Source organism: Neomonachus schauinslandi, chromosome 9 (assembly GCF_002201575.2).
Source record: "Neomonachus schauinslandi chromosome 9, ASM220157v2, whole genome shotgun sequence".
NCBI lineage: Eukaryota > Metazoa > Chordata > Mammalia > Carnivora > Phocidae > Neomonachus > Neomonachus schauinslandi.
Genome location: NC_058411.1, coordinates 8870399 through 8937151, shown reverse-complemented (window position 1 = coordinate 8937151; position 66753 = coordinate 8870399). Strand labels below are relative to the sequence as shown.

The window sequence follows — 66753 nt, the reverse complement described above, 5'->3', positions numbered from 1 at the left end:
GCTGGCCTGGATCCCCCAGAGAAACCAGCCCTCTATGCTGCCCTCCACTCCCTCGCCCTTACCTTTTAGCCGCAGACACAGTGGCTCAGATTTTCGCCCATAACTTTCTTAGAATCCCATTAAGCCCAGGCAGAACTATTCTGTATTCCAGTTCTAGTTGTCTCCTTATGGCAGTGATAACCGACTTTGGATTAAAGTTATTTATATCTGCATCTTATGTGAAGGGATTGTGTGTAGCTTATCCTCAACCTCCCATAACGCCTTGCCCAGAGTCAGCCCTCCGCTGTGGAAACATCCCAGAATTGCTATAAAGTTTAACGCACCAAAAAACGAATGTAGCATTGGTTAAAATGGCAAACAAAGCAAAACTAGAAACAACCAAAATGCCCAATGGTGGGAGATTAGTTAAGGGAAGTATGGTACACTGCATTTGGGGATATTATGCAGCCCACAAAAAGTATGCTTAAAATGAGTGGGTGATGGAGAATTCTTATAATGATACCAAAAAATTAGGCAAAATTGTATATTTAGTAGTTACAACTCTACACTAAAAGCAAACAAAACCACAAAAAACTACACTCCTAGGGAAAAGTTGGGCAGTCTTGCCCTGACATGTCCACTTGACTGACTGCAAGGGGCGTGGTCCGAAGTGGCGCGAGCCAAATCCCACGTGACCTCAGGCTGCTCTTCCTGGCACAGTGGCCTTGGAGGCCACTTGGTTAAAGATGATTTGCCTGTGGATGGTGGAAACACACAGTCGGAAGCTTTCGTTTCCTTATTTTTCCACAGGCTCTCTGTGAATTTTCTAGGAAGAGCAACCATCACTTTAAAAATAAAAATTAAATTAAAAAAAAAAACTGGTTTGTTGGCCCTTTCTTCTTTTTCTTTCTTTCTTTTTTTTATTTTATTTATTTATTTATTTATTTATTCTTATGTTAATCCCCGTACATTACATCATTAGTTTTAGATGAAGTGTTCCATGATTCATTGTTTGTGCATAACACCCAGTGCTCCATGCAGAATGTGCCCTCCCTTTTTCTTTTTTTAAAGATTTTATTTATTTATTTGACAGAGAGAGACACAGTGAGAGAAGGAACACAAGCAGGGGGAGTGGGAGAGGGAGAAGCAGGGTTCCTGCGGAGCAGGGAGCCCGATGTGGGGCTCGATCCCAGGACCCTGGGACCATGACATGAGCGGAAGGCAGACGCTTAACGACTGAGCCTCCCAGGCGCCCCAGGCCCTTTCTTCTTGATCATCAGCTGGTGGTTCAACAAGCATTGACTGAGGACCTGGGGCTCTGAGGCCCCCACCAGGGCCAGCACAGGGTGGGCTCTGCCCCCAGATTGCAGGGGACGGATGCTGTCTGCAAGGGGGACCTGGGCCTGCAAATCAGAGCTCAGTCGCCCACCCTGTTGTTTTCCTTTCAGAGCTGTTTTGATTTTTTTTTTTTTTAAGATTTTTTTCTTTATTTGACAGAGAGAGAGAGAGAGACATGGCGAGAGACGGAACACAAGCAGGGGGGAGTGGGAGAGGGAGAAGCAGGCTTCCCGCGGAGCAGGGAGCCCGATGCGGGGCTCGATCCCAGGACCCTGGGATCATGACCTGAGCCGAAGGCAGATGCCCAATGACTGAGCCACCCAGGCAATTTTTTTTTTTCTAACAATTTAATATGTTCCCTGAAGCCACTCCCTGTCTTTGAGTGCTCCGTTTGTAAAGCACATTAGAATGTGCGGGCGTTTAAATTGGTTCATTGTGTCTTTAATCTCCCGTCTAGTGTGGGACTTGATTGGCTTCCAAAAGCTCGGCTTTTACGTAACTTTACAAAGCAAGGCATGGGAGGGGCAGAAAGGAGTCTCCCAGAGTTTCTGAAGGCAGGACAGCGAGGAAGCACTGTCTTAATGGCCAAAAGGCCAAGAGAGGCTTGGGAGAGCCCTCCTGGCGGCAAATGCCTAAGGCCTGTGAGGCAGGGCGGTCTGCAGACCCCGAGGTACACTAAATGGGACATGTGGGGTCCAGCGGGGTGGGGCAGGGCTCCGCCAAGGGGCCTCACTAAGCTGGGCTCAGTGAGCCTGCAGGCAGAGTCCAGGAGACCGGGGCATCTAGGCCCGTTCTGCCAACCATTTCATTCCCAGTCAGTGACACACACGCTCCCAGATAGGCCTGTCTCAAGAAGCTCACAGGAGAGGGGCATCTGGGTGGCTCAGTGGGTTAAGCGGTTGCCTTCAACTCAGGTCATGATCTCAGGGTCCTGGGATCGAGCCCCACGTCAGGCTCCCTGCTCAGTGGGGAGCCTGCTTTTCCCTCTTCCCCCCCTGCTTGTGCTCGCTTGCTCTCTCTCTCAAATAAAGTTTAAAAAAAAATTTTTTTTTAATTAAAAAAAGAAGCTCACGGGAGAGAAGCTGAACCCTGAACACGCGTGGGCCGCAGATGGATGAGCTCATGCCAGGGTGGGGGTTTTGAGGGAAGTGGGACAGCTTTTAACTTCTGTGGACTTTCTCTGAATAAAGGCTTGAAATGCCAACAATAAAATGCAAAGAATTACAAAGGAAACCAATCATACGAAAACATAGTTATCAGGGGATCTGGGTGGCTCAGTCAGCTGAATGTTTGACTCTTGGTTTCAGCTCAGGTCATGATCTCAGGGTCGTGAGATCGAGCTCCGAGTCCGGCTCTGTGCTCAGAGGAGAGCGTGCTTGAGATTCTCTCTCTTCCTCTCCCTCTGCCCCTCCCCCTGCGCTTGCTCTCTAAATAAATAAATAGATAAATAAATAAATCTTAAAAAAAAAACCAGTTATCAAAAGACTAAATTAATGAGATACACATGCACGCACACACACTTTTTTATTAACACATTAGATCACAAGAGCTAACAATGGGGCTGATCACTCTCTTAATTTTGAAGCAGTGACGGGCAGGAAGGACATTTCAAGATACCTACAACCGCAATGCAGCACAAAAATATCGGTGACAAAGTTACCAGCACTGGTAACGGAGAGGGGGCTTTGCTTTGGTTCTGCCTCCGGCATGAAGTGCAGGAACCGCCACCCGCTAGAGGTTAGCAGCAATAAGACTCCAGTTTCCCATCCAAGTTTTGGCCCCTAAATGCCCCCAGGAGCTCCCTCTCAGTACCCAGACCTTGGAGGGTGGGGGGTATTCCTGCTCTACACCTTCTCACAGCCAGCAGGAAGGAGAGCCTGTTTTGTGATGCAAGGTTGAAAGTTTTTAGTTAAAAATCAAATGGGCAGCTCAAGAAAAGCCCATCCACCATTGATTTAAGGACCAGGAAGGCATCCCTCACTGCAAGCTTAGTGGGAATCTCATGGACTTCCCTTTGTGGAAGCCAGGGGCAAAGGTGCAGCTCTGGAGTGGGGAGGGGGTAGGGACAGACCCACGTGAGCTTTAAGAGGCAATGGCCATAGGGCCACAAAGGAGGACTTGTCACCTGGTCTGGAGCAGGTGGGCTGGGTGGGAGGTGCTGCTCCCTGAGGGCAGTGGGGAGGCTCTTGCAGGGAGGGGGCGGGGGGATGGTGAGGCTGGAGCATAGGAACAGGGAGGAGGTGACCAGAGGAAGCTGGGCTGGGGGCAGGAGTGGAGGGTAGAGGGTGGGGTGCAAGGGCCAGATCAGAGGCTCCGGAGCCATGTCCAGGCCCTTGGGGGACAACAGTCAGCAAGGGTTCATGTGGGGGGGACACGACTATTTCTGAGCTTCCGGCAGGTGACCCTGGCCAGGGAGGGTAGAGGGGGGACGCCCTCACAGGGGGTGGGCGGAGGCTGGGGGTCAGGGCCGAGAGGGGCAGCTGCAGGAGGGCCCCTGAGGGAAGGCTGCCTGCCGGAGGAAAGAGAGCGAAAGCAAACTGCCCTGGCTTCCAGCGTCCTGTGTGGTTACAAACGACGGCCGGAAGAGAAATGACATTTTGGCCTTGACGACACACAAGCCGGGCCAGGGCGTGGGAATAAAGCCGAGTCAGGACAGATCATGTGCTCAGATGGAACCCGGGGCAAAAGCTGTAAGTCTGGGAGGCCAACACATTTGGAGGAGACTGGCAAGACTCGTGGGATCAAAAGGGGGGAGCGTAACTAGAGCTGAGGGGGCAGGCACAGGGCAAAGCGAGGGGCCGAAACATGGTCAGTAAGTGTGCGGTGGGTAGAGGGTGCTGGAAACGGGATGTAGCCCAAAGGGAAGAGAAGGGCACGAACAGGGCTGCCATGATAAACGGCCTACACCGCGCTAGGCACTTGGCCTCGAGGCCCCAGGGGCCCCCGACCTGAGAGGGAGGTGACCCGGGGGGAGGCAGAGGTAGAAGCCCGGCTTCCCCTCGTGCTATGCACTGCGGCTGCTGGGTGGTGGGGGGAGCTCAGCCCAGCCCCCTCCTCTCCACCAGCACCTTCCTCTTAGAATGTTGTGGGGACTCATCAGGAAAGCAGGGGCTCAGAGGCCAGGGCTGCCCCCACCTTCTCCACTCGCAGATAAGAACACTGAGACTAGGATGTCTGGGGGGCTCAGTTGGTGAAGCGTCTGCCTTCGGCTCAGGTCATGATCCCAGGGTCCTGGGATCGAGTCCCGCATCGGGCTCCCTGCTCAGCGGGGAGTCTCCTTCTCCCTCTGCTGTTCCCCCTGCTTGTGCTCTCTCTCTCTCTGACAAATAAATGAAATCTTTGGGAAAAAAACAAAAACAAAAAAACACGGAGACTAGACACAGACCCACGGCTTCGGCACTGAGATTTGAACCTCCTCCTTCTGTCAGATTCCGTAGTCTATGCTTGTCTCATGGACCACACTACCTCCAAAACCCAGTCCAACTCCCTGCCCCCTGGGGCATCTGACAGAAGTGACCCAGGGCAGGCAGTGACCCCATATTGGACAGGATCTAACCAGGTGGGCCGAATCCACTCAGTCCAGCCGCAAACCTCGGGGGCCTGCCAATGCAGGGGTGCGGCAGCCGAGAAGCTGCCAGGAGACAAGAGGGAGCCTGGAGATCGGCCACTTTTGCCACTAAACTGGAGGGACGAAGGGCTGGGAGCCACTGAGCAGCAGAAGCCGGGTACTGCACCAATAAAACTGCCTGATACTGACTGTCCACCGGGGCTCAAAACCCTATCTCCTGAAGGGTCAGTGGGCCCAGACCCCCCCTTCCCCTTCCTGGGACCCGCAGAGCTGAGGCTGTAGGGCGGAGGCCCCGACTAGGCTCTGTGGTGCCACGGGTAAGGGGCAGACACCGTAAGGACCAGGCTGGGACAGTCCCCTGCCTCAATCCCTCCAACACATTCTCTGGGAATGCGCAAACACTAGAATACAGCTTGCCATTTGGTGATCCAGACGCCGTAAGCATCCTGCTTCGGACCTAACCAAATTCCATTAGGGAACGCCGTACAACATGACACCCGACGAACCCCTCCCATGCAGAGAGAGGAGCAAAGTCAGGTTCACAGAGTGGCTGTTATGTGGCTGGACTTATTAGATGGAAACAGACTCAGAAAGGCAAATAAGCCTGCCAAAGGTGGCGGATGCAGGATTAAGGATAATAATCGTAATAGGCAACAAGTATCTGGCACTCTCTGTGTGCCTGACTCTAGGATGAAGGGCTTATGGCTATTAACTCATTTATCCTACAAAGCCCTGGTGAGAGACTTGTTATTACCCCTACGTTATTGCTGAGAAAACTGAGGATCAGTGATACTAAGAACATTGCCCAAAGTCAGAGGGATGTTAAGTAGAAGGTGCAGGACTTGCCTTTGCTCTTTAAACACGATGGTTCTGTGCAGCTTCCACGCCCTTGCCTGTGTCCCCTGAAACCCCACTGAGGGCTGCCCACGCAGTGCAGGGAGCCTGGGGCAACCAGCCCTCTGCGGATCATCTCTGATGAACATCTAAGCTCCAAGAAGGCCGCTCCAGGGGGAAATCCGGGCCTCTGCTCAGAGATCTGGCCCCTGCTGCCAGGCAGCCTTGGTCAAGCAGTGCCTGGCCAATGGCATTCCTTCTGGAGCCCAGAAGGCTTCAGCATGCAGACCTGAGTAACCCCTGGCCCCTGTGGCAGGCCCTGCAGGCAGGGACAGCCCACGCCTGCTCCACCGGCCTGGCCAGGGGCCCCCGCCACACGCTGACCCAGAGCCCGGGGAACGGGGTGCGCGCCCCTTCTGTGACTCGCCTGGCTTCCCCGTGACTCATTCCTGCCCTGCCACAGTTTCCATCCTTACTCATTCCCGCTGCTCTGTGGACGCAGATGGAATTTCAGGAACGGAGCAGGCAGCTGGTTTTAATCCCAAAGCTTATTTCAAGTGGATTCTGGGAACACACTCTTTTGTTTACGTCCAGCCGACAATGATGTGGCCCGGCCACCGTTCAGGGTGTCGTTCAGAGCCCCGGGATGTTCCTGGGGGGTTCTCTCCTGCCTGGCGTGCGCAGAAGGTGATTCTGAGAGCAAAGCGTGAAGAGCGGGGACAGAAGTGTTGCACCGTCTTATTTCATCTTTCAACAGCCTCCAAGGGGGCTGAATCCAGAGCTGGGAACCTATGCTGGGCTTTATCCCGTCTCAGAGGGAAGCACAGGCTCAGAGAGGCGAAGGGACAGCCCCAAAGCCACACAGACGACAGGCCGCCGCAACCCACCCTCTGCCCGCCGCCTCGAAAATGCTGACACAGGAAACCCCGGATCGTGCCAGGGTCGTGGGGTCCACTTTACAATTCCAGCCACAAAGGGGACAGGCCAGCGACGGCTTTCACAGCAAGGACTCTGAGAGCGATTTTCGAACAGCCGCCCATCACGGATAAATGGTAGCTGGCGGTGAACACCGTTCTCTGGCCCAGCTCCCGCCCCAGACACTGACTCTAAAACAGCATTTCCGAGTCCTCTCAACGGACTAAAGCCAAGCTCTCCATCAGATGGCACGGCCCGGAGGACGCCAAGATTTCTACCCACGGTCTAAGCATGGTCAAAGGTCAAATACAAATATCTGGGGGGGGGAGAGAATGCACGGGGCAACTCAGAGAGAACGAGCGAAAGGGGGTGTGGGCAGAATGCATCCCTGGGGCAGGGCAGGTGGCTCCAAGGTGTGGGGCCACAGCTCCTGGGCACAGGTGTGCTTGGCTCCGGCTGCCGGGGGAGGGGGGGTACCAATCAGAGGCCTCGAAGGGGAGGGCTCCTTGTAGGGATCTTGAGGGGGGGCGGTCCTGACAGGCACCCTGTCCCCAGCGTCATGGTCAGCTGCTGGCGGTGTGGGCAGGGCGGACAGAAGACAAGGAGGCAGGGACTGGCCATCAGATGCAGGTCAAAGAGCGCTGGGCAGTGTGCGTCCAAGTACCAGCCCAACCTGGCTGGGACACAGAGCCTCAGACCACAGGCACGAGGTCGCGCTGGCCAGTCAACGTGGTCCTCGTGGCTTCTGATTCAGAAGAGAGCATTAGGTGGGGGTTGGCTTTTCACACCGCAGGCCGTGACTCAATCCCATGCTCTGGCGGTAAAAACACCACTCACACTCCCAAGAACCCCATGGATGACATCTCCCAAGGCTCTGACCCAGGAGGACAGTGCTCCTTCTGGCCTGCAGCAAGGCCAGCCCCAGGTGCTGCCCCAGCCTCCAAGGCCCCTGCCTGAGAAGAGCTGGCCCAACGGGATGGAAGCCAGGATGGGATGTCAGCCCTTTGTCCCTGCACCTGCCCTGACTTCCCTTCCCAAGGGATCTGTGACAGCCTTGCCATGACAGATGTCCCCATGCTCCTCCTCCAGGCCTCTTACTGGCCCTGCAAAGCCGAGGCGCAAGTCAGGTCCCCAGGGCCTCACGCCTTCTCTCAGGGAGGAATCTTCCCCGGAGAGGGGCAATTCCCACAGTCATCCCCGAACCCACCAGACCTGCCTGACCTTCTGCAGCACCTCCCCCAGAACTGGCACCCCCTCCCTGCACTGTCTGGACTGATAACACCGTACGTAGCCCATGGGAGGAAGTCTGGCCACAGCGACGACGCACGCCTTGCCCCCTGCTTCTGGCAGCTCCCTGATGGAATAAGGTGATGGCAAACCTCTAAAGGAAAAATCATAGCTGCACATAACACAATCGCAGAACCCACTCTTAGCAACACGGACTTTAGAAATGAGAGCTTTCTGCTAGGTGAAGATTTTGTCTCTCAATTTGAAAGCATGGACCCACATGTACAGTTTTAACTTTTAATTTGTTTTTATTAGACAAAAATTATAAAACTTCTCATACAACTTGTGGCCCCCAGAAAAATCTTCCTCAGGTCCCAATTTGAGAAACCCTGGACTGGCGGATGAAGCCAGTGCTCCTCGCGACCCTCAAGGATGGAGCTCCCACCTTGTTGCACCACACTGTCGGGGTTTCCAGGAGCTTCGAGTCTGGGTGCTGCCCCCTCCTCCAGCTTAGTTCTGGCTGGTAAGTCCCTTCCTACTACACCCCTCCACACCTCCTTCCCACAGACTCTCCCCTGTTCTCCTTTCCAATATCCACTTATAGCCACTGAGAGGTGGGGACCTTCCCAGCTTCCTCCTTCCCTGCACAATGACCCCCTCCCTTCCTTGGGTGCCCGCGGACCCTGTGCATGCTTTGTTTTTATTACAGGTTTACTAAGCACTTTCTGTGGATTTCCCCATGTTCTCCTCCCGACCTAGGAGGGAGTTAGGATCACTGGTTCCACCTCACGGAAAGAAAATTGGGGGCTTGGGGGGCACGGCATGGTTAGTAAGCCAGGGACCCAGTATGGGACCCCGCAGCTGGACCACGCTGTTCCTGTTTTACTGCTCATATGTGTTGAGGAGTTTGCCGAAGGAGGGCAGGGTCAGACTCATCTTATTGATTAATTGACTGGAGATGGGGTTGCCTTCATTTTTAACAGCTTTCCTGGGAGTCTAATCGATGAATAAACGCATCGTTAAACGGTACAGTTTGTGGGTTTTGACATGTACACCCATAAAACCATCACCCCACTCAAGACAAAGACACATCCATCACCCCCCAGGTTCCTGATCCCATTTCTGATCCCTCCCTTCTGCCCACACGCTGTCCCAGGCAACCGCTGATGTGCGCGCTGTCGCTGGAGATGACCTGGTATTTTTCTGGAGGAGTTCACATAAATCGAATGATGCCCTATGTATGTATTTATTTCTTTTTGGCCTGGCTTCTTTCACGGGGCACAACTACTTTGAGATACCTCCATGCTGATGCCCATATTGACGGCTCATTCCTTTCTGCCTTGAGTAATAGCCCCCAGTCTGCGCAGACCCCACGGGTGGACAATTTTCAGCTTTTATGAATAAAGCGGCTCTGAACACTTGTGTGCAGATATTTGCTTTCATTTCTCCTGCAGAAATACCTAGGAGTGGAGAGCCCAGCTCATATGGTAGGTGTGATGTTTACATTTTTTAGAAACTGCCAGGCTGTTTTCCAAAGCGGCCTCACCCCAGTCCATTCCCACCAGCGCTGTGTGAGCGTTCTGGTTCCCGCACATCCTTCCACGGCCAGCTTCTCAATCTTAGCCTCTTCTAATTGGTGGGCAGGGATAGTTTATTGTGGTTTTAATCTGCAGTCCCCAAAGGCCAACCACCTGATGGACTTGCATCTGTACTTGGGGTGCCCTTACTAAGCTCTCCGGCTCTGAAGAGCGCTTCCCAGGCCCCTCCTCCTTTAAGGCTCTCGATGGCTCAGCTCCCAGCCTGGCCCGCGGGCTGAAGGCCAGTGGAGTAAGGAGCTGAGTGACAGGGGGACATGCAGCCAACAGGAATCCGCTCCAATTCCAAGGGCTGTGCCAGCCGACTCCTTGAACCGGTGGTTCTGAGGCCCAAACCCTGAACCAACAGCCAAAAGCATGTAATGTGCGACGGTCTCTCTGAGCTCGGAAACAGGGGTTCTGGGGGGGGCCCTATTCTGTGCTCCTGGAGCTCCCAGACGGGCTGGGCTCCAAAGGGACCTGGATGCCTGCACACAACTCAGCTCACTCAGTGGCTGCCACAGGATGAAAATCAACAACTTCCCCAACAGCACTGAGCTCTCCGCCCATTCTCCTCTGAACGTGAACTTGCATATCTGAGCCTGGCCCTTGCCTGTCTTGATCACTGCTCTCTTGGTCAAGGTACCTGGGATAGACATTGACACACAGCAGGTGCTACGAATATTTGTGAACAGATAGGTAAATCTGGAAATTATAAAGAATAGTATTTACTCCCACTGGCACTTAGTAGGTACTTGATAATTATTAGCTCAGTTCTTTTTTCACTAAAAAGAAGAAGTATGGAACCAGAAGGAGCATCTCTCTGGCTGTACTGGTCCTTGATGGACACATGCTGCAGGTTCAGGGAAAATTGGAGAAAGGCAGGGATGTGGGAGGGGGGACATCAGTGACTCTGCTAACCCAGTATCAGAGCCTTCTCTCGGGCCACGTGGGCCCCAGAATGGGATTAGGAGACCCAGGTTCCTGTGCAGACTGCCACCAACCAGCTCCCAAACTCAGTCTCCTTGTTGGTAAAGTGGAAGCAATAGTCGCCACCTGACTTCCATCCTCTCTGGGCTTTAAATTAGAAGGTTGTCACGAAGGGAAAGGGCACATCCGATTCACCTTGGGACTTTTTCCAACAGAATCACTCTTAGTAAGGGAATTATCTGTGGCCAAGAAGCCCCGCTCTATCCAAATGCACAGGACTATAATGATCATCTTCTGTGCTGGAGACGGAAAGGCTAATTTTACTTTGTTGCCAGGTCACAACATGCAAGAGCCGTGGGTTATAACAAGCCATTGCGAGGCCCGCCTAGCTTGCTGGAGCAAATGCTACATTGTTCCAACCCACAACTCCAACCTGTCAGAGCTGGAGACCTTCCTAAGAGCTAGCTCTCTGCACTGTACCCTACAAAGGAGATGCTATTATCAGCCCCCTGTTATAGATAAGGAAACAAAGCACAGAGATCTTAAATAACTTTTCCCAAAGCATGCAAAGCTGGAAATGGAACTTTGACAGTTTGGCTGACTGGCTCCAGAGGCTTCTTCCCCTTAACCAGAGCACTTTACCTGTGGACAAGTGGTCCGTACTACCTGGCTGGCGTGTTAGGGAAGGTTGGAAAGCCAAAGGTGTCAGTAAAGTAACAGCCGCAGCTAGGTGGTGGATGAAAGACCGTGAATGTCCTGTACAGCTCAACCTAACATTCTCCAGATACTTCTTAGTGCGAGTATTGGTATTTGGGCCAGGCCCATGGCCTTACCAGCTGCCCCTCGCACCTGCAGCCCCTGGTACACAGCACCCACCAGCTCGCCCCACTGGCTCCATGATTGTTGTTGATGTGCCTACCTTCCCATTACCCTGTCGCCCTCGAGGGTGGAGGCCATGTCTCATCTGCTCAGTACACACAGGCCTGGAGCATCGCTGGCATGGAGGATGGCAGTGCTGCTTACTAACTGAGCACAACATCGATGTTCTCAGGAAGGCAGGCTGGCTTTCATGGGGCCAACCCGGGCCAGGGAGTCACTGAAACTGCCCTCAGATTTGAGACTGGCTCCAGATCTCAGGCTGCAGGGCCGAGCTCACAGGATGATGGGTTACCCCAAGGAGCCAATGAAAGATTCTGCAGAGACCTCCCTGAGTCTCAGTATGTAACAACTGGACCACTTTTTAGGAATCCTCTTAGCTAGCTGGGCCATTCTATAGATGGGGAGACTGAGGCTTATAGCTAGAAAGAGACCCACCCAAGATCCCGCTCAATGGCAGAGCTATGGCCAGGATTTATCTTGGTATAAACACCTTCTACGTAATGCACATTTCTTCAAATTGACCCACTGATAAAGAAACAATTAGCTATCATAGTTACAGTTAATTTTCAACAAGGGTGTCAAGACAATTCAATGAGAAGAGAAGAGTCTTTTCAACAAATGGTGTTGGGACAACTTGATATCTACATGCAAAAGATAGAACTTGGACCCCTACCTCACACCACAGACAAAAAGTAACTCAAAATAGATCAAAGGTCAAATTGCAAAAAGCCAGATTATAAAACTCTTAGAAGGAAACATAAGCATAAATCTTCCTGGCCTAGGACTAGGCATGTTATCTTAGATGTGACACCAAAAGCACAAGCAACAAAAGAAAATTAGATAAATTGGACTTTATCAAAATTATAAACTTTTGTGCCTCAAAGGACACCATCAAGAAAGCGAAGAGAAAACCCCACAGAATGAAAGAAATTTTGCAAATTATTTATCCGATTAAGGGACTTATATCTAGAAAGACAAAAACCCAATTATAAAATGGGCAACAGATCTGCATGACATTTCTTCAAAGAAGATGTATATACAAATAGCCAATAAGCACACTGAAAGATGTTCAACATCATTAGCGATCAGGGAAATGCAAATTAAAACCAAAATGAGAAACCACTTCACACTCATTAGGATGCTTAGAATCAAAAAGATAAATAATAACAAAGTATGTTCGAAGATGTGGAAAAAGTGGAACCCTCATACATTGCTGGTGAGGATATACAATGGTGCAGCCACTTTGAAAAACAGCGTGGCGGTTCCTTAAATGATTGAACACATAGTTACCAGAGGACCCAACAATCCCTAGATATCTACCCAAGAGAAATTACAACATGTCCCCACATGAAAACGTGCACACAAAAGTTGGGAGATAAGGAGTCAAATCCAAGATCATCTGACTTCCAAAAAAGCAGAAACAACCAATACGCCCATCAATTTATGAATGGGTAAATAAAATGTGTTATATCCATACCATGGAATATTATTCAGCAAGAAAAAGGAACAAAGCAATCATGAAGCCGTAATATAAATGCCCCTTGAAAACATGATGCTATGAAAGAAACCAATCACAAAGGACCACATACCACATGATTCCACTTATATGAAATGTTTAGAACAGGCAAATCTATAGACATGGAGGAGGATGTGGGTGGTGCAGGTTTCCTCTTAGGGTAATAAAAATGTTCTAAAAATGATTGCAGTAATGTTTGTACAGCTCTGTGAATGTACTAAAAGTCATCAAATCGTATACTTTAAGTGGGTGAGCTGTATGTTGTGAATTTTATCTCAATAAAGCTGTTTTGTTAAGAAACAATCAGCATCCCAAAACTAAGAGGGCCAATCAAAAAGACCTTGATTAAGCACCCATTTTTGCTTGAATTTTCTTAAAAATATGCCCATCAAAAGGCCTCCAAGACCCTTGCACACCTCCAGTGATGGGTGGCTCACTACCTCTTCCAGGCAGCCCATCCTCTTTTTACATAGCTCAGGGGAGAAGAAAGTTCTTCCCTACAGGGATCCAAACCCTGCACCTTACCAGTGGTATGCTCATATGGGAGGAGCTAAGGGGCTGCTGGAGATCTTTTTCAAAATGGTGAACCTGTACCTTCCATCCACTGAGCCCACATTAGGTGCCAGTCAACATGCCCCTCCCTCTCCGGGCATGCATGACCTCACCTGATCCTTAAGATAACTTTGAAGGTTGTTATGATAGTCCCTACTGCAAAGATAAGGAAACTGAGTCTCAGAGAGGTGAAATGACTTTAAACTCTCTGGGGCACCTGGATAGCTCAGTTGGTGAAGTGACCGACTTGATTTTGGCTCAGGTCATGATCTCAGGGTTGTGGGGTCGAGCCCCGTGTTGGGCTTCACAGTAAGCGTGGAGCCTGCTTAAGATTCTCTCTCTCCCTCTGTCCCTCTCCCCACTCACTCTCTCGCACACGCTCGCTCTCTCTCAAAAATAAAATAAAATCTCCGAACTGGTCACTACTGTTGCCCAAGAAGCACAGCTGGGATTTGAACCTGGGTCTGTTGGACTCCAGAGCTGCAGCCTAGCCAGCTCCTTGGGCCAGACTGCTTCTGAGAACCTGACACCACGCCAGCATGCAAAGCGGGCTTACGGACATTATATGAGTGGCATGAAACTTTCACATCCCACAATGGAACAAACAGAAAGCAAACTCTGCCACCCCAAACAGGGGCTGAAGGCAGCCCAATGGGCTGAGCAAACTCAGAGGAGCAGAGTGAGGCCCTGGGAAGCATTTCAATGGGCTTGCCAGGGTTTGCAACTCAAGGACACATCCCTCGGTACTGGGAATTCCTGGGAGGAACAAACCCTCCCTGTGAGAAGTTACTCGATGCGACAGGTTTTGCTGAGTTAATCATAAAAATATTTTGTTATACTTGAGAGCTGGGTCTCAGTATCCAGTTCCAGTTTATAGATGAAGACACTGAGATGGAGAAGTCGCACGGCCTGCCCAGAGATAGTAGTTGGGAGATAGTTGGCCCTCAGCCACCAAAGCACCGGCCACGCACTGGCCAACGCTGTTTGGTGGGTAACAGGTGTCCGGCCTGCTCTACTGTCCCCATCTCAGGCTCATCTGTGGCCTACAATTGCCCTGCGTGGGTGTCAAGTTTACCATGGAGCTTGACCTTTGGATGCCAAAGGAGGCTCCTGTGGTTGGGGGAAATGTGAGCAAAAGTTCCTGCATGGGAGGCCCCCTGCTGTGTGCCAGTCATGGGGCAGATGCTGTGCATCCCTTATCCACTAACACCAAGGCAGGAGTGACTGCGCCCCTTTACAGATGGGGAAACTGAGGCTCAGAGGGACCAACTGTCCTGCCCAGGTCAGACGGCTGCCGAGGCACAGAGTTGGGAGCAAGCTCAGGCCTGTCGGCCCCAGCATCCATGCCACGCTGCAGAATGGTCAGCAAAATGAGGAAGTGAGTCAGGAAGGCAAGAGAAGGGGGGTTCCTTTTTGAGTCAGAACAGAATTTCCCATCACACACCCGACTGACTGCAGAGGCACACACAAGCTCGGGGGTGAACCCCAGCAGCTCAGACTGACAAGGCGCCCAGCCGAGGCCAGCCCCACACGGTGAGCGCGGCTGAGATGGAGACGAGCCTAAGAGGCCTGCATAGCTTGAGGTTACCGCTGATGGGCCTGGTGATGCCTCCCCAGTGGGTCTCCTGGGTGTACGGCTCAAAATCAAGCAGGCCAGACAGGACACCGGTCGCAGCTGTGGGGGGCCTTGGGCCGGGGGTTCCAGAAACTGAAGGCTGAGAAAAACCAGCTCTTAACTTCCCCCGCCTTGTGCCTTCTCATTCCACCCAGACAGACCAGGGAAAGAAGAAGGGCAGGCTCTCAAAGGACCCCGAGTGAGCAGGCAGAGGTTTGGGTTGGGCTCATTTCATCTTCTAAGTGAGAACCACACCGGGCCTGCCTTCCCTCCGTTCCAAAGCCTGGGAGAGGCTCGGCGCCTTTAATGGCAAATCTTGTTTCAACGCCTCTACTCTGCACCAGACGCTGTGGTTGTCGGTTGGCGTGAAGATCACAGAGAGGAAGCGAACCGACCAGGTCCTGCACCCTTGGGTGGCCTGACAACTCAGTCTCCCTTCTCGCTTCTGGAAGACGGGCATGGCATCCAGCGTTCTCCCATGGTCTCCCTCTCACCCCCGATCTCTATAACACGGCGTTTCTCAGCCTGAGACCTTTTGCAATTCACCAGTTCACACGTCCTGTGGGGAGCCCTCACTGAATTCACCTTTCAGAATGTCTCTGTGAACCAGGGATTTTAATCAGTCCCCTGAGACCCTCAGGGTGGGCCACGAGGGCTCTGTGAGCCTGGAAATGTCATGTCGCCTTTTGGGCCTGCCTATCCTCCTGGTGAGGTCTGCAGATCTCATAAGGCCCCCTGACTCGGGGAAGACTGACACCAAGCCTGCCACACACCACCCATGGTGTTAACCATTAACAGTTCTCATTGTAAGTGACCCAGAACATTCCACGGGTGGATGTCACAAACCATCCTTAGCCGTTTCTGTTTTGCTGGACAGTTACATTGCATTTTTGGTGGTAGTGTTCTCAGTTTGACCAGAGAATTTGCAAATTTATCACTTACTTAACAACTGAGCAAGCCCGAGACCCCTCTGGCCACAAAGCGGAGTCCCTGATCTACTCTTGCTGTTATCACCCACGTGGTATTTTCCTGACTGCGACACATCCTTTTCTTGGCCCTGCCTTTTCTTACTCTTCAGCATTGGCGGCGAACCCCCCTTTCCACAGAGAAACAAAGCGTGTGGTCAGAGGGCCCTAGCTGCCTGGCTTGTGACAAGGAAGACCAGAGAATAGCCACACCTGGGTGATGTGGGGCAGCTGGGCTGGGCAGGGAGTACAGGGCAGGGCTCATCCTGATGAGTCACTGCCCTAGACCCCCACTCACACCCAGTCGCAAAGGCCTGCCTCTTCTGGATACTTCCTAAAAGATGCTAAGCTTCCGGAGCTAGCCTGCTAAGCAGATTCAGACCTAAGCCAAGTGGATTTAACTTCTCTGACTTCACTTTCTCGTCTATAAATGGGAGTAAGGGGGCGCCGGGGTGGCGCAGTTGGTTAAGCCGCCAACTCTTGATTTCAGCTTACGTCGTGATCTCAGGGTCATGAGATCAAGCCCGGAATCGGGCTCCGCACTCAGCGTGGAGTCTGCTTGAGATTCTCCTTCTCCCTCTACCCCTCTCCGCTCTCCCTGCTTGCTCTCTCTCTCTCTAAAATAAATAAATTTTTAAAAATCTTTAAAAAGGGGGTAATAATAATATGAACTTCCTATTGCTGATCTGAGAATAAATTGAGTTCTATCGGTAAAATGCTTAGAACAGCGCAGGTAAACAGCAGGTGTTATGTAAGTGTTTTAAATACATAATAAATTGACAGATGAGGAAAGGAGGAAAAACAAAACAAAACGAAAGCAAAGATGTGATATAACAGTCCAGCAAAGAGGAAATGATGGAGAAAAGTGTGTGATATCATTTTGTGGAATATTCTGGTTCGTTCACAATGAAACAATGTGATGGTTCACACCGTGGCATAATGCTGTAGCTAACAGGAGGAAGGGCATGCTGAAAGACTCCGTGCATTCTGGAAGAGGGGTTGGCAAACTTTTTCTGGAAAGGATCGGGGAGTATTCCAGCCATATGGTGTCTGTCACAACTACTCAGATCTGCAGTTGTGGTGTGAACACAGTCAAGGGCAATGTGTAAACCACCAGCATGGCTGTGATCCAGCAGCTTTGTTTATAAAAACAAGTGGCATTTGGCCAGGGGGCTGTAGTTTGCCGACTCCTGCTGGTAAATTAGGCAAAAGCTGTGTCAAAAAAAAAAAAAAAAAAGATAAAGATTGAAAGGAATATGGAAAAAGACAAGGGGTTCTCTTACAGCAGTGGAATCACAGGTACATTGTTAAAATTTCGATTCCCTTAAGGTGGTAGTCACAGTTTAAAAAAAAAATTAAAGGGCTTTAATGTAACACACTCTAATAACACATTAAGAGATCTCGCGGTTCTGTTAGACTTTCAAAACAAGTTCAAATGAGTATTAAGCCCAGCAATCACATTATGCTGCACAGAAAAGGTAGAGACTTTGAAGTATGGCCACTCTGGGACTGAACCTGGCTGCTCCATCTGTTTGCTGTGTGACCTTGGGCAAGTTTATTAACCTCTCTGTTCCTCAGTGTTCCTCAGTTACAAAGTGAGGATAACAACAGCATCAACAAGCACACAAAAGGCCGGCACTGAGCCTGAGGCACAGTAGGGCTTGCCTCTCAGACCCACCAGGACCCACAGGGACCCACGTGGGCCAGATCCCACTGACCCTGGGCCTGTGTCATCACCAAGAACAAGGCAGGTTAGAAAGCCCGGCATTCTTTCCAGGTAAGAAAAATGCCCTCCCATGGTTTTCAGGTTTGGTTTAGAAAACAGAACAACCTGAACATCACTTTTCAATTAAGAAAAGGCACCTCCCAGCTGTGGGATGAACAGCCCAAGGAAGGCAGTGTTCATTCCAGATGGGAGTTCTTGGAGGGAGGGAGCGCTGGGGGCTGTGCTCACTGAACCCTGGGGAGACCCTTGGCCCTGCAGAGCCAAAGCCGTGCCTGGTTCCCAAGCCTTAGGCATCAGAGTGCTTCAACTCCTCCCCCAGAAGCCTGCTAGTCTTTTTTTTCTTTTTTTCTTTTTTTGAGAGAAAGTGAGAGAGAGCACAAGCAAGGGGGAAGGGCAGAGGGAGAGGGAGAAGCAGGCTAGCAGGCCCTCCGATGAGTGGGGAGCCCGATGGACTCGGGACTCGATCCCAGGACCCTGGCATCATGACGTGAGCCGAAGGCAGACGCCTAACCGACTGAGCCACCCAGGTGCCCCAGAAGCCTGCCTGTCTTGCAGGAGGCAGAGGGACCTGAGTCCTCTCTTCTCCGCAGAAGAGGTCATGCAAGGGCTCAGGGTCAGGGCCTTCCTGACTTTAACCCTTCAGTGCTCCGTATCCCCTGAGAAAATCCTCAATCTTAATAGGACAGCTAAAGTCCTTCTCCATTTATCTTGGCAGCCTTACCTTCCACCACTTCCCACTTCCTTCCCAGCAACAGGAGCTCCCTGGGCTTCTCCCCTCTATGCTCTTCTTTCCCTGGCTCCATTTACCCATCACTGCCTCCGGGAAGCCCTCCGGGATTTTTCAATGGGTAGAGGGCTGGGAACTAACATTGCTAAATACCTACTAGGTGTCAGGCACTGCGTTGGGTGTTTATATACATTCAGCTCATTGAGGTCTCTCACCTACTCTCAGACCCACAGCAGGAATGATTGGCTTTTTTTTATAAGGAACTCAAGATTCAGAGGGGTTAACTAATGGGCCCAAGGTCACACAGCAAGTAATCTTGCTGCCTTCTTCTCTCCTCTTAGCAGAGTCCAAGAGGTTTAAAATCGTCCCCGTTCTGCTGAAGCTGCAAGGAGATATCCACTGGACTATACAGAAGAGTCCACACCCTGTATTGTTAACACCTGCCTTGTATTTGCAAGCCTCAGAGCACTCTGGAGACATTCACTCCAGGGAACCTTCACCTCTCTGGAGTCCAAGGTCAGCTGTTCACAGGCTGTGCTGATTATAATTAGCTCATGCCTGTTCCTGCCAGGGCTTCAAGTTGCCAGGTTTAGGATGTGTCTGTGGGAAGCCAAAGGCACCTGGCTTGTGGACTGACTTCTGTTCCTCGGTGCTCTGGCGTCTCAGCGTGAGGGTGTTACCCCCAGAGTGACATCCTTGTAGACTAAGAAGTGCCACCCGAATTGCCCAGACCTCAGCACCGGGTCGAAGCCATCCTCTGGGGCCCAGGGGAGCGGCGTGTTTCCCAGTCTCAGGGCGCTGTGGTCCTGCACCCCTCCTGGAGGGCCCTGTGTCTGGGCTTGAGCACCCCGTCAGCCCCAGGGGATAGCACTCCACTGTCAGGGGCAACCCATGGCAGCTGATGACGCTGTCACCCTCCGTATCCCCCTTGGCCCTCTCCCTGGCAGTCCCCTGCCTGGGGCTGGAGCGAGACTGATCCCTTTCCTCCTGGAAAAGCCTGGGCACCTGGGTTCTTGCCACCAGTCCCTTTGGGAGCCCATGTCCCTTCTTGCTGTTGCCCTGGCAAGGTCACCCACCCAGCGGGGGGGTGAGGGGGTGGGGAAGGGGGGAGAAGTGTGGCCAGCATGTGAGCCTGGTACTTGGTACTCCCACGCTGAGGAGAGGAGCAGACACACACTCAGCTCCTGCACGAGGCACAGGACACCATCTGACTTTCCCAAATATGTTTTCTCCCCTGCCTCACACAATGCTGGCTTTTACAGATTTCCTTGAAGGGACTGAGGGTCCACATGCCACCAACCCTGAGTTGACAGCACTGCACAGGAGGGCTGCCACCACCCAGGGGAAGGTACCTTCTTTCTGCCTCCATGGGAAGGCACCGCATGTGCTAGGCCTGAACCATCAGCCACCCCCTCCATTCCCAGCCTGTTGGCAATTGGCAGGGGCTCAGTGACTTCCCTTCTTCTTTGCATTTCCTTCAGAGCATATGTGACCTTCTGATATGGTCTGTGCAGTTATTGCCTGCTTGTTGAATCTAGAGGATTCTAGATCTTTCTAGAATGCACGTTCCATCAGCGCAGAGACTCTGCTAGTCATGCCCACCGCTCTCAGCCCACTTCCTGGGACAGCGTCTGGCACACAGGAGGTCCTCAGCAAGGAATGCATGATTCTCTGCTCTACGTGTTCAGTGTCATTCATTCCTTCAAGAAACCTTTACAGGGCCTCCAGGTGTCAAGTGCAGCAGAGGAAACACTACAGTGGGGACCTTCCCTTGAGGAGCTCGCAGTGTATGGGGAGAAAGATGCAGAAACATAGAAGGCCAGTTAGGGAGCTGAGTGAGATTCAGCTCAGAGGGACACAGTGGGGGTGGGAGACACTGCTTGTGAGGGGCCAAGGGATGGATGAGTCACAGAGGTGGCGCCCAAGGGACGGGAAACAGCATATGCAAGGTGGCAAAGCATGAACGAGCATCTGAGTCATTTGCCCCAGCGTGGTGGAGACCCTCAACCCCCAGCCATTCACCCCATGGCATTTCCGAAACGCTCTGTGCTCTGGGACCCGGATCTGCGGGGGTGGCGGGTGGGGGTGGGGCTGGTTTCTCCCGTCATGCACCCACAGACCCAGGGGACAGCAGAGTTGGTGATTCCTCATGCACAGGGGCTCTGAGCAGACCCTGATGCTCAGGGGAGAGCTGACTCCTCCCACACCGCCCAGCCATGACCCAGACTGCCCAATGCCGCAGTCAGGGTGGCGTGACCGACTGACCAAGGGGGACCGATTGCTCCAGTTTGCTCCAGACTTTCCCTGTTTCTGCCCTGCAAGTCCTGTATCCCAAAAAACCCCTCCATCTAGGACACACTGGGGACAGTTGGTCACACCTGTGTCCATCTTTCTTTCTCTCCCAAGACCCCTTCCCCCCACTCCTGACACCCCTGTCCCCACCCCAACCTCTCGGCCACTCACAGGTGGGGGCTGGGTTTCCAGCAGCCTGGGTCCAGGCCGCTTGTCCTCAGGTAACCAAGCAGGAGATGCTCCAGGTTACGGACGGGGCAGCTGACCGGCGAGTCCAATGTCCTGGTGTCCCGGCTTCTCTGATGAAGCCTTCAGACAAGAGCAAGGGGTGCAGGAAACCCAGCCCGGAGCCTAACCGCGGCTGGCCCAGATGCACCGATCCTGCCACGGTCTCCCTTGCCTGGGCTTTATCTCCAGAGGCCTCCATAATCCAAGGCCAGGCTTCCTCCCCAGACTTCTTTTGTGCATTCAGAGCAAGGCCCACTGCAGGCGCCCCACAGACACGTGCTCAGGCAACAGGCCACTAAAGACATTTCCGTCCCCATTTTACAGAAGGGAAAACCGAGGCCTAACACCGGTTAGGAACTCACCACCAGTATGTTTCCTAAGACCCCGATGATTCCATTCTTCAAATGCAGCTACCCCGAATCCAGTCTTCTAGAACCTTCTAGAGCCTTCCCCACTAACCCCGCAGAGACTCAGACACCACAGATGTTCTTGCCCAAGAGGGTCCGATAAACTTAAAGACTTCCCCAGATGCCTGTTTCCAGGCTGGGACTTCTAAACTAGAGCTCTCTGCAGAACGACAAAGTTGCCCCCCTAAGATATTTACAGAAAACCCTCAGCCTGGAGCCCCCCACAGCTGCTAGAAGTCCGTGAGGTCTCCCAAATGATGCTCGTCCCCCAAAGAACTTGAGGCACAGCACAGAGGAGTTACAAGAGCCTGACTGTAAAAGGAAAGATGCTGATTACATTAACAGCTCAGCAAGTACATAGCTGAATTAGATTTAACCCCCCTCTGGTCCCCTGCAAGGACATTGCATGGAAAGAGCTAGGTCCTTCGAGTTACACAGTCTTCTAGATCTACTATATAAATAAATATATATATATATATAAATATATATAAATAAATAGATCTAGATCTATTTATTATCAGCTGTGACCTTGGACAAGCTCTGTAATTCTCTGGGCCTCCTTCTCCATGAAGTGCCAAGATCTACTGTGCAGGGCTGCTGGCTGAAGGAAAAAAGTACTCCCATCCACCTGTGCTCCTGAACTCATTGCAGAGGGGAGAGGACATAGCTGACCTTCCTGCAGAGTTGTACCATGTGCCCGGTATGTGTTAAGCCTTGCATTGATCATTCCATTGACATGGTAGGTCCCACTATTCTTGCCTCTCCAGATGGAAGAAGTGAGGCTCAGAGAAGCTGAGCCACCTGCCCAAGGTTGCACAGCCAGCACAGGACAAGTTTTCTCCCTCCAGGTTCCTCTCCTCCTCGCCACTAGACTTAAGGTTTAGCTGAATGCGGGAGCTAAGTCACAGACCCACGGTTCTATTTTAAGCAGCAGGCTTAAAAGATCGGGACCTATTTCAGAACTAGTTTTCAGAACTGAAATGATTAGAACAACTTGCTCCAATCTGCAAGACCCACCCTCCCCTGCAGCGGGGGCTTCTAGAACAGGGGTCTGCAAACCATGACCCATTGCGCGTTCCAGTACACAGCTTTCCAGTACACAGAATGATGATTCTGTTTTTAAATGGTTGGGAAGGGGTGCCTCAGTGGCTCAGTCAGTTAAGCATCTGCCTTTGGCTCAGGTCATGATCCTGGGGTCCTGGGATCGAGCCCCACATGGGGCTCCTTGCTCAACAGGGTGTCTGCTTCTCCCTCTGCCTGCCCCTCCCCGCTGCTCATGCTCTCTCTCTCTCTAAGTAAATAAAATCTTTAAAAATAAAAAAATAAATGGTTGGGGGAAAAACTGAAAGAGTAATACTTTACGATATGTACGAATGACAGGAAACTCTTAATTCCAGCATCCGTAAGCCAAGCTGTACCGGCCTGCAGGCACAGCAGGGTTACATACAACAGAAGAACTGAATAAATTACAACAGAGTCTGTGCGGCCCATAAGGCAAAGATAGTTACTATCTGTCCCATCACAGAAAAGGTTTGCCGATGCTATTTATCAGCTCAAGAGAAATACCTCACCCCACCCCCACAGATCAGCACAGCATTCCTGAGAGGTCTGGAAAGGAGAAGACTCCATACTATTCCTTTCGGCAAGAAGTCTGCAGTCCCTGATACCCAGAGTGGGCTGACCAGTTAAAAGACAACAGGAACCTCACACAATCAGGAAAGGAAGGCACAGGAGCCAGCTCGCCGGTGGCAACAGGTGGCTCCCCCCAGACACAGGCAGGAGAAGCAGGCTGGGGCCAGGCAGGGTCTGTTCACCTGAAGTTCCGTTTCTATGTCCCTTCCGGATAGTGTAAGCACTGGGGGCGAGGGTGAGGGCCCTCCTCCATCTGAGAAGTCAAGGCCTGGGGCCAGCACTGCTAGTCCCCCATGACCTGATTCGCCCATGTGCCAGGGCGGGTGCCTGAGTCCTGTGGAGTCAGATCCTGGTAACTTTGCATTCACTGGGTTTATGCAGCAATGTCTTCGGAGCTAGGGGGGGGGCGCATGGGGGGGAAGCCCCGAGTGCTGCCCAGGGGGCTTCCCAGCTGCCACTATGATCCAGGAGAGGTGGAGACCCACTGCAACAGAGAGAACCAGCTGGCCTGTTTGGGGGGGTGGGTCACTGAGTAAAGCAAGAGGGGGACACCTCATGTACCATCGCCCCCGAATCTGCTAACCCTGTTTCCTCTGGGTCCAGGCAGCTGGTGTGAACAGTCTGGGCTATCTGTCCGTTTTATTAGGCCATCCATGGTGAGCACCTCCCGGGTCCATCAGGACGTGGGGCCTGGGGGTGCCCTTTGAGGTCACCCAGTTACAGTTTTTACACACTTTGGACATCTGGGCATCACATCTGTGATTTTGGCCACATTTAGGGATGCCTGGTTTTATTATTTTTTCTCATTAGTGCTTTTTTTTTTAATTCTCCCCATTTACACTTAAATTTCTTTTAAAAGGAGAATTTTTTTTCTCTCTTTTTTTTTATTCTTATGTTAATCCCCATACATTACATCATTAGTTTTAGATGAAGTGTTCCATGATTCATTGTTTGTGCATAACACCCAGCGCTCCATGCAGAATGTGCCCTCCTCAATACCCACCACCAGGCTAACCCATCCTCCCACACCCCTCCCCTCTAGAACCCTCAGTTTGTTTTTCAGAATCCATCGTCTCTCATGGTTCGTCTACCCCTCCAATTTCCCCCGCTTCATTCTTCCCCTCCTGCTACCTTCTTCTTCTTTTTTTTTTCTTCACATATATTGCATTATTTGTTTCAGAGGTACAGATCTGAGATTCAACAGTCTTGCACAATTCACAGCGCTTACCAGAGCACATACCCTCCCCAGTGTCTATCACCCAGTCACCCCATCCCTCCCACCCCACCCCCCACTCCAGCAACCCTCAGTTTGTTTCCTGCGATTAAGAATTCCTCATATCAGTGAGATCATATGATACATGTCTTTCTCTGTTTGACTTATTTCACTCAACATAATACCCTCCAGTTCCATCCACATCGTTGCAAATGGCAAGATCTCATTCTAAAAGGAGAATTTTTATCTTTATCTCAAATAGAAAACCAGAGTGAGGATCGATTACCGTGTGCAGAACATCATAAGGGATAAACACTGTGCATATAAACCATTTACTTAACTCCATCTGAAGCTCTTGCTAGCTTGTGCCCGAGGCCTGCTCCTAGTTAGGAATGGGCCAGCATCAGAGCCAGACAGGTGCCCCCGGAGACAGAACCCAGGGGTTCTCAACCAGCCCTGTGCAGCAGGACCACCCAGGGAGCTTTTAAAAAACACAGACAAGCAGCCTGAGGTCCAGAGATTCCTACATTGGCCTAAAGTGAAGCCCAGGTGATTAGGAAAACATTGCATAACCAGAAGGATAAAGGGGAAAAGTCAAAGGGAAGATAGAGAGGAAGATGGAGAAAGGAACGACTGTCACCCCCTGCTCTGAGCACATGCCACCACACTCATCCTGTCTGTGACCAGTAGCCCCCAGTCCAAACTCAGACCTCAGACCTCGTTTACACCGCCACACTGTACTGAGGATCCCGGGCTGGGATAAGACCCGAGGGCCCAGTGGGGTGACACTGACTTTTTCCCATAGGCCATTCTCTAAAAGAAAAAAAGTCACTCTGGCCATTAGGGATGGCCGGGAGCCTGGGAGGGAAATGAGTGATCAAGATACACAGTCTGCACCCTATACCCCAATAAGAGTCTTCCCAAGGAGGGGCAGGCTCTGCCCATCGCGCCCCTGGGACCGGCCGGAGCATGGGCCCCAGCCAAGAGCACCTGAGCCGAGGGCTAGCTCACCAGCAGCCGTGTGGATCCAACCACTGGGAGTGCCGGGGCGGAGGCAGGCGGAAGTGGCCAGCTCCCTTGCACATGAGCCACGCTGCCACCGGACTCACCTCCCCAGCTAGGGAGCACCCCGGGAAAAGAGGGAGTGCTCAGAGCAGCTGAGACCAAGCACTCACCTGCAGCTGGGACTCCCTCATCCACCTGTGACCCTATGGCAGGGAAGGTGTGACCAGCCCCGGGAGCAGGTGAATTGGCCTGGCCCATGCAGGTGATGTGACTTGCCAAGATTGCACTCACCCACCAGGCTCGTTCGAACCACGGGGCACAGACGTGCTTCTGGAGCCTTCCTCCCCTGTCCAGCTCAGCTGACGTCAGTATGCTGAAGGAAGGCGGTTGCCCAAGGCACAGGGCTTCCAGAGCCTAAGGGCTACATCCCAGCCACAAACACGTGCCTCTCTGGCTCTCCCAGCAAAGTGGCTCCAGCGAGGGGCCTGCATGACAAACCCCGCTGCTACCTAGAGGGGACAAGTGTAGGGACTTGCGGGGCCACCCCCTCGCCTCGCCAAAGGAGCACACGAACAAGCAAAGACTGCTGGGAGCATCTACCCTCCCCCCCACCCACTCAGGCATTCAGGTGGTTTTACCTAGAAGCAAATGGGGACAAGAGATACCACAGATGGAATTTTTTACAAATCCATTTTTTACAAGTATTTCTGAGCCAAGCTGAATGTGAAATCAGCAAACAGATAAACATGCAAATTACATAAGCCAGGCTCCAAACTGCTGCCCAGTCCCGAATAAAGGAATTTAACCTGACAACCCCAACTGGCTCACATCCAGCCTACAACAGGCGGCTTGTGGCCACCCACTTCTCAACAGCGAGTGAGCAAGCCGCAGGCGGAGCTCCAGGACCCGCGGGAGGGAAGGGTGTGGTCGGGGTGGTCAGGGTGGGGCACCCCAGGGTGGGCCCCGGCTCTGCAAAACCTGTGGCATTCCTGGACCCATGTGACACTGGCCCCACAGAAAGGATTTCCTCTGAGGAACGGCCCGTCAGTGTGACAGACACTGGGGGTTGCGGGGAAAGAACTCGATGCTTGGGGAGGAGGCCTGAGTTCTGGGTGTGACTCACCAAGTCCTGCCCAGCGCGCTCCCAGCATGGAACCATGAAAAGGCCAGTGAAGGCGGGCGGTTCCCTGCATGAGCTGTGGGGTCAGATAGTTGGAGCTAAATTCTAACCCTGCTGCCAAGTGGCCGAGGGCAGGTTGCTGAACGTCTCCGTAAAGTGGGACCCCCAGAGCCTGCCTCCGGAGCTGTTGGGAGGATAGAGAGGGGAAAAACCCAGGGAAGCATTCAGAGTAGCATGGCCACTCCTAAGTGCTGAGCAGACGCTAGCCATCACCATCAAGTGTGCCAGACCCCTGGGGCGGCAGGGGGAGCAGGCGTCAGCGCTCCTTGTCAGTTTCTACTTCCATTCATCCCATAAATAGGGACTGAGCACCTACCACCATGGCGAGGCTCTGGGGACAGAAAAAAAAGTCTTTGCCCTCATGGAGTTGACGTGCTAGCAGGGGAGATGGATGATAAGCTCAAGAGCAAATACGTACGTAGGGTGATTTCAGGTAGTGATAAGTGCAAGAGAGACTCAGAGAGGGAATGAATGTCAAACGTGAGCTCCAGGTCCAGCGCCGGCCCCAGAGAGCCCAGGAAAATGGACAGCTCTCCAAGAGGACAGTCTCCAAAGAGGGCCACAGAGGGAGGTGACCAGCGTCCCTTCTCTCCCCAGCCTTGGGTCATGACTCTGGAGCCCATCTTTCTCCTCGGTGTCCTGGGAATCACTAGGATCTGCCCTGTCCACTCCAGTTGGGGGTGCTCATTAGGGTTGCATCAACACCCCTATATTTGTAAGATCTGATTTTAAAGTTAGAGCCTTTTAATTAAATAACAACGAGGGAATGAAAAACCCTGTATCTCTGCCCTCAGGGAGGTCCCAATCCTCGGGGACTCAAACACAAAACCTGAAATTTAAACACCAAAAGGAAAGTACACTGGGACAGGAAAACAAACCCCCAACCCTGCATGGTGGCCTGAGGAAGCCTTCTAGGAGGAAGAGCTATCTAGCAGGTGTTGGTGGGGAGGATCTGGGGGAGGGGGACAGTGAGGCGGAAGTCACAATGGGAGGGCAGGTCTGGAGGTGGGGAAGTCCAGGATGGGTTAGTAGCCTCATGGGACCAGGAGGTAGCCCAGGTGGTAGAAAGCACAAAAGGCCAGACGGGTAGCCTGGGGGCCTGGGACTTAGTCCTCAGAGCAAGGGGGAGCCTTGGAGGGGATAGGCAGGGACTCACCCGCTTACGTGAGCTGGCCTCTCCTAGGGTGGGCAGATTGCAACGGGAGACTTAGAGTCTCCAGACAGCTCCTCCGAGGCCCCTTCGAGCTCTCCTAATTTCAGACTCCCATTCTGAAGGGCAGGAAGCCGAGACTGGCCCAGGTGAAGGTCAGCGTGCCTGGCGACCCGCCAGTGCCTCCCATCATCACAGAAGGGCCAGCTCTGGGCGCCTGGGTGGCTCAGTCGGTTGAGCGACTGCCTTCGGCTCGGGTCATGATCCTGGAGTCCCGGGATCGAGTCCCGCATCGGGCCCCCTGCTCGGCGGGGAGTCTGCTTCTCCCTCTGACCCTCCTCCCTCTCATACTCTCTGTCTCTCATTCTCTCTCTCTCAAATAAATAAAATCTTAAAAAAAAAAAAAAAAAAGAAGGGCCAGCTCTTTGAAACAACAAGGAAAGAGGCTACCCCCAGTGAGTCAGCCTGCTGTATTATTTCAGCAAATGTCACTTGGGAGGGGCTCAGCCCTTTCCAGGCCTCAAATAAAAGTCTTGGCTTAATGAGAGTTCAACAAGTGACTCCAGGGGCCCACCTCTTCTATGCAGGCCTTGGTGATGAGGCCCGAAGACAAGTCTGTCTACACCGCACGCCCAGCCCGCCTGGTGCTACAGCATGACTGTAGATGAAACAGACTTTTAGGGAAGGTGGCTTCGAGGGAAGAGGACTGGCCAGGGACCAGAAGACACCATCTCAGATCCCAGATTGGCCTCGAGGCACCAGAGAGACCTGGGCCAGGCACTTGCGCTAGCCGAGACTAGGTTTCCCCATGGGTCAAATTAGAGGCTCAGAGGAGATGAAGTCAAGGCTGGCTCTTACTCTCCTGCAGCTGTCACTTCCAAACCCTTCGCGAACACTGCACACACACAGTCTCCGCGGGCACATACAGGGAGGGCTTGTTTCCCAGTCTCTGAAAGCTGCCTGGCTTGTGCATTAGCCCTGCTCAGGGGGGAGGCACCACCAGCCCCATCAGGCACATGACAAATGGGGTCACGGTGTCACAACTGGCCCCAGGACCCAGGGCAGGGGGACCGGGCCCCGGGCTCCACTGCGCAGGTGAGCTCATGGGCGCTCATGGGCTGGGCACAACAGGAGAACCACCACTGAACACATCCCCTGGCACCTCGAGCCCCATTGGCCTCTGCAGAGGGAAGGCCCAAAGAACACCTGTGATTTGGGCAGAAGGAAGGTGGCCCGGAATTGAAGTGAGCGTTCAGAGCACCAGGGCCAAAAATGCGATGGATTCCCCAAATCTCAGCACCCCGCTGCCCTGCTCGGTCATAAGGAGGAAGACATGGCAGTGAGAGCCGTCAGCTTCCAGAACCTTCTGCGATCTGACAGGTGGACAGACACCACCCAACTACGCTTGATCAGGGCATGTCCCCATGACCCACCAGCTGGGCTGGGCCACTGGGGATTGCAGCTTCTGGGGAGGGAAGGATGCGTTCACAACACAGCGCTCGCAAAAAAGTTTCCTGTCTTTTCAGTTCTTCCTCAGGGTGGGACTCCTGCTCTAGCACTTACCTGCCCTGGGATTTGGGGCAAGGCATTCAACCTCTCTGAACCTGTTTCCCCAACTGAAAAATGGAGGTAACCATACCCAGAGCAGTAAGTTGTTTTGATAACTTATAAGTAGATCAGGTGTGCCCCATGAAGACTGGGGGAATATGAGGGGCTGTCCCAGGAGGGTTCTGTAGCAAAGGGGAGTGCGGAAACAGCTTATGTATGGCCTTTGATGACGTTTGTGTTCATGTAAGTTCTGGAAGTGTATGCTCATGGCACATTGTAGTTTTTTTCTGACTTTTTAAAATTAAAATGATCGCGTTAGTTTAGCCTCGAATATGGAGGTGTGGCAGGTGGTGTCCCAATGAGAGTCACACAGGTGTGGCAGCCCAGAGTGAGCTGTCTTCCCGGCCCTTGTGCCTAATGCTGACCTTGGCTGGGGCACTTCTATTAGCCATAAAACCAGCAGGTTGGTCCAGGTTCCTCTCAGCTCAAACATTTCAGGATTTTCTGATTTATGAGCATAAATCATAAAGCATAAAGCATTACACCGAGACCTTAAAAACTCCTGTTGATAACCTGAGATTGCCGTGTTCACACCATCTTCCGGCTGTTATGACTTCAGAAGAGGGAGATGATTTCTCCAGAAGAAGAAGCCATGTGTCTGTCTCACACTAGGATTTGTGTTTGTTTTATTTCTTAAATCCAGCCAGATTAACATCTGAATCCATGGCAAGAGTCTGATTTCCTAAGAGGGCTTTGTGAAATGTTTCATATTTCATATTACCTTTTAATTTTATTTGCATGTAAGATTTGATATGTAAAATGGAATATATGCATGTGTGTGTGTATGGAAACAGAGATTTGTAAATGATGAAACATAAAAATATTTTAAAATAGCACCCATGAGCTAGAAGAAACAGAACATAATGGGTGCCACCGGGGGTGGAGGTGGCTCCTCCCTGACCCTGTGCCCTCTTCCCCACCGAAGATAACCACCCCGATTTGGGGTTACCATTCCCTTGCCTTTTATAAAACCTGCTTAAATCTGTGGAACAGGATCTAAGTAGAGAGGCGCAAAGGAAACATACATATCCTTACAGATACTTACAGGGTGAATTCCTTTGTCGCAGACCCCATGACCCTCCCAAACCCCTCTTACCCCCCATACACCCCCACAATGGTCATCTCTGACTCATTAAAGGTGCTCACTTCCCCCATTTTGCCATTGCTTTTTACTTCCCGTGTATGCAACGTTTAACAACGCCTGGTTAGTGTTTGCGTTTTGAGCTTCATAATTAGCAGCTCTCTGCCCAGCCTTTCAAAGCCATTTCGGAGATGCTAGGATTCCCTGCCCAGAGTCTGCAGCCTAGAAATCCAGGCAAGAGGAGCACCCCGCAGCACATTGTTACAGTTACATTAGGAGGATTAGTAATAATAAAACCACCGTAACTCCTCCTATGATGTGTCCCCAGCCTGCAGGGCATTCTGCTGAGCCTTGTCCCCCATTGTCTCATTTATCCCCCACAGCAACCCCAGAGGGAGGTGTGGGGGCCTCTTATCTCTATTTTAGAGATGACCAAACTGAGGCTTTGGCTGCTGGGACAGTCCCCCAGCTGCTTCCTAGCTGCTCAGCCCCGTCCCCAAATCCTGAGGCAAATCTCCATCCCCTGGCGGGGTGGAGAGGATCAGCAGACAATTCCAGAACTTCCATCTCCTTCTCCCAGGTTCCTCTCTCGGCCCTGTTGAGCTACGTTTCGATGTTACAGGGAGAAAAAGTCCAGAATCCATTCTTTTCCAGGAAATACCAATGTCTTAGATAACCAGGATCCTGCCTCGTCAATACTGTTCTCCTGAAGATCAGCGGATAACATGGTGCTTCTATCCTCTGAGACAGACACGCAGCCAGGTGTAACGAAGAGCAGCAAGTCAAAAGCCCGGAGGTCAAATCCTGACTCTGCGGCTCCTGGCCTCTGCATCCGTCTCCTCATCTGTAAATGGGCCAGCAGCGGCAGCATTGGCTGCTGTCAGGGCCGTAGGAGAGACAGGAAATGCTTCCTAAGAGCCCACAAACACATGGGGTCCCCTGGCAGGCCCCTCTCAAATCTCTCTGCCTGGGTCGAAGACCATCTTTCAGGGGTGCAAAGGCTCCAGGGCCACCTGCCACTGGACAGACACGGGGATTCAAGGCAGAGAGGAAAGGGCAGAGCTGCACTGGGCAGGGGGGACTCAGGTGTCCCCCACCTACCGCCCCCGGCCCCATCACCATAAACTATGATAGCTGCTTGCATGTGCTGTGTCTGGCCCCGTAAAAAACGCTCTTCATGGAGCGTCTCATTTAATGCTCACAGCACCCAAGATGGGGGCACTACGGTTACCCCCCCTCTCGTGTGGAAGAAGATCCAAGCTCTGAAAGCTGAAGTGACTTTTTCACAGCCAAGGCTGGCCTGGACCCAGGTGGTCGAACGTGGCCACCCCCATTCTTAACAGCTGGGCAACACGGGAGGCCCCACCGCCCTCTTCGCTCTCAGGGGCTCCAGGGTGTTTAGGGGGGTTGTGCTGGACCTGTCCAGTCTTACCTCCCCAGAGCGGAGGTCACCCTGCAGCTAAGCCAGGGTCCCCCAGCTGTCCCGGCCCCAGGTTTTGGCATCATGAGGCCCAGCGGCCACCCAGGCAAGGACAGGTCTGCAGTGGTTACAGATCATGCAAAGCAGCTGGGAGAGAGGGTTGGTTGTTCCCACGGAGACTGAAGGAGTTCAAACTCACCCCGAAGCGGGGTGCCTGCAGGGGGCCAGCCTGCACCCTGAGGCAGAAACCAGAGCCTGGATTCTCAATCCTCCCCGCAGGGCCACCAGCAAATCCTCAGGCCTCCTCAGGACCCCCAGCAAGACAGGAGTTCCAGAAATAAAGCCTTCCCAGCCCACTCCCCCACTCCAGCTGCCCTCAGAGGGGCCTCCCTAGCTGAAAACGGCGCCCCAGGGCCAGCAGGCTTGGCACAGCTGTGACTGTCGGCAGCCCAGTGCGGTCCTGCTTGAGGAATGTGCAGACCCACACGTGTCAGAGAGCCTCACTGGGGCACGGTTACAGGAAACAGAGCAAAACAACCCATTGGCACCAGCCTGTCCCTCCCGCCTCCCAGCTCCTGACCCCTGGGGGCAGTTGGCTGTGCAGGAGGCAGGGCCTGACCCTTTGAGAGAGCCAGCTTCTGTTCTTGGTTGTGCCGCTCTGGGCAAATCACTCCCCGTCTCGGGGCCTGCTTTCTCTCTTCTTGGTGGATGAAGGAGGCTGTCCCGCCAAGCTCAGAAGGGCAGTGATTTTGTGACATGCTCCCTTTTCTGGGAGGACCGTCTCTTTTCCCCACTGTCTCCTCCTGCCCTCTCTCACCTGGTATGGGGCATGCTTCCTGGGCATGTCAGGCTCCTCCACTGGAGCCAGGAGGAAGTCCCAGGGCAGCCCTGGGCCAGAGCTTTTGGGCCAAAGTGAAGAAATAACATTATCACCCCACTGCAGCCCTATAGTTTTGAAGCAGAGGTCGGCTGCGCAGGGTGGGGCACTCACGGGCTCCTAGGTTGATCATTGGGTTACCTCCACCAGGTCCCCTGTCTAGAGTCAAGATCTCAAGACCCTAAGGGGAGTCAGCATCCATCTGGGGCTGGCTCAGGTCCTGCAAGAGATCTTCGGCCTCGCTACGCCCTCCTTGAGAGTTGCGGGATGAGGCTCAGAGAGGCCAAGGGATTTGCCCAGGGCTGCACAGCCAGGAGGCGTCTGAACGAAACCGAAGCTGCCTGGGGCGACCTCCCCCGCCCAGCGCGCGGGCTCTGGGCTGTCGCGGGCACTCCGAGGCGAGCGCGTGGTCGCCAGGACCGGGTATTCCCTCCCGCGTTTACTGCCCAGGCCCGGGACAGGCGGCGGCGCGGGCCCGCGGTGACAGGTCCTCTGGCCCCAAGCAGAGGCTGAGCGAAGATTGGAGGCGGCGCCCGCCCAGCCGGGGACGCGCTGCCCAGGGCTTAGGGGCTTTTTCTGGGGGCCGCGCCTCCAGGCTTGGGGAGCAGAAAGGCTCCGGGACTTCGCAGGCGGCAGGGAACGGTTGGGTTTAAACTAAAAATACCCGCCCGCCCGCAGCTGTCACGCCAGGGCCCCCGCCCCCGCGCCGGGCGCGCCTCCCCGGGTCCCCTCGACTTTCGGCGACCCATACCCCTGGGGGACGCGTCGGGGCTGGGCTGGGGGCTGCGGCCCCGACCCTCACGGCCCCAGCTCGGCCTCCCGGTCCCGCGCCACTTACCCGGTCCCGAGCTTGCAGGAGCACGGCGCCGCGGGCTGCTCTGGCCCAGCCGCCCTCCTCCCTGCGTCCCCGGCGGCTCCCGAGCGGGGCGGGGCCGGGGCGGGGCCCGACACTCGCCCCCCAGCCCCGCCCAGTCCCCTCGGGGACCTGCCGCGGGAGCCGCCCCCGGGCCCTGCCACCGGGCAGGGTTGGACAAGGACGCGCCCCGCTCCGCGCGCTCGGCCGAGGCCCCCGGTGCACTGCCCCAGCCCCCCGGCGCCCAATCGCAGACCCCTCCGAGGGAGGGAGCGCTGCCGTGGGGTCTCCCCATCCTCACCCCCGGCCCCGCGCCCAGGGCTGCACACTCCGGCCCGGGAGCCGCCCGGATCCCCGGACCCCTGCCTGCCTCGGCCGGGGTCTCATCCTTGGGGATGACACGGAGCTGCCTCTCCCCCGGGGAAAGTTGGATCGGGGAGGGAGTTCCTCGGGCGTCCAGATTTGGGGAGAAGGCTAGGGGGCTCGCAGGTCTTGCCCCCCCGCGAGAGCCGAGGCGGGGCCCAAAGCCAGGGCACTCCCCTGAGGCACGAAATCCAAGAAGGAAGTGACACCTATCAGCTGGCCTGACAGTGGGGGCACCCCATCCGGTCCCTCCCACCCCAGAGTGCCTGGAGCCACGGCGCGCGGGATCTCTGGGCCCCAGGCTCAGAAGGGAGTCCCCCAGGATGCCGAGAGGGGGCGACGGTGCGTGAGCCGCAAGGAATGTGAATTCTAAGCATAATCTGGACCTCCCACCCACGCAAGGCCCCCGGAAAGTGTCTCCCTTTTCTCCCAGAGCCACACTCCCACCCAAATGACACACCCTCTCACCTTGATCAGCGACTCCACCAACTCTTAAACCTTGCAGCAGAATGTCTGAATCTTACCTGCCTCCTTGCCTTTGGCTCCCAGCGCACTAGGGCCCTTTGAACTGTCTCTCCACCCCAGCCTTGATCTTTGTCAGAGTAATTACAACATGTTTGCCTGATTGGTTCTGTCTCCTCTGGATGGGAATGAGAGTCGCTAACGACACAACTTGTGGAACTGTGTACCATGGGGACTCCAGTCTTCACGATTTAGGTGTCAGTGATGCCCATTTTGCAGATGACACCATGGAGGCTGAGCTTGAGGAGTTAGGGAGCTGGCCCAGATCTACCGCTTCCCAGAGGGTGTTTTCCTCTTTTGTTTCTTAGTGAGAGCTTATCTGGTCCTCTATCCATATTTGTCGAACAAATCAGTGCCAAAGACAAAGATTAAATTGTAAAACAGGACCAGATAGTAATAGTGTGTGTGTGTGTGTGTGTGTGCATGCTGCGCATGCATGTGTATGGGTGTGTGTGTCTGTTCCAAACTGAGGGCAAAGCAGAAGAATGCCACAGCCCAGAAGTAACACTGGGGTAAACCTAGCTGGAGTTAGAATGCCAGTATCAGCCACACCTCCTAACTCAGAACTCTGTTCATCAAGCTGTAATTATCCACAGGGTCATAGGAGATGCCCACGAACGGCCTCTCCCACGCTTCCCCTTGACCGGTTCTAGGTGTCCTATTATGTTTCTCATTATCATCCCGCCTCCATCTGAGGTGCTGTCACAAGCCTTGGGGTTACAACAGCCAAGTTGAAGGTGCAGTCAGCAATGACCAATTATTATGATACTTGGCACTTGGATAACGCTCTTTGTTCTTCCAAATGCTTTCATGTGTATCTCCTCATTACATCTCTGCCAAGGTCTTCCAGGGGGTTAGGAAAAGTTCCATTAGTCTGTCTTAGGATGGAAACGAAGGCACACGGAGGTCAGGTGCTTTGCACAAGGAGGAAGATGGTCCCACCAGCTCTGCTGGTAAGGTGAAGCAGCAGGCCATCAGAAGTCAGCTTCCTGCAGTGAGAGATGGTTTGGCACAGTTGAGGCAAAGAGCTCAAGCTCCAGCACCAAACTTCGAGTTGGCAACTTTCTGTTCATTATTCATCTTTGGCTTCCTCTTCAGTTACATGTGCTCAATAGTAAGAATCCATCTTGAATGATTTTGCACCTGGTGGTGTGAGCACCCCGCTCATGTGAGTTGTTCTGGGTAGAGCATGATCCCAACAGGTTCTAGTACACAGCTATTCAGTCTTTCATCAGATATTTCCTGAGCACCTACTACGTGTGAGTCCCTGGGGATATGGAGAGTGAGAAACAGAGAACTACTGCCAGAGGTCGAGGTCACAGTGCAATGATTCTGTGCCCAGGGGGCTGTCTCCTGAACAGGGTGGTGGTGTGCATAGAGATGCCCTGACCTCCCCCTAACCCCCCCCAAACCCTCCCAACTCCCAGCTCATGCAGCACAGAGCACCACCTCAAAGCTGCGAGACCCACACTCCGGACCCAGCTCTGCTCCTTCACTGAGTGAAACCTAGCAAGCCATGTGACTTCTTAGAACCTGGGTTTTCTCATCTCTTAAGTGGGCATAGCAAGAATATTCCATAGGGGAAAATATACGTGATAAAAAATATTTTACATGCCGATATTAGTAGATTTATTGTCATCATTAATATTATCTTCATCTTTACAGGGCTTGGTGATTTGTGACGATGCTCTCCCGTTGCTCTTCTCGAGCATGACGTAAGCACAGGGCGTGACTTTTTGTTAATTCTGTGCCAGTCTTCTGCCACTCCAAAGTAGTCCACACTGAAGGCGAACATGTTGAGTAATCAACGCGGGAGAGGGGGGCAGTTTGCCGCTAGGAAGCTGTAAGCCTTCACCTCCGTCTTCAGTCTTCAGCATTACCCACGGCTACAGAAAGGAGTGGAAACGAAAACTGCTCTGGAAAGAAAATTCTGGCAAAGGATGGGGGTGGGGGGTGGGGAGAGAGCCCCTCCAGCATCTCTGGAATTGAGCACAGGAAACCCCGCCCTGAGGCCTCCCTTTCGGAAGTGGCCCAGAAAGGGAACCACAAGGAGGCCCTATAATTATGCCATTCGGAAATTCTGACTCATTTGGCAGTGGGGGCTGTTTGTGCAACGTACAAAATGTCTCCCAAAAAGTGAAATTTTGACTGCTCCTTCCCCACGTCCCTTCCCTGCAGCCAGCATGGGGAAGCAGGGGCTGATTTAATAAGCCCGGGGAAATGATTCAGGTCTGTTACACATTTGTCGTTGGCTAGCCATCTGTACGAGTCTTATTTTGCAAGCCTGATTTTTAGTTGTTTGTTTGCGTGTTTGGTCTGTACAGGAAGCTCAGAACAAAAGCTAGAGCCACTCTTCTGGCTAATCCAATGGGTAAACTGAGTCAAGACGGCAGGAAGTAGGGACCGTGCCCAGGGTCCCAGGTGGTAATTGGTGTTCTGGAAACTTAGGTTTCCATTTCTCTGTCCCTAGCTTGGCTTCCCCCCTTCATGATGACTTAAATAAAGGCCACTGGCCACACAGTGATGAAAAGTTCACACTGGGGTGGCCATTTCTGGGATCCCCCATAAGAGAAGCCCTGATCTGGGCGTGGAGAGCTGGTTCTCATCCTGACTCTGCTCCCAGCTGCTTCTTTCTCTGTTTGCTTTCTAGCCAGTCCTCCGAGTGTTATTCTGTCCTATCCCACTCTGGTCCTATTATGTGCTTGGAGGGTGAGGGGTCCACCAGCCTGGTTTGGTCTCAGAGTAAGTTGCTGTCCCCACCAGCAGCAGCCATCCCATAACTGGGCAGGGGCACCCCTGCTAGAGGGCAATGAGTCATCTCAGGTGCTAAGCATGGACACCGGGGTAACTCAGGATATTGATCTAGATCCACTAATTGTGCTGCATTTATAAAATAAAAATACAGAGCAGTTGGAAGCACAGGATTGGATCCTGGGATGACTGGGTTCTAGTCCTGGTTAATGCTGCTAGTTAGCTGTGTAACTTTGGGCCACTTCTGAGTTTCTGATTCTGTGAAATGAGAGATTGGAAAAGATGATCTCTCAATGACTCCTGCCAGTTTAAAAAAACCATGTGAATCCGGGGCACCTGGGTGGCTCAGTCGTTAAGCGTCTGCCTTTGGCTCAGGTCATGATCCCAGAGTCCTGGGATTGAGCCCCGCATCGGGCTCCCTGCTCGGCGGGAAGCCTGCTTCTCCCTCTCCCACTCCCCCTGCTTGTGTTCCCTCTCTCGCTGTGTCTCTCTCTGTCAAATAAAAAACAAAAACAACAACAAAAAAAACACCAACCATGTGAATCCTGATGGTATTAGACAATAATGTCGCTTAGCATGACTAAACACTGCTATTAATATTTCCCAAGGATTAAGTACTAATGGAAACAAAAATGTTAAGTACAATCAACAAACTTCCTTCCTAAAAAATAAAGCCCTTCTAGAAGAGGCTTGCCATATTTCTCCCATCAGTGGGCAACCCAATCTACTCTTTCTGCTTCTGCTGGGCATGCCGTAAGTGGTTTTTTAAAATTCATTTGATTTAGAGACAATTGTAGATTATGCAGTTGTGATAAATTATACAGAGAGATCCCTGTACCTTTTACCCAGTTTCCCCCAATAGTGATGCCTTGTAAAACGATATAGCACGATATCAGGACCAGGATGTTGACGCTGAACACTATCAAAATGCAGGTCTTCCCCATCCTCCAAGGGTCCCTCATGCTGCTCCTCCCCCCTGTCCTTGTCCCCTCCATAACCCTTGGTAACCATTAATCCATTCCCATTTCTACATTTTTGCCATTTCAAGAATAGTACATAAGTGGACTCATACGGTGTGTAACTTTTGGGGATTGGCTACTTTCACTGTATCAAGAGTTCCTACCACTTCCTTGCTGGGTAGTGTTCTGTGGCATGGAGGGACCGCTGTTTGTCTAGCCATTCGCTTGTTGAAGGGCATCTGGGTTGTTTCCGGTTGGGGGTTGTTGTGAGACAACCAGCCATAGACGTTCAGTATGGGGGTTTTTGTGTCTCTGTAAGTCTTCCCACTTCGCGTGTTAGCTCTTGGCTGTAGTACCCGTATATAATACCACACCACAGATTTGTTCCTACTTGTTTATAGTGATGCACACACTCCAGGGATGTTTATGTGTCCACTGGTTGCCCAGGACAGGGCTGTGCGTTGTAGAAATCTGGCAAAAGTAAACTACATGGTTCCTAGGACCAGGGATTTACAGTCTATTGAGGATGCAGCATTAAGACTCAAACATTGAAATAACACCGAAACCACAAGACAACACTGCGTGTCATCAAATATTAGACTGCACGGTACAGAATTGAACCTTAGAGGAATCTAGAAACGGGAGGCGTGAAGGTCCAAGTGTTTGGGGGAAGGTGTTCTGGGTAGTAATGATACTTAACATTGATTAAGGGCTTACCATATGCCAAGCACTGTATTAAGCCTTTACTTATATTAACTCATTTAATCCTTATCACCACCCTTCAGGGTAGCTACCATTATCTAATTTTTACAAAGGAACAGAGAGGGTAACGACTTGCCCATCATCACACAGCTATGTGTGACCGGATACAAATCCAGGCATCCTGGCCTCAGGCCACGCTTAATCCCTGGGCCTTCTGTTTGTCTGGTAGCAATAGGGGAAGACCATTTCCTGGTCACGATTCAATCCCCAACCATTTCTTAGGTTATATTTTTACACGGAGTTACGTTGAAGCTGAAGCGTTCATCTCTGGCCTCATTGGTGTGATGAGTTCCTTAAGGGTCAAGGTGATTGATGAAAAATTAATTGTACTTTGCAAAGAACTGCACTGGCTTTATTAACAGGCGAGCAGCCTGCATATAATATATGTGCCACTAGAGGGAGAGCGCCAGCCTGGAAGTCTGTCCTGCGTGAGTGTGTGTAAACAGCAGGACTGAGCGCTCTGGTTATGTTGACTACCTGTGTATGCAGCAAGAAAAGCTTCAAAGTTCCCGCTTCCTACCATAAAACACCCAGGGCTGGCTGAGGGCATTTCAGATCATGAGTGGTTTCGTGTCTTCTGAATTACTCTATACGAGGAAGGCCACGTCTGCCCTCGGCTCTCTCCGTGGCTGCCAAACACGCCAGTGGTGTGGTTTCTCTTCAATCACAGCATCCCCCGCCACTGACCCTTACAGCTTCATCATAAAATGACAGGGCATCAGGGCGCCCGGGTGGCTCAGTTGGTTAAGCTTCTGCCTTCAGCTCATGATCCCAGGTCATGATCCCAGGATCCTGGGATCGAGTCCACATCGGGCTCCCTGCTCAGCGGGGAGCCTGCTTCTCTTTCTCCCTCTGCTGCTCCCCCTGCTTGTGCTCTCTCTCTCTCTCTGTCAAATAAATAAATAAAATCTTAAAAAAAAAAATAAATGACAGGATACCAGCAACCTGGCTTATTTGTTTGTTTTTGTTTTGAAACCTAAATGCAGCCTTGAGAGTGTCGTGGCGGCCAGCCCTGGTGTGGACGGGCAGAGTGAAAAGCTCTGGGTGAGAACCTCTGGACAAGGACCTGGGGTATCTCTGGGCTCTGCATCCCCCAGCTGGCTGAGCCGGGCGGGCCCCCCCACCACGTCTCCACATCTAGAAAGTGGGGGGGGCAGTTTCGCCCTGTCTTCCCTGTAGGAGCTGTCTCGAGGGTAAGGACGATGAGCATGTGCTCACGCTCCTCGGGGCCAGTGTGTGCTACTGTGGGAAATTAGACCCTGCAGTGACGGTGCTTCCAAACACACCTTCGGGACCGACTCCAAGTCAGGAAGAGGCAGTGAGTCAGGAAGACTTCTCCACAGAGGACGCAGAGGAATCCTTTGTCCTTTCGCTCCCTGGAGACATGTTTTTGAAATCGGCTGCGGTGTGCTCTGCTTGCTCAGGGCAGGCTTGGCAGGTCTGGATGCGCAGTACTGTGGAAGTGCTGTGTGATATGTACTGCGGCCGGGCTGCGTGATAGGTACCGCGGCAGTGCTGCGTGATAGGTACCGCGGCCGGGCTGCGTGATAGGTACCGCGGACGGGCTGTGTGATAGGTACTGTGGAACTGCTGTGTGATAGGTACTGCAGACGGGCTGCGTGATAGGTACCGCGGAAGTGCTGCGTGATAGGTACCGCGGCCGGGCTGCGTGAGAGGTACCGCGGAAGGGCTGCGTGAGAGGTACCGCGGACGGGGTGCGTGAGAGGTACCGCGGACGGGCTGCGTGAGAGGTACCGCGGGCGGGCTGCGTGAGAGGTACCGCGGGCGGGGTGCGTGAGAGGTACCGCGGACGGGCTGCGTGAGAGGTACCGCGGACGGGCTGCGTGAGAGGTACCGCGGACGGGCTGTGTGATAGGTACTGAGGAAGTGCTGTGTGCTGTGGAAGTACTGTGCCCAGGGGACCGGGAGGCCTCGGAGCCCCGCCTGGCCGGTGGGTGGTGGAACCCCGGCAGGGCATTCGGGGCACGGGGGGGTACCCTCCAGCAGCGCACGAGCAGGCGGGGCTCTGCTCTTTGGGGAAGCCCACCCTCAGGATGCTGTGCTTTCCAGCCAGAGGGGCTGTGTCTAACAGGTCCCCGGTCTGGGTGACACCTCAAGCTCTTGAGGACAGTCCTTGAGGGCCCAAGGCAATTCCCCAGCAGACGAGGCCCTTTCCCTAAAGGAGCCTCGTCCACAGCGTGTTAGAATCTTGCGGCAAACGGCTGAGCCCAGACGCACGGATCCGGTGCTTTCCAGACGGACGGCTGCAAGTCCCTGCTCGGCAGGCGCTGCACCCGGCCCAGGATTTTAACGAACTTCAGTCCTCCACTTCTCCTTTGATGTTGCAGAGCTGGCGTGCGGAGAAGGATGGCAAGGGCTGCTCACCGCGCCTCCTGGCCAGTTAAAAAGCGGGACTCGGCAGACAGAAGCAGCCCGGTGAACAGGCGGGAGAGAAGGCAGCACACACATCTCGGTGTCCTTGGGTGTTTGAAAGGTCCTTGCTGGCACGACGCCTGGGAGTCAAGGCTGTTCACCATCCACACTGAAATGTTTACTTGTTCACGGCTGAATCGGGGCAAAAGGACTGGACCCCGTGTGCTCGGCTTACAAACCCTGGGTTTGCCTGCATACGCAGAGGTAACGGCCAGAAGCCACCTTCCACGTCCACTGGCCTGGCTCCTTCGTGTTCCAGAGACCCTGAGAGGTCCAGGGGACACCCTGATCGCTGCGGCCCACCACCATGCTTACCTCAGTTGCCCGATCGTCCAGGGGACACTCCGGTCCTTTCTGGCCTCTCCTCCTGCCTCTTCTCAGTCCCATGGCCTGTCCTTCCCTAACTGCACATGTTCTCCAGGTTCTTCTATTGTTCCTTTTCTCGCTCTCCCTGCCCAAATCTATAGCCCAGACTTATAGAGGCAACAATCTGAGTGTAACATGCCCCCCTATTTTATTTTTTAAAAGGTTTTATTTATTTAAGATAGGGTGAGAGAGAGAGCACAAGCGGGGGGGGGGGGAGAAGGGCAGAGGGAGAGGGAGAAGCAGACTCCCTGCGGAGCAGGGAGCCCGATGTGGGGCTCAATCCCCGAACCCTGGGATCATGACCTGAGCCGAAGGCAGACGCTTAACCGACAGAGCCACCCAGACACCCCGTGACCCCGTATTTTAGATACAATCTAATGATTTTGAGTCCCTTCAAAATGTCCGGAAGCATTCATGACTTGCCCTTCAATCCCCGCCCCCCTTCTCCCCTGTATGCCAAGCCTCAGCAAGGAGGAGCCACGGGCTGCCAAGCCAGAAACCTGGGGATAAGCCTGAGTCCCCGCCTTTCCTTCCCAGCCCACTCCCCACCTCCGGCCAGGCACCAGATGCCGTAGGTCCTAAGGGAACCCCTCGTTCACCCCAGTCCCTGCCTGGCCCCCCTCAGCCAATCCGCCCCCTCCCTTTCATCCTCAACATGCCTGTCTGGGGCAGCTCCCCAGAGCTCTGCAGCTTACACTCCTTCGGTGACCTTCTCCCGCCCCGGGGAGGAGAGCCCAAGGCCCTCAGCTGTGTCCACGTTTCATTATCTTCCCGGAGCGTTCGTGGGCCTCGGAGCCTTTGCCCTGGATCGTCCTTCCCTTTCAAACAGCGGCTCTCCACCCTTCTTTCGACACAGTTCAAGCACTGTCCCCTCTACCAAGCTTTCTCTGGCCTGACTCGCTGTACTGTTTTCTTGCATCTGTCCCCATCATATGACTGTGAGGCCCTTGGGAGTGGGAGTGTCTCACTGCACTCTGTATCCTCCTTAGCATCCATGCCGTAATGTGTCTTCAAATCCTGCGGTATCTGTGGTCAGGGTTAGGAGTTTCGTGCAATCTGGGATTGCTCACTGTGGTACGTGTTCTTTACTCCAGAATTATGCGTGGAGCACATACTAAGTGCCAGGTACAGGGCTAAGGACCAGGGGCAAAATAATGAATTCTGTTGGACTAGAAGCTGATGGTCTAGTGGCGGGGAGGGGGGCAGAAAAAAATAAAACTGATCCACACACAGCCTCTGAAGGGCTTGGCTCCCTACAGCAGGGAAGCAGGGCTGGGCCATAGGACGCGAAGTGGTTACATTCTACGATGCCTCTAGGTGCGCATTCCAGATTGCGCTTTACAACAGCATCCAGATGTCGTATGGATGGCCGTCTCTAGGCTTGCTGTTGGCCGAGCTCTCTCAAGCCCAACATGTGGTTCACAGTTTGCAAAGATCCAACCGTATGCCAATATCATTCAATCCCTTACCATCTAATTAAACTTAGTATTTCTAAGGGGCTTACCATGGACTAATAGGAGGTACCTAACAGATGTTGGATAATATTGTTTATCTGGCATAATGATGGAAGACAGTATTCCTTTGAAGTTTGTTTGAGAGAGAGAGAGAGAGAGCAGAAGGGCACACGCACGCAGAGGCAAGGAACAGAGGGAGAGGGCGAGAGAGAATCCCAAGCCGACTCCCGGCTGAGTGCGGAGCCCGACACAGGGCTCGGGCCCAAGACTGTGAGATCATGACCTGAGCCGAAACCAAGAGTCAGATGCTTAACCGACTGAGCCACCCAGGCACCCCTGAAGTTTATTTTTTAACACAACCCCCCCCCTTTTTTTTTAAGATTTTATTTATTTATTTGACAGAGAGAGAGAGAGACAGCACGAGAGGGAACACAAGCAGGGGGAGTGGGAGGGGGAGAAGCAGGCTTCCTGTGGAGCAGGGAGTCCGATGTGGGGCTCGATCCCAGGACCCTGGGATCATGACCTGAGCCAAAGGCAGACGCTTAACGACTGAGCCACCCAGGTGCCCCTAACCCAACCCCTTTAATGAAGCCATGTATGTATAATTAGTGTAGGCAATATGATATATGCTGTTTCCCCGACTTCTTCACCAAAGCTTGTGGAATATAATGTTCTTGGTGCCTTGGAATTATTTTATGAGGCTCTAAAGAGCAAGGCATAGTGACATGTGAGGGCTGTTTGCCCTGCTTACATCAAATGCTCCCAGAATGCTGCTCTACCAAAAAAAAAAAAAAAAATCCCAGAGAGTCTGCTTCTTCGTTTGTACAATCTCCTGTTAACCTGGTTGTCAGGGCTTCTTCTTGCCCTTAGTCTGAGCCTTTCGAGTTTACTGCTTCTCATGCGTTGTGACTGTCATGTTAGAAAAGTTAGCCCGTCCCTAAAACAAGAGCAGGCCTTGGAGGACTGAGGCCCTCTTCCTGGAATCCGGCAAGGAGATGACTTCCCAGACACCTTGTGCAAGGACAGGGAGAGCTGCTGTGGGCGCCCACTGTCCTGGCTTCCTAAATAGACTAGTGCCCCCTACAGGCCGTGCAGGGAAAGGCGGGTGCTCGGGAAGTGCTCCAAGTTTCTCAAAAGGCAATGATTTTGAAAGACATGCGCTACTTCTGAACACGAGCAAAAATCCCTTCAAGTAAAAGGATATTATTGGCCTTGTCCCCAACCAGCAGCCAGCCAGCAGAGTGTGTGATCTATCACAGGGCTGCAGCTGCATGGGGTGAAGGGAGATGACCCAGTGGGACACAGACACTTAGCGCTGCGCAGACACAAGTCCCCACAGAAAAGAGAGTGCCAGGTCACTGCGTATCAGCAGGGCGGAGATGGCCTCAGATGTGTCACCTTTTCCTCAAGGCTTTTCATACACGATTCTCTTGGCCACCCAATTTTTGCAAAGCGCTTCCCCTTTTTTTCTTTTACAGAGTATGATTGGTTTATAATGTAGTCTTTTATTAAAACTCTCAAACTCCAGCTTACAGAAATCTGATATCAATTAATTGTATCTCACTAGGCTACACTCTCAAAAAGTATAAAGTTTAGAATTAACAAAAGGGATTTTTCCGGCCATAAAAGAAAAAAAATTACTTAAAATCCTCCAATTTTTCCCTGTAAAGGAAAACAAACAGTTAACGTCTCCTCCCACTTCCAACACGCCCCCGCTTCTCTGTCAAATGGGGTGATTTCCCATCCTTGGCTGGATGGATTGTTGTAGAAGGCTGGGGCAACGGAACCCCCCACTGATGGCCAGATTTAATTGAGGGCATGAAATTATTCAGACTCAAAGGCTAAAGTACAAAGTGAAATTCTGACTCATCCTAGAGTATTTATGGCCCTGGCAATACATCTTAGTAATCATTCAAAAGAAAACAATGAAAATTTTCTAAATGTTCCTCCGGCTGCAAACTCGGGTGATCATCAGAGGGAGACAAAACCTTCTGCTAACAGACAAATCTTCATACAGGCTTGACACACAACAGCACTGGCTGCTTGATTTTTACACCCTGGGGTCCAGACACCTTCTCAGAAGCTGCTGGAATATAGTAACAGTTTGAGCTATGGAAACTATCTGCTGGCAAAAACAAACAAACAGGGGCGCCTGGGTGGCTCAGTTGGTTAAGCGACTGCCTTCGGCTCAGGTCATGATCCTGGAGTCCCGGGATCGAGGCCCGCATCGGGCTCCCTGCTCCGCGGGGAGCCTGCTTCTCCCTCTGACCCTCCCCCCTCTCATGTGCTCTCTGTCTCTCTCATTCTCTCTGTCTCAGATAAATAAATAAAATCTTTAAAAAACAAACAAACACACATAATGTAAAACATGAAAAATTTCATTAAACAGACAGTTGAGGAAAAATCAATTATTGTATCACATTTAATCAAGTCTTCACATGGTTTCTGATTACCACTTACTTCTTAATATTTTAGGAGGTTTTGATTGGGGTTCTTTTCCTCTGAATAAAATGAGGTTCTCAATAGAGCATAGTCCAGCACATGCCTGATTTTAAAGGCCTACAGCAGAGTTCGGGCCTTAATGCAGAAAAGCAGCGTGGGGACAAAGGACCACAGAGCTTCCGAAGTGAAAAGCTATGTTGATATTTTTTTCTTGGGATTTTTGGACTGAAACTGTTGCCATTTTAGTTTCAGAGAGTCTACAGATCACATCTGTATCCAATAGATACACACGCAGCGAAGATAATTCAGGAATATTTGATTTTCTGCAGGACTTGCTGGTGATTCAGCAGAAAAAAAAAGTGCTTTGAAGGCAACACAACACATAGAGGAACCCAAAGTGCTCGGTCTGCCAAAAGATGTTATAAACAAATGCTGGAGAGAGAACATAATTTGGGGACCACTGGAGTTAATGAAAGGTTCAAATGAGTTCATGTACAAGAACACAATGGTATGCTGCACATGCAAGATGGAATTATTTGGGGGGTAATTGTTTAGGAGCAGAAAGGAGTATAAACGGGTTTCTTAAAACTCTGCAGCCCTCATATAAAAACATCTTGGAATAGACATAACCTTTTGCAGACATCACAAACACAATTTTCACAAACCCAGGAAGCGGAAGAGAGGAGGGGTGGAAAATCCCCAAGAGAAGGAACTGATAAGTCTAAGTGATGTCAGCACTAGAACCCAGGCCTCACACCTCTGCCGTCCAAATCCCAGGACAGAATCAGGTGCTGCTGTGGTGTCCAGGCTTCTCATAAATGCTTCTTCAGCTGCATCTCCCAATGTTTGTCTAGGCTCAGCTACCCCAGTTTACAGCACACCATTCCTCTTCATTTCACCCAGAGGAGGAGAGCGGGACCGATGGGAAGGGGCCCTGATGAGGCCAGCCTTCCTGTCTCTAGGCCGAGCCCACGTGAGGTGGAAGAGAGATTAGCACGCCTGAAGCCTCTCCCATGGCCAGAGGAGTATTTAGAAAACCAGCTGTCTCGTCAGAGAGGTAGTAAGAATCCAAAAGGCATTTCTATGTTGGCATGACGGATTGGCAAAAATGCTCTCAGGGGGCTGGGCATTGCCCTGGTTTCTCACACGTTACACTATTTTTAGGGGAGCTGGGGAATCAAGCTAATTCCATGATTGTGGTGATGCTCTAAAATTACTGGATAATAGCTAAGGGCACCACTGAGAAAGGGTTCAGGTTCCGGCTCACGTCTATGGAACTCTGGGTCTCAAATGTTATTTTAGCTCAGGAATGTTGGGTGGCTCAACCCCCTGCGCAGTCCAAGCAGCCACTTTTCTCTTAAAATGACACTTAGAGAATGCTCTGGCCGGCTCGGGCCTCCCATGTCTGTATCATGTATGCGAGGCACAGAAATACACCCTCTTTGCAGGAATGAAGCAGGGATTTCAAGACTGAAGTCAGGGTATGGACACATATAATCCTGAGTGTTCAAATAATGGATCCTCTTGGGCTCAGTAATCCTGACTCTTCATTGAGGGCTGATATATAGGAAGAATCTCACATTTGTAAGGTTTTTAACCATAGGTTCAATGATGAATTTGCTTTTGGAGGGGTGGGTATATAGTAAAACCTTATCTATAAATAAGCACAGGGAGAAAAACATTTTTAGGATGCTTGAGTCAGCATGTTTATTCATAGCATGGTTATTTAGTTTGCGGTCTAATTACACTTTGTGATCCAAATCCCAGGATCCAGGAAGTTTCTGTGTACTTCCCAGCCCTACCTTCTCACTAATGTCCAGGTGGGAGAGATCACAAACTGATAATGACTATTGACTTCTGTGTTCAACACCCAAATACACTGGAGTTTAAGTGCAGATTTCTGACAACTGTTAAAGAAGTCTATTTTTGTCACGTTTTCATTATAGAATTTTTTTTCTCTTTTAATTCCAGTATAGTTAACTCACAGCGTTATATTAGGTTCAGGTATGCAACATAGTGATTCAGTCATAATAGAATTTCTAAAGAGAAACCTCAAAAGTAAAATGCCAAATTATACATAAGAGTTTGATGCTTTGGGAGAAACATTTTGAACACCATTTTTTCCACTTCTTTCTTTATTTAGAGTGTGCATGAACAGGGGGAGGGACAGAGAGAGAATCTCAGGCAGACTCCGCATAGAGCCCAACATGGGGCTTGATCTCACGACCCTGAGACCCTGACCCAAGCCGAAATCAGGAGTCGGACGCTCAACTGACTGAGCCACCCAGGTGCTTTTAATCATGTTTGGTGCCAGTACTCCAAGAGTGGCTTTTAAATTAAATACAGAAAAGAATATGTTCAACATACATAGTATTTTATATTTTTGGTTGCTTTAGTAAAAACTTAAAATTTAGATCTATAGTTTTAAGTTCTTTGGTTTAGCTACCTGATTTATCTTCCTGCCTTCGATCATGCTATCAAAGCCACCCACTGAGCGTCCTCAAGGAGCACAGACAGGCTTTCCTAAATCCTGAGGTTTCACCTATGTTCTTAGTCTCTACCGCACACAGCAACTCTACTTACTGTAGGTTTGAAGAACACAGGCTCCGTATTATTCCTGCTCAAGGTTTACTCGTAATCTCTAACGACAGCTCTATTCTCAATTTAATAAAATGTCTGATAACTAAGAAAGACAACTTCGCTTCCAAACCATCGTTACACACTAGGGAAGAGATACACTGCTCCCCGTCACTGTCCTACATCTCTGCCTCTTCAGAATATAAGTCTGTGAGCTCTTCTCTCTATTCCAGTCAATACAAAAACAGATCAGACAGTTTAGAGTAGGCAATGAACAGTTGGAGATTTTCAGGAACAAATTACCAACATTTATTTAAAAACAAACAAACAAACAAACAAACCAACCCAAAGTTACTATAACATAAGCCTGAGGGAAAATGAGGTGATTGGGGAAATAATCTATTCTCTAATGTAAGTGCACCAGACGCAGGTCTTCTGGAACGCCTGGGCTTCAGCACCCCCACACTTCCTATATATTTCTCTTCCTCTGATTTACCTGGAATCCATGAATCTGGGGGAGAAAAAAAAAAAGGATTCTGTAAGGAGCTGATCAATTTTGGGTCCCCCATTAGAAAACTATCACACAGCCATAGCATCAATGAGGATGAAATAAATAGGTCACTGAGGAACACTTCTGAGTAGTATCTTGAATTTATTCTCAGTTTACTAAGGTTCAAGTTTCATGCTGAATGATTACTTGCAAGAGTACTTGCTAACAGCATCCCTACTAATTTTCTGGTTTTAAATTTGAGAACCGCCGAAACAAAAGCCCGTCACCTCCAGCAACAATTTTTAAAATACTTAAGGCTTTTGTTTTTTAAAAGTAATTTGTAGCAGTACTTAGTGTCCAACAGAAACCACTCCGTCTGTTAAACAATATCTCGACTGCAAAGCTTCTCTTACTGTTGGTCGATAGATAACGACATGGCGCAGTCGTTATCACCGTGGCAACAGTACCCAGGACTATCAGAGGAAAATTGCACATAGAACCGCTGGCTCTTGAGCAGTCATGCCTCAGCTTCCTCTGGAGTATGCTTTTTCTGCAAGTCTGGTGTGCCCCAGGGTACCACCAACCCAGCGCGGCTCCAAGACTACAGATGGATTTCACTCGAGTCCCGATCTTCCGGAACTGTTCATTCCACCAACAGGCACACCTGCCCGGTCCCAAGCACTGCTCTGGGTACTGAGGATGCAGCAGCGAGTTAATTCCAGTGCCCGGGAGGGAAATCAATAAACCAGCTAATGAATACATGTCAAGGTGCAATGCGCACAATGGAGAACAGAGAAAGCAGTGAGCCCTCCTTTGTACCTGCTTCTCAGTTGCCCCGCTGACTACCAGCTTTGGGCACCAAGTCTCTCTGGACATCCCACGCTGGCACCGTGCCCGGCACGCAGCAGCAGCCCAGAGAACGTCTGTCCAGCGAACCAATTCCCTCTTAGCTCCCCCATTCAACAAAGCTTTCCTGGGCCATAGGCCAAAGGACTTAAGTGGGCTGCAAAGTCCACGAAGCCCCAAACCCGGAGGGGACCACGCACACAAGGGAACCTTACACACTTTTTAAATAATAGTTATTTTGGAGAAATAATCGTGCGCTGGAGACGGAAGCCCTGGGGCCGGGTGTGGGCCTCTGCTCCCACGCGGGCGGCGGGGCCGAGGGACGTCCGACACGTGGTCCCCGCCTTGACGCGGGAGTCCCGGCCGCGAGAGCCCGGCCCCGGCCCGTCCCTGCCACGAACGGCCGCCTTCGGCCGCGGCCTTACGGAGGCGCCGGGTTCGCTCACCTAGGCTGGGAAAGGCGGACCCGGGCCGACTCCAGCCCCGCCGCCGCCCCTGATGCAGGAACTCGGCGCCCGGCTACCGCGTTGCCACGGCAACTCAACCACCGCCTACACCGGAACCGGAACCGTCGCCTGGAAGTGACCCCTTCCCGGCGTTCCGCGGAAGGCCGAAACCCGCCCACTGCCTCCCCCAGTCATCCGGGAGTATCCCAGCAGGCCCGTCTACCCTCCGGAGGGAAGTCGTCTTCCCCCTCGTTTCGCCTCTCCTTGCATCGGAGCGTGACGCTGATGGACATTCACTCTCTCCAATCAACTGACAAAGCGATTGCCAGCGGCCAATAGTAAGGCTGTAGGATGCGGCTTAAGTTTAAGGACCGCCTCCAATCTGTCGGGGGCCGGACGAGCCATATGATTGGTAGAATCGAGTAAGTGCGGGCTAGCGTTGTCCAATCACGGGGAGAAGTTCGGAGCCAGCCCAATGAGATCCTCCGGGGGGCGGGCCGAGCTACCGCGGGCCCGGGGAAGGCTACGAGGCGAGGGGGTCGGGGGGCCGAGCCGAGGTCCCGGGCCGACGAGGGGTCCGGCGGGCGTGCGGGGATGAGCGGATCCCTGAGCCGGGCGGCGGCGGCTCTGCTCCGCTGGGGGCGCGGTGCGGGCGGCGGCGGTCTGCGGGGCCCAGGCGTGCGGACGGCGGGCTCGGGCCGCGGCGGGGGCAGCTCGGCGGAGCAACTGGACGCCCTGGTGAAGAAGGACAAGGTGGTGGTCTTCCTCAAGGGGACTCCGGAGCAGCCCCAGTGCGGCTTCAGCAACGCGGTGGTGCAGATCCTGCGGCTGCACGGCGTCCGCAACTACGCGGCCTACAACGTGCTGGACGACCCCCAGCTCCGGCAAGGTCAGGGCCCTCCGGGTGAGGGGCGACGGGCCGAGGCCGCTCGGCGGGGCCGGGGTGAGCCGCGCAAGCTCTGGGGGGGGTTCGAGCGGGTCGGGGCACGGGCTACTGCTCTGTATTCGGGGTCGGGTGGGGGCATGATTGACTTGAAGTGGGTCCTGAGGATCTGGGCATCTGGTACTCTTGCCAACTTGGGCATTGGGTAAGTCCTAGCTGTTCACCGGTCCCCACGCTGAGCCGAGAGAGGCCTTTTGGGGCCAGATCGCTCAGGCTCGGTCCGAGGAGAGTGGTGGGAAGGGATACGGTAAGAACCACTAAGGTAGGCACTTTGGGGGACACGTCGAGGGAGTTGGCCTGTCTCGTGGTAAGGAGCTGGTGCTGTTGATGGTAGAGGGAGGGCCGAAGTTGCCCTTGTCAGAGGCTGGTGGGGTCAGAGACTAGCCTGGTGCCTCAGGGCTGGGGGTGTCAGGAACCATCCTATGTTGTTGCTGCGAAGAGGGGGTGGACACAGCTTTTGGACTGGTCTTAGTGGGGATCACTTGGTGTTGAAGAAAAAGACGTGAACTTTGTTTTTAGATACTCGAGGACAGGGCCGGATTGGGGGGGGTGGGGGCTAGGGCTTGGAGAGGCTTGTGGGGAGAGGGATGAAGAATGACCCCTGGGCCTTAGCTAACTCAAGGGTGGAGCTCAAGGAACCTGGGGCCAATCAGGGTGTGGGGCCAGATGCAGCAGGTCCTGTGGCTTGTCGCTGGCTCATGGGGAGGAGGGAGGGCCCTGACAGCTAATAGTACCTTTTATGCTGAGCACCATGCCAGAAACCTTACATGTATCTCAGTGGGGGAGGAGGACAGGGCCAGTGGAGTACATGGATCTGCTCCTTGGCGAGCGTCCTTCCTTGGTCAGAGTTGGTGGAGAAATGGGGAGGCTGTGCGTGTACCTCCTAGCGGGCGGCTTAGTATCCTGCATTCCAGTTAGAGACCTCCAGTGACGAGTCCTGGCATCTATCTCCCTGAGCCTAGTGCTATTCTTTAGTTACAGTGTTCTAAAAACAGTTTTACCAGGCACCAGGTTCCCCGTTACTCTACATTTAGAATTCTACAGTTTGTTATTACGTACTTAGGACTGTTGTTCTCCGGTTGGAATGATCAGTCCTAGTCCTCCCTCCTTGACCAGACAAGCTGGTGTGGTGGAAAGGCTTGGGGCTGGAATCTGGCTGCAGCCAATCAACTGTGCAACCTTAAACAAGTCACATTACTGCATTTTCCTTTTCGGTAATAGGAAGATAAGGAAACCAAACCTGACAAAGGTTTTATGAGGAAAAATAGAGAAAGTAAAACTTCTTAGAAAGTGCCCATCATTTCATCTGGAACGCAGAAGGCACCACTCAATAGGAGCCTTTTTATCATTTGGAATCTGTGGTTCTCAGAGTCAGTATTTTTTTCCCCAGATTAATCCCTGGGAAACTCTTGGGTTTTGGTGGGTGGAAACTAGGAGGAGGGAAGGCAGGTTAACGTTACCAGCTATGTGTGATATTGCCCTGTATTAGGCCCCTAATCCTGTTTGTTGTTTCCTGCTCGAGTGTCACTAGGCACCAGGTATCTAGAGTGTTGCTAGGCCCTGGGGTGTTTTTCATGTACAAGGCGGGGGAGCTGCAGTCTTCACCCAGCAGCAGGCTGCTCTGCTTCAAAGATAAGATAGCAGTGGGGAGGGTATGTGCTCTGGTGAGTGCTGTTAATTGTGCAAGACTGTTGAATCTCAGATCTGTACCTCTGAAACAAATAATGCAATATATGTGAAGAAAAAAAAAAGAAGAAGAAGGTAGCAGGAGGGGAAGAATGAAGGGGGGGAATCGGAGGGGTAGACGAACCATGAGAGACGATGGACTCTGGAAAACGAACTGAGGGTTCTAGAGGGGAGGGGCGTGGGGGGGATGGGTTGGCCTGGTGATGGGTATTAAAGAGGGGACGTTCTGCATGGAGCACTGGGTGTTATGCACAATGAATCGTGGAACACTGCATCAAAAACTAATGATGTAATGTATGTTGATTAACGTAACAATAAAAATTTAAAAAGAAAAGATAAGATAGGGGAAACTACTCTGCAATCTTTCAGCGGGGACCTTACCACAGGTACCCTGCAAATGTCTGGTAGGACTGTTAATAGAAAGTCGCATCATTGACAGCTTGCTTAGTATAAGGTTTTGAGGGTCTTTGGTTTGTGGTTTCTGTTCTGTTTATTTTTATTCTTAATTTTTTTTTTAAGATTTATTTATTTATTTTAGCAAGAGAGAGAGCACAGAGGGGAGGGGCGGGAGGAAGAGAAATTAGGACCTGAACATATCTTCTTAGGGGGCACAATTCAACTCACAACACCAGTCTTTTCTTTTTTAAAGATTTATTTATTATTTATTTGAGAGAGAGAGAGAGAGCGAGCAGTGGGGAGGGGGCAGAGAGAGAGGGAGAGAGAGAATTCTCAAGTAGACTCCCACTGAGTCAGGAGCCTGACTCAGGGCTTGATCCTACAACCCTGAGATCGTGACCTGAGCAATTGGTCAACTGACTGAGCCACCCAGGCACCCCATGTTCTCCCGTTTAACATAACTGGACATGGGGTATACTGGAATATAAGAAGAAAGTAGGACCAGAAATAAGAAGGTTTACTCATAGCACTTAGGTTCCTGTCTTGCGTGTCATGCGTGTCATGCGTCTGGTTTCCAGTCTCACGTTCAGGTGTTTAAGTAACAGCAGTAGGAATTTAGCCCTTAAGTTTCTTGAGCATTGAGTTTCATCATTTTCATTCCCAGTTTGTTTCATACCAGATTATTATCTTGGTCAATAAATATGTTGCATATATATTGGACATAACACACACCTCTTTGGTGGCTTACCAAAATAAACATGCATGCAAATATTGACCTTCAGACTGGGGCAGGGTGGTGTGAGCACGTTCCCATAGTGGGGATTAGTTTAGTCAGGGTAAGACTTTATAAAAACATGACGACTCTTCATCTCTTTGCTCTCTGCACCCTTGAGTTTTACCGAGAGAAGCTGATAGGCTGTCCGATGCTTGCTTTTGGTAGCCACAGATACATCTGTGCACCTTTCCCAGACCCAAGGTCACTGCTTGTAACTGGAGAGGGGCTCCTGCAAAATTGCCTTTCCTTTTTTCTTGTGTCAGAGCTTTACGAAGGGCCTGAAGCCCGAGGAACACCTGGAGATGCTGTCTTCTTGTCCCTGACGTGTGATGCAGAGAGGTCTCAGCCTGTGACCCAGGGAACAAAGATGACTGTGAGGTCTTTCTCAGGTCTTTTCTTTTTCCTGTTGATCTGGAAGACACACAGAAGGTGGCCACAGAGGGACTGGGTCCCAGTAGACAGATGTCAGCATATCCTAATCCTGGTCTAACAAAGAATCTCTTTCATTTTTCTGTTGTAAATGTAACATGCTCATTGAAGAAACTTGGAAACACTGAAGGTAATAAAGAAAAGGGAAATTACCTGTAATTCCATATCCACCATTATTAACATTTGGATCTAGCTTCTAATCGTTTTTTTAAAAAAATGCATTTGAGATCATGCGTATCTGGGCATAGTATTTTCCCTCCCGAGAGCAGGGAACATGTCTTATGCCACTGCCTGAGTACCTTGTGTATTGCTTATGCAGAGCGAGCTTTCCATGATTTTGTTTTTTTGTTTTTTGTTTTTTTAAAGATTTTATTTATTTATTTGAGAGAGAGAGAATGAGAGAGAGCAAGCACATGAGAGGGGGGAGGGTCAGAGGGAGAAGCAGACTCCCTGTCGAGCAGGGAGCCTGATGCGGGACTCGATCCCGGGACTCCAGGATCATGACCTGAGCCGAAGGCAGTCGCTTAACCAACTGAGCCACCCAGGCGCCCTCCATGATTTTGTTTTAAAAGATTTTATTTATTTTGAGAGAGAGCGAGTGCGCATGTGCACATGACGGAGGGAGGGGCAAAGGGAGAGAGAATGCTAAGCAGGCTCCTCACCCAGTGCAGAGCCTGACACGGGGCTCAATCCCAGGACCCTGAGGTCATGACCTGAGCTGAAACCAAGAGTCAGACACTTAACCAGTCAGATGCTTAACTGACTGATCCATCCAGGTGCCCCTCAATGATTGTTATAATGAATAAGTAAATACTATTATTTGTCATATCATAAACTCTGTTCCATGCTCTTAAAAACATAAACACTCTTAAATTTCTGCCTGTTCAGATCACCATTGTGTTCCTTGCATCAAAAGCAGTGTCTGTTGAATGAATAGCCATTATCCTATTGTTGAATGTTTATTAAGCATTTGAAAATGTGCGCGGCCTTTTCAGTATCAGGGAGTTTAAGGCAACAGAAACAAATCTATGACACTGGCAAATGTTAGAAGTCAGATTAACAAGTGGTGTTTCTGGGCTGGTGTGGCGGATGTGTTACATGCTGCAGATGAGAGTATAAAAGGGTACTAACGCTTTGGAGGAGTAACTGTCAGTACCGGGTCAGGTTGAAGGTGAACGTAGCTGAAGACCCAGCTGCTTTACTCCTGGGTATACGGTCTAGAGTGGGGGTTGGCAGACTTCCTTTGTCAAAGGCCAGAGAGTAGATACTTCAGTCTGTGTGGATTCCACTCTGCTGTTGTGGCGTGAAAGTAGTCAGAAGGTACGTAAATGGATGGGTGTGGCCGAGTCCCAATAAAACTTTATTTACAAAAACAGGAAGTAGACCACATACGGCCCAATGGCCATAGTTTGCCACCCCTTTCTCCAGAGGAAGACTCCCTGTATTTGAGTTAGAAGACAGATATAAGGGTATTCATGGACGCATTGCTTGTAATAACGAAAAATTGGCAAGAGAGGATCTTGGTCTATTAGCAGACTGGATAAACAAACTGTAGTGTAGTCATGTGGTGGAAAACGAAGTTGTGGCCAAAACTAACTAGATCTAGATGGATTCCATGTGACTGTATCTCAAAGAATACAATGTTTAGTCATGAAATAAATTGCAAAAAAGGTAACTATGGCACAATTCCATTTGTGTTAAAGGTGTGGAACAGTCCCACGTGTTGTGGATACACATGCAGTGCGAGTGTAGTTCATGGGCAGGGGTGACATGCCAGCCACAAGCCAGAGGCCACCTCTGCCGGTCTAGGACCTGGCCTTCGGACTCCCAGAAACCTGGATGGAAATCCAGGCTCCACCATTTGCCAGCACTGTGACTTTGGTCAAATACCCTCCCTGAGCCTTGGTTTCTTCATCTGTAAAATAGAGATAATTATGCACTCCCTGTAGGATTTTTGCAAAGGTTAAGTGAGGTTGTGTATGTAAAATACTTAAAAGAGTATGAAATTGAGTAACCCTTAGCTCAGCAAATGAGTATTTTCATACTGCACGGCATACCTGAGTGGTATTTTTCCTTTATTCTTCCCCACTGGGTGTATTTCTCAGAGAAGCATGACTGAAGGGTGGTGTAGGGGACATCGTGGTGGAGAGAATATCCACCTTGTACCTGGAACTGTGGGAGTTTAATCCCTTCACTCATTTCATCTTCATGTTAAATCCATGAGGCGTATAGTTATTCCCACTTCAAGGGTAGGGAAACTGAGGCTAAGAGATTAGCAGATTTATCTGATGCTGCATTTACAAGCTGGCAAGCCAAAGCCGGCTGACCCTAAGCGGGTGCCCTGTTCACTCTGTCACTGGCCCCTTCCCTTGCTCTCAGCTCCAATGATCTCCTGTGGTACTGACGTCATTCTCTGTTCTAGGAAGCTAGAGGAGGGGAAGTGACTTGCCCAAGGCAGAATTAATCTGCATCAGAATGGGAAGCTCCTCCTATGGTGAAAATCTACCAAGAAAAAAAGAAAACTATAATTATGGTGCTCCTATAATTTGTTGTCCAAACTGGGAACAAAGTCTAATGTTCTGAAATGTGATGAATTTTGAAAAGTCCCTTTTGAAAGTTTTGGAAGGGAACTTTCTAATACCTCCCCCCCCCTCTGATTTGATGCTTTGGAATATTCATTTTTTTGGTGGGGCAGTAGGTATCTGTAGACTGATTTTATAAGACTGCCTCCTTTTTTACTCCCAATTCCTCTTATTACCCTGTTATATAACTTAGCAGTCAATATTTTTTGTTCCAAATTGAATCATTGTCATCTGTCATCTGTAAAATATGATTACCATTAAAATCCATTTTTGGATATGATTCCCTAATTTTTAAGAGTTTCTCTCTGAATTATTCGGAGTGAAATTTGTAAGAACTATCGCTGTATGTTGCAGTTTTTGAAAATTAAAAAGTGAGAGAAATTAGCCGTGTCTAAACAATTAATATGTGAATTGACAGGATTCATTTTCATTTTCAACTTATGAACAGTGGTCTTTTATTATTGGAAGTTACTTGCTTCATGCTGTAGGAATCACTTGGCTATGTCTTTAAATATTTAAACCTGTCATCGGACTTCTAAAAAATGGAAACCAGTATTTTTTTTGACGAGGCCAAAGCTCTTTGCCTTGATACCAGCTGCCTGTGAAGCTTGTTACCCTAAAACCGAAGAAGCAGGTAAGTTTACGTTTGATAAACTTATCAGCCAGTAGGCACCATGGCCTCTGTCACAGTGCCATCATGGGCTTGGAGGCCGGTTCTCCTGAGTTCTTGTTACAAGTTATTCGGCAAGAGAGCCTGGCCCCAGGGTCTAGAAGGAGTCTGTGTCCCCTGCTTGTGCCTGTATGTGTCAGATGTTCAGGATGGTTGGAAAGCCCACTTGTTTGGTAGTTTTAATGGTAACAGTGGATCCTGGTGGCGCACATCCTCTTCCCTCCAGTCTGGACATGTGACCTGTAGCAAGGTGAAGCTTAATGAACGAGACGAACCTGAAGCTTTGACTGAGTGTGGTACTGTAAACATGGTTGACGAGAGCAACGTATTCTTCTGCTTTGCAAAGATTTTATTTAAAAAAACTACTTGGTAGGATTGGTTGTGTGTCGTTTGGAGTGAACCTCAGATGGCAAATTTATTTTCGTATTTGGTGTGTTTCAAAAATTGGAGGCACTCACTGAAAGAATCCATAGATATTCATTGTCTTGGAAGGCTTAACACAATGTATTACTAATTGAAAAAGACCCAGATATAAAACCATGCACATAAATGGTTCATGCACACAATATGGAAGATATTTGAGAAAGTTTCAAAGAATTAAAAGAAATTCATACTTACTTTAAACGTGCCTTAATTCCCACCCCCACTCTCAGTCAAAAAGATTTATAACTGGCTTTGTTGTGGAATAAGTTCTGATAAACTTATTTGAGGAGAGAGCTTTTAAATATATATATATAAAAAACTTAAATGCTGAGTCATCTATGTAACACCAAATATCAGGATGCAGGATGAAAAACTTGAATTGATCAAGATATTCTAATATATCTAGATATTTGGTATTATAAAGATATTCTGATGGTTAATGGAATTTTCCCTTTATTAGTAACCCCCATACCTCTAGCTGATTTTTTTTTTTTTAAGACATCCAAAGTGGCTTAGAAGTATGCTTTTCTGGGGTTGTAATGTACAGCATGGTGACTATAGTTAATGATACTGTATTGCATATTTGAAAGTTTTTAAGAAAATAGATCTCAAAAGTTCTCATCACAAGAAGAAACCTTTGTCACTGCATATGGTGATGGATGGTAACTAGACTTACTGTAGTGATCATTTTGTAATATATGCAAATATCAAATCATTATGTTATAGACCTGGAATAATATAATGTCATATGTCAGTTACACCTCAAAAAAAAAAAAAAAGTATGCTTTTTGGGGCCTACGATACTGTAACCCTTTCTCCATAGGGGAAGTCTGGAGGAGAAAGATAAAGCCCTCTTTTGGGGGGGGGCCTTCTCTAGTGTTCTGGTTTAGAACAAAGTCATTGTTTTTTTAGAAGGTAGTGACTTTTAAGAGAGAAAAACACATTGCATCTTAGGACTTGTGATTGAGTCCTATGAGTCATTGGTGATTTTATTTAGAAAATAAATGTTTGATAATAAGTGATAGGGTATCAAGGACCAGTTTTTGTATTTTTAGTTTGTTTACATGAAAACCACCACTTGAGCCATTTTTAATTTGCATAGTATTGTATTTTGTTTGAAGAATCTGTTGACTTTTCTGTTTTATTTTGTCTGCTTATTTTAGCCACTTAAAAATACCTACCTATCTGTAGAAGTATAAAAATAGCAACTATGATCTATAGTGATTAATTGTCATATGTCATGATTTTGATCATCCTCTGTTTTTAATAGGACCAACACAGATGTTTTATGGATGGATATATTTTTAAAAGTGTCTCTCATCTGTAGAAAGGAGGTGGAATGGTGTGGAAGAACATGAGGAAAGAGTAATCTTTTGTCTTAAGATTGAAACCACATTTTCTTCCTACTGTTTTGTTAAGACCATCAGCCCCATGGTCCAGAACTGAACAGAACAATCATGTGGCTGCCCTGTCCTAGGAGGCGCCTCATCTCTGTGTGTCCTCAGAACGTTTCGCACACAGGACCAATCACATGAATGCTGGTTGGTTGCTGTGAGCTCTTGAGAACAGGGAGGGGGTCTCTCTCACCCCATGGCCCTGCACCTGGCCCAGGACATGGGCCTTAACCGAGCTTCGGGCCTTTCCTTGCTTTGACTCAGTCCCTGCAAGTTCTGTGCTAAGCCAAATCAGCCTGCCCCACGGAGAGCCCACCCGTGGGGCTGAATAGGGTGAGGGCTGCAGTCTGCCATAGGAAAGAGATTGTCCTCTGGGTATGAGGATTATTAAAAATAAAACCCAGTGACTCAACATCTTGATGCTGTTCACCAACCCAGCCAGGCACGAAAAGCCTGAGGTGAGGCCTGCCTCATCTGGCAGACATACTGTGATGGACCCATGTTAAGTAGTCCATTTGAAAATGAAGTCTTAGCATTTAAGTTTTGTTTCACGGAATCCATGTCTGGCAGATGAAGGGAGACTATGGCTTTGTACCTCTGGCGTGACGTACTTCCACCGGTTGGGTTGTCCGCCATCGGTCTCTGTTGATGGTCTGACAGCTGTCGTTGCAGGGCCTCACCTCCCCGGTACTCAGGAGAACCTCGGGAGGTGGGGGTGGAAACAGGTGAGCAGTTGAGTGACTTGTGGGAGGCCTCACAGTTGGTAATCAGAAAAGGTAGCATTTACACAGTGATCCAGTTGACTCTAAAGCCCCCCTACTCTGTGGCAGACCCGTGGTTCCCCAAGGATGGGGGGACGCAGGGGAGGGACACTGGGTGTTGTGCTAGGAGTGGGTAGAAAACAGATTTTGTCACGAAAAGTTCAGCTCTGAGCATTTAAATGACACCTAAATGTTCTTTCCCTGCAGGCATTAAAGACTATTCCAATTGGCCCACCATCCCGCAGGTGTACCTCAATGGCGAGTTCGTGGGGGGCTGTGACATTCTGCTGCAGATGCACCAGAATGGGGACCTGGTGGAGGAACTGAAAAAGCTGGGGATCCGCTCGGCCCTTTTGGATGAAAAGAAAGACCAAGACTCAAAGTGAGGGTGGCCCGGGGCCTCCCCGAGTAGTAGGGGGCTGTCGGCGCCGAGCCCCGCTGCCAGCAAAGCCGTACCGATTCTGATTTTCGCTCCTCACGTGGCAGCTGCTTGCACCGATCCCTCCCGTTTGTAAGCAGTTGGGTGATTGTAGTGTGTCTGGGGTTTGGGCTGCGCATATTCGATTGTGAACTTAATTATAACCACTGCACTGTAATGATTCAACGTTGTATTATGATATTGTTGTAAACAAAATCTGTTCTTATATTGTCATTTGCTCTTCGCCTGATTCAGGAGTACAACCAGGAGCTTTTGAATCATCCTTACTCATGAAACCTCTGCAGATGTGTCAGTTGGCAAAGATAATATATCCCCCCCCACCCCCCACCCCCGATTTGTCATAGCTGCTTCTGTTAAGAAAAATGATGGCCGAGGAAGATGTGGGAACTGGGGCGTTGTTTTTTACAATAAACTGCCAACCCAGGGATTCCGTGCGTGAGTTGTTAGTTCTGAATGGGAGAAAGTCTGTACCTCAGTCTGCTCGGGGTGCTGTCACAGAATACCACAGACTGGCCCGCTTTATAGTCCACACGTGTTCATTTCTTAAAGTTCTGGAAGATGGAAGTCTAAGCTCAAGGCTCCAGCAGATTAGGTCTCTGGCGAGGGCTGTGCCTGCCTGGTTCATAGGCAGCCTCTTCTCCCTGTGTCCTCACGAGGAAGCTATCTGGGCTCGCTCTTGGAAGGGCACAAATCCCACTCACAAGGACCCTACCCTCCTCATCTACTCGCCTACCAAAGGCCCCCACCCCCACCCCCCAAACCACCACTCTGGGGGTTAGGTGTCAACATAGGAATGTTGAGAGGACACAGACCTTCAGTCTGTAGCAGTCTAAGGATGTTTAGTGCCTGTGACCTCTTTTTGGAAATTAAGAGTGATTCTCATACTCCGTTAAATTTGACATAGAAATTGCTATCAAGCTATGGTCTAATTTCTCGAGAGGAGGTAAGCGTTGCAAATGCTGAGTGGTGTTGACGGTGCAGTTGGAGGCTTGGGTGTCGTGCCCAGAAGTGAGGTGGCTGAGGCTAGGAGAGGCGGCTGAGGCTAGGAGAGGCAGCCCCACTCGCCCACCTCGGGAGTCTGCTGCTCGGCAAACTGCACTGCCATCAGCTAGGGAGAAGTCACTGGCAGGCCTCCAAAGAAAGGAATCCACTCAGCATTTTCTTTCTTAAAAAATACAGTCTTTACATGATACTGTATAGCGAAAACCCTAAAGATACCACCAAAAAAACTACTAGAACGGATAAAGGAATTCAGTAAGGTTGCAGGATATAAAATCCGTTGCATTTCTAGCCGCAGAAAGAGAAGTTAAGAAAACTGTCCCATTTACACTTGCACCAAAAATAATAAAGTACCTAGGAGTAACACTTAGGCAGGTAGGTGAAAGATTTGTACTCTGAAAACTCTTAAGACATGGATGAAAGAAATTGAAGACACCACAAACAAATGGAAAGACATCCTGTGCTTATGGGTTGGAAGAACAAATATTGTTAAAATGTCCATGCTACCCGGGGCGCCTGGGTGGCTCAGTCAGTTAAGCGACTGCCTTCAGCTCAGGTCATGATCCCGGGGTCCTGGGATTGAGTCCCGCATCGGGCTCCCTGCTCTGCGGGAAGCCTGCTTCTCCCTCTCCCACTCCCCCTGCTTGTGTTCCGTCTCTCTCTGTCAAATAAATAAAGTCTTTAAAAAAAAAAAAAAGTCCATGCTACCCAAAGCAATCTATAGATTTAATGCAATCCCTATCAAAGTACCAATAGCATTTTTCAGAGAATTAGAACAAACAATCCTAAAAAGTTGTATGGAACCACAGAAGACCCCAAATAGCCAAAGCAATCTTGAAAAAAAACCCAAAAAACTGGAGGTATTACAATTCCAGATTTCAAGTTATATTACAAAGCTGTAGTAATCGGGGCGCCTGGGTGGCTCAGATGGTTAAGCATCTGCCTTCGGCTCAGGTCATGATCCTGGGGTCCTGGGATCGAGCCCCACATCGGGCTCCCTGCTCAGTGGGGAGCCTGCTTCTCCCTCTGCCTCTGCCTGCCGCTCCCCCTGCTTGTGCTCTCTGTCTGTCAAATAAATAAATAAAATCTTTATTAAAAAAAAAAAAACAAAGCTGTAGTAATCAACAATATGGTGCTGGCATAAAAATAGCCTCATAGATCAATGAAACAGAATAGAAAAGCCAGAAATAAGCCTACGATGATATGGTCATTCTTCAAGAAAACAGGAAAGAATATGCAATAGGAAAAAGTCTCTTCAACAAATAGTGTTGGGAAAGCTGGACAGCTACATGCAGAAGAATGAAATTGGACCACTTCCTGTCATCATACACAAAAATAAACTCAAAATGGATTAAGTATCTAAATATGAGACCTGAAACCATAAAAATCCTAGAAGAGAGCACAGGCAATAATTTCTCTGACATCGGCCTTAGCAATATCTTTCTAGATATGTCTCCTGAGGCAAGGGAAATAAAAGCAAAAATAAACTTGGGACTACATCAGATTCTGCACAGCAAAGGAAACAACAAAACTAAAAGGCAACCTACTGAATGGGAGGAGAAGATATTTGCAAATGACGTGTCTGATAAAGGGTTAGTATTCAAAACAAAGAACCGCTACAACTCAACACCCAAAAAACAAACAATCCAATTAAAAAGTGGGTAGAAGACATGAACAGACATGTTTCCAAAGAAGACATCCAGATGACCAACAGACACATGAAAAGATGCTCAACATCACTCAACATCAGGGAAATGCAAATCAAAACTACAATGATCCATCACCTCACATCTGTCAGAATGGCTAAAATCAACAACACAAGAAAGAACAAATGTTGGTGAGGATGTGTAAAAAAAAGGAACCCTCTTGCACTGTTGGTGGGAATGCAAACTGGTGCAGCCACTGTGGAAAACTGGAGGTTTCTCTAGTTAAAGATAGAACTACCCTATGATAATCAGAACACTGGGTATTTACCCAAAGTATACAAAAACACTAATTTGAAAGAATATATGTACCTCTGTGTTTATGGCAGCATTATTTCCGAAAGCCAAACTATGGAAGCAGCCCAAGTGTCCATTGATAGATGAATGGATAAAGATGTGGTATATATACAATGGAGTATTACTCAGTCTTAAAAAAGAATGAAATCTTGCCACTTACAACAACATGGATGAATCTAGAGAGCATAATGCTAAGTGAAATAAGAGAAAGACAAATATCATATGATCTCATTAATACGTGGAACTTGAGACAAATACCATATGATCTCACTAATATGTAGAATTTAAGAAACAAAGCGGGGTGGGGGGGGGCGCGGAATGCCTGGGTGGCTCAGTCGGTTAATCATCTGCCTTCGGCTCAGGTCATGGTCCCAGGGTCCTGGGATCAAGTCCCACGTCGGGCTCCTTGCTCAGCAGGGAGCCTGCTTCTCCCTCTGCCTGCCACTCCCCCTGCTTGTGAGCACACACTCTCCCTCTCTCTGACAAATAAAATCTTTAGACAGATTCAAGTTTCTATGATCTAAAAAACAATAAGCATACAAAACTCCATGTCCTCTCTTTAAAAAAAAAAAGAAACAGGCGGGGTGGGGGGGTGCGGGGAGACAAACCAGACTCTGAACTATAGAGAACAAACAGATGGTTGCCAGAGAGGAAGAGGGTGGGCGATGGGTGAAATAGGTGAAGGGGATGAAGAGCACACTTCTTGAGGAGCACTGAGTAATCTATGGAAGTGCTGAATCACTATATTGTACACCCGAAACTAATATGACACTGGGTTAACTATGCTGGAATTTAAAGAAAAAAAAAGATTTGGCACATGAAAGTAAAAAATAAGGTCTTTACAAAAGGAATAACTGGAATCACAGCAGATATTCTTCCAATATGCAGTATCTTTGTGTTTTCTCTTAAATTAAGATTTATTTATTTATTAGAGTGTGAGCAGGTGGAGGAGGAGGGAGGGCCCGTGGCTGAGAAGCAGACTCGCAGCTGAGCACGGAGCCCAACGCGCCGACTCGGGGCTCAGTCTCACCACCCTGAGATCACGACCTGAGCTAAAATCAAGAGTCGGTCACTTAACTGCCGGAGCCACCCAGGGGCCCCTACAGTATCTTTTTACACGACTCAGCGTTTGTCCTTCCTGAGACTGCGGAGGTGGAGCTGGAGGTGAGCCTTACAGTGGCTCCTGGGCAGAAAGCCTGACCTGTCACCAGGTGCTTTTGGATCCTCAGAGGCCTTCATTCATCTCCGGGGCCTGAAGCAGGGCGTCTGTTGGAATTGCATCTTCCCAGTGGCAGATGTAAGGAAGAATGCAGTTTTTCATGAGCAGACCAGGAGTGACAAGGAAGGAGGGAGGGCTCATTCCCCAGAGCTGTTCTAGAGGCTTGTTCTGTGTACTTAGTCTGCTTGAGTGCCTCTTGAAGAAGCTCTGAAAAAAGACGGACTTAGGTAGGACTGACCTGGGTTCCTGCCACCATCCCTCCCCCAGAGGCTTTGGGATCCAGAAGAAAGGACAGTGGGAACCCCACCCCTGATTTACTGGAGACAGCCCCATCGGGTTAGAGGACTGCTCCTAGCCCGCCACAGAGCCCAGGGCTCCAGAGAAAGAAAAGCAGATGGTTCTCACAAAAAGGTTTTTTATGACCTGAATTCTGCCCTGCATCCCATCAATACCTTGGTGTCAGCTCTAAATTAAGAGTTTCCGTAGACCCCTAGACGAGGCTGGGGCTCCGACAAGTGACCTTGTTTTGCAAATGGGAGTGTGGCCACTGGAAGGAAGGCTCAAGGTCTCCCCTGAGCTGCGGTAAGGAGGCGAGGTGCCAAGGTTGTGACCTTAGCCTCTGGAGAGAATATTGACAAATCACACAGTTGCTGGATGAGCACTAGGCGTGGGGCACACACAGGACTGCACAACTCTTCTTCACCTTCATTTCTGATGTGTAGTCGGTACTTTAACATAATTTTGCCCTTTTTTTGGCTTTTCCTTAGATCTGCCTACATGCCCTTAGGGTTCATCTGAAAAATGAAACGACGAGAAGATCATCAGGGAAACATCAGTGTAAGAAACCCCCCCAGAATAGTAGGACTAGGGGAGGGCTGCTGACTGAAGAATCTCACTCACGCTCATGAATCACAGTGACATCCTACCCGTCGCCAGAGCTTCAATGTTTAAGGAATCACTGAGCTCTACAGAAACAGAAATGTTCTTTCCAGAAGTTAATTAATACTTTTTTCCCCCTATATGCTTAACGAGTCTTTACCAAGTGGAAAATTGAAGATGCTATCTCCTGTCAGTCTGAATAATTGTAATGATCTGCATAATTAGAATTCACTGTGATAATTAGAATGGTGACACCAAAGTTCCTTGTACAAACAGCGGTATCACACGCTATCTATTTGAAAATGCAAGGTCCGCTTCACAGCATTTCAGCACAGCACATTCGGCTTGTATCATTGTGATTTATTGGCTTATTGTCACAGCTCCAAAGTACTGTGTTAATAGACCCTTTAGAAATAGCAGAAGTCATTCTAGAAGCTTAAACGTTTGCATGATTTCAGGCAGTTTTTGTTTCCTGAGTTGGCAGTTATATACATGTCATTGCACTTCATTTAAGCAATGAGTGTTGGAGATACTTTGGGACGGAAGGTAAATTTTAAGAAGTCTCTGGGGCTTGGGGCGCCTGCCTTGGCTCAGTTGGCTCAGCGTCTGACTCTTGATTTCAGCTCAGGTCATGATCTCAGGGTGGTGAGATTGAGCCCCGAGTTGGGCTCTGCACAGGGCGTGGAGCCTGCTGCGGATTCTCTCTCTTCCTCTCCCTCTGCCCTCCCACTACCCCACTCTCTCTCTCTCTCTAAAACAAACAAAATAAAACAAAGAAGTCTCTTGGGTTTGTTGTTATTGGCCCTGTCGAATTTACTTGTGCCGAATCTGGGGCATCCAGCTTTCCTATAATTAATAAAGCCATAGCAGCTAGCTTGAGAGAGAATTCTTGGAAATGCATTCAATAGCTTATTTAGATATTTAGAAATTGTATCTTGAGAGGGTGGGGTCCCAGGAGAGATTGTGCTCACAGTTCAAGGGGAACAACCTTTATATTGGCAAGGTTTTGCTGAAGTAAATATTTTTATTTATTTACTTATTTACTTATTTACTTATTTATTTATTTGTCAGAGAGAGAGCACGAGAGCCTAAGCAGGGGGAGCAGCAGGCAGAGGGAAAAGCAGGCTTCTCGCTGAGCAGGGAGCCCGATGCGGGACTCGATCCCAGGACCCCGGGATCATGACCCGAGCTGAAGGCAGACGCTTAACGACTGAGCCCCCCAGGCGCCCCTGTAATGGCCTTTTTCTTGGCTTCGCTCAGGGATCCCCTATGTGTGGCATACGTAGTGCTCAAAAAAACCTGTAGAACATGAGCCAAGAATTCTCTCTCCAATCCTTTTGGACAGGTCACAACAAGTGCTAGGTTATGGGTTTACCAGCCTAGCCCTGGGCAGCGAGCGGTAAGGTCAAACTTCCTGGGATCCCATCCCGACACTTGCCGGGTATGCGACACTTCA

At 50.5% G+C, this 66753-nt stretch overlaps 1 protein-coding gene and 1 non-coding gene across 2 annotated transcripts; one reads left to right on the top strand and one right to left on the bottom strand.

Annotated features, from left to right (window-relative positions):
- Nucleotides 1–48746: 48746 nt before the first annotated feature.
- LOC123325926 lies at nucleotides 48747–49020 on the bottom strand. The gene has a single exon (XR_006540759.1).
- A 1196-nt stretch (nucleotides 49021–50216) lies between these two features.
- Nucleotides 50217–60630, top strand: GLRX5 (glutaredoxin 5). Its single transcript, XM_021679678.1, has 2 exons — nucleotides 50217–50591; nucleotides 59969–60630. The coding sequence occupies exons 1-2, from the start codon at nucleotides 50297–50299 to the stop codon at nucleotides 60145–60147; spliced, it is 474 nt and encodes a 157-aa protein (XP_021535353.1). The 5' UTR covers nucleotides 50217–50296; the 3' UTR covers nucleotides 60148–60630.
- Nucleotides 60631–66753: the final 6123 nt, after the last annotated feature.

Excerpts from the sequence above, each read along its gene's own strand:
- GLRX5 (XM_021679678.1), top strand. The coding sequence starts at position 50,297 with ATGAGCGGATCCCTGAGCCGGGCGGCGGCGGCTCTGCTCCGCTGGGGG. Across the intron at positions 50,592-59,968 it reads CGACCCCCAGCTCCGGCAAG|GCATTAAAGACTATTCCAAT; the intron begins GTCAGGGCCCTC and ends CTTTCCCTGCAG.